Source organism: Phyllostomus hastatus, unplaced genomic scaffold, assembly GCF_019186645.2.
Source record: "Phyllostomus hastatus isolate PE091 unplaced genomic scaffold, TTU_PhHast_1.1 phas_scaffold_114, whole genome shotgun sequence".
NCBI lineage: Eukaryota > Metazoa > Chordata > Mammalia > Chiroptera > Phyllostomidae > Phyllostomus > Phyllostomus hastatus.
The window spans coordinates 13,968,157-14,040,024 of record NW_025334006.1 but is presented as its reverse complement, the minus strand read 5'-3'; the positions used below and the strand labels follow the sequence as shown (position 1 = coordinate 14,040,024).

The following is a 71,868-nucleotide window of genomic DNA, read 5'->3' as shown; positions in this document are numbered from 1 at the left end:
ACAACAGAAGCCCTGCAGAGTTCCAGCAGGCACCAGTGCTGCACAGAGCACAACACTGAGGACCAGCCCAGTCAAACTCAACTATACCAGGATGATATCTCCAAAGAATCAAACTAAAACTCCCTGAAGGGCTGGTCACTTGCATGGAGAGGAAGATTATTTGGATTGTGGAAAAGAAGACATTCTCGAGTGTCAGTTACAAATGCATCTGAAACTCCTCAGCCCAGAACACAATGGCAGACACGTCTGACCAAGTTCAAAAACTGGTCCCTCAGAAAGAAAGAGAGGGAAGTAAGATCATATAAAAGGAAAAGACCTTAAGTAGAAAAGCCACAGAATTGCCGCTCCATGCCTCTCGTGTTTCAGAAGCCAACTCACTGAAGGCTAATCAGAAAGACATCTGCCTAAGGGCAAAGCAAGAACATAGAGCAGAGCGGGCAGCTTGGTCAGAGGAGACCGAAGGTGTGGGAAATAGTAGAAGGCCTGGTCACTGCAGAGGGAAGGCATGGGAGGTGAGCAGAAGGACTGGTTGGAGGAGATGGAAGGTGTTGGAGGCCAGCAGAAAGCCTGGTTGGAGGAGACAAAAAGTGTGAGTCAAGCAGGAGGCTTGGTCAGAAGACACAGAAAGTGTGGGAGGGGAGCAGAAGGCCTGGTGAAGGCAAAGAAAAAGAGTGGGAGAAAACTGAAAGGCTAGGTCATGGCAGAATTAGTGAGAGCCTAGCTGAAGGCCAGGTTGGAGGAGGTCTATAGTGTGGCAGTCGAATAGGAGGTTCATTAGACTGAGATGGAAGGTGTGGGAGGCAAGCAGAAGTACCAGTAGGAGGAGATGGAAATTGTCTCAGGCCGGCTGAAGGCCTGGTTAGAAGAAATAGAAAGTGTGGCAATAAAGCAGGAGGCTCAGTCAGAAGATACAGAAGGTGTGGATGAGGGCAGAAGACTATGTCAGAGGAAAAGAATGCTGTCAGATGCAAGCAGGAGGCCAGATCACAGGATAAGGAAGGTGATGGAGTCCAGGAGACAACCTGGTTGGAAGAGACAGAAACTGTGGGAGTCAAGTAAGAGTCTCATTAGGAGGAGACAGAGTGTATCAGAGGTGAGAAGAAGAACAGTTTGGAGCAGGCAGAAGGTGTGGGAGGTGAACAGAAGACCACATCTCAGCAGATGGAAGGTGGGGGAGGTGAGCAGAAGACCAGTTAGGTGCAGAAAGAAATTGTGGGAGGAGAACAAAAGACAAGATCAAAGCAGATGGAAAGTGTCAGAGGCCAGCAGAGGAACTGGATGGCAGAAAAGGAAGGTGTCAGAGCCCAGCCAAAGACCAGGTCAGGGCACAGTGAAGAAATGGGAGACCAGCAGAAGCCCTAGTAATATGGAAGGTACTGGAGGCCAGCAGAAGGCCTTGTTGGAGAAGAAGGAAAGTGTCTGAGTAAAAGATGAGCTCAATGAGAGTATACAGATAGTTTGGGAGGCAAGCAAAAAACCAGGTCAGAGGGCACAGAAGGTGTTGGAGGCCAGCATTTGGCCTGGTTGAAAGAGACAGAAAGTGTGGGAGTCAATCAGACATCTTGGTGAGAGAACACAGCAGCTTTGGGAGGGGAACAAAGGTTTAGCTGGGGCAGACAAAAAGTGTGGGATGGAAGCAGAGGGTTCTGTTGCAGAGATGTGGTATGAAATGTGAACACAAGGCCTAGTCAAAGGGCAGGAAGGGTGTTAGAGTCATGCAAGAGGCAAGATCAGCAGATACAGAAGGTGTTAGAAGTCAGCCAACTGCCCAGTAGGGGGAGACACAGTATGGGAATCCTGCAGGAGGTTCCTTAAGCCAAGACAGAAAGTGAAGGGCCCAAGCAGAAGACCAGGTCAGAACAGACTGAAGGTGTGGGGGGTGAGCAGAAAGAGTGGTGGAGATGTGGGACAAGAACGGAGCTAGGGCGGGGCAAGGGAAGATGTGTGAGTGGAGCAGAAGGCCTGGTCTGCAAAGATGGAAAAAGTGAGAGGCTATCAGAAGGCCTGGTGGGGCAGAGGGAAGGTGTGGGAAGGAAGAAGAAGGATGATTGGAACTGGTGGGAGGAGTCTGAGACAAGCAGAAGGCTTAGCAGTGGCAGAGAGAAGGTGATGGACAGAAGCAGAATGCTGAGTTGCACAGGGAAGGTGTAGGAGGCAAGCAGAGGACTGGTCAGAAGACAGGAAAGTTGTTAAAGGAAGAAGAAGTACAGATAAGAGAATAATGAAGGTGTTGTAATTCATTGGACCACCAACAGGGAGAGATGGAAAGGGACAAGCAGTAAGTCATTAAGAGGAGAAAGAACTTGTCTAAGCTGAGAAGAACAGGTCAGAACATATGGAAGGTGAGGGAGCAGAGCAAAGAGCAACTTGGGCCACACAGAAGGTATGAGAGGAGAACAGATGAGAAGGAAATAGCACAGGGGAGGTGGAGGAGGCAGCAGAAGGCCTGGACTAGACAAAAAGTAGAGTTATTGAGTGGAGATCACACAAGAGACAATGTCAAAGGACATGAAAGGTGAGGGAGGACAGAAGATGGCATGGTGGTAAAAAAAAAGCTATAAGAGCCCAGCTAAAGGTACACACTGAGCAGAAGTAAGAAGAAGGAAACCAGAAGAACTCCCAGTGAAAGGGCATAGGAGGTGTGAAAAACTGCAAGTACAATGAATGAACAGAAATAATCCATGGGAGTCAAACAGGAGTCAGGTGGTTGGTAATGAGTAGGCTCGAGTGGAGCAGAACGCCTGTGAAGGCAGAGAGAATGTGCGTAGGTGAGCAGAAAGCCTGCTGCAAGGAGAAAGGGAAGTTTGGGAGGCCATCAGTGGGCCTGGATGGACGAGACAGAAAGTGTTGGAGTCCAGGCGGGGGCCCCCTGTGCGGAGACAGAACGTGTGAGAGCTGAGCAGAAGACCCGGTGGAAGCAGACGGGAGGAGTGTGAGGTGAGCAGAAGGACGGGTCTGGTCAGAGAGAAGTTGCGAGAGAGCACCAGGAGGCCCAGTGAATGCCGAGAGAAAGTGTGGGAGATGAGCAGAGGACCAGCTCTTCTGCTCGCATCCAGCACCTTGCCTCCACCAGGACTGGCCTTCTGATAGCCTCCCACTCCTTCCATCTCCCCCCAACAGGCCTTGTGCTCAGCTCACACACCTGTCCTTTATCCCCACCAGGACCGCGGCTCCCCTCCCACACCTCCACCCGTGTCTCTGTACCCATCCCGCACCTGCAGTCTGCTCTGCCGTGGTCATCTGCTTGGCTCCCTCGGGTCCTCTGTCTGCGCCTAAGAAGCCTCCTGCAGAAAGTGACATGGTACACTTTCTGTCTCCTCCAACGGGACGCTCGGCTGGCCTCCAACACCTTCCCTCTCCTGCCCTCTTGACTCCTGCTTGGCTCTGATAACTTCACTGTCCTCTGAACAGGCCTTCTTCTGGCCTGCCACACCTTCTCTCTGTCGTCGCCAGGCCATTTGATCACCTCCCAAACCTTCTGTGTCATCTGCTCAGACAACTCATTCACTGCCAGACTTTCCGCCTCCTCCAAACGGGCCAAATGTTGGCCAGGGACACATTCTCCATCCTCTGACCTGATCCTTTGAGCATCGCCCATCCCTTGAACCTGCTGCAACAGGGTCCCCTGCTGGTCTGCCACAGGTTCCTTCGGCCCTGACTGGGCCTCCTGCTGTCCTCCCACTCCTTCCCTGGGTCAGGAGGCGGACTTCTGCTCCAGGCCCACACCTTCACTCTCACTGGATCAGTCCTTCTGCACGACTCCCAGTCCTTCCCTCTGTTCCGACTGGGTCTTCTGCTGTGCTCCCAACACCTTCTTTCTCTGCCTTGGGAGCCTCCTGCTTGACTCCCAAACTTTCCGTCTCATACCACCAGGCCTATTGCTGGCCTCCAACATCTCCTATCTGCCGTCACGGGGCGCCCTGCTCCACTCTGACCCCCTTCCATGTGCTGACACTGAGCCCCTCATGGAGCCCCACACTTTCCTTCTCGTCTAACCAGGCTGGCATCTGGCAGCAGGCCACTGACACCTCCCAATCCCTTCGAGAAGAACTTCTGCTGGGCTCCCACTTCTTCCCTCTGCCCTCAGAAGGCCTTCGACTGGGCCTTGTCGCCGGTTCTTTTCCCATTCAGGCCATCTGGTGACCTACGACAGCTTTCACATCCTCTGACATTGTCTTTTGCGAGACTCCCACCCTTTCGACCCGCTTGGACCTGGTCTTCTTTGGCGTCCCACGTCTTCCGTCTGCCCCAACCGGGGGGTGTTCCTCTTCCCTCCCACACCACGCCTCATCTCTTCCAGGACCAGGTCTTCTGCTAGCTTCTCACCCCTTCCATCTCATGGACCTGGCGTTCTGTTCTCCTCCCACACCTTATGTCTGCTCCAAACTGGTCTTCTGCTCGCCTCCCACACATTCCATTTGCTGAGACCACCATTTGTGTTCAGCTCCCTGACCTTCCCTCCGCTCCAAACGGGCCTTTGGCTCTTCTCCCTCACCTTCCAACTGCTCCAACCTGGTCTTCTCATCGCCGACTTGTTCTGTCTTCTCCTACCGGCCTGGTGCTGGACTCTTCCCACCTCCTGCAGCTGGGCAGTCCCAGAGGCTCCGAATCCCTCCATATCGCCTGATCTGGCCTCTGGCTTGTCTCCGGCACTTTTCCTGTCCTCTCACCGCACCCCCTGCTTGCCTCATACACCATCCTTCCGCAGGCCAGATTTCTGCTTGTGCCTATCGCCTGCCTTCTCCATGGCTGGGCCTTCTGCTCTCCTCCCCCTCCTTCCATTTTCCCATGCCAGAACCTTGCTGCCCTGCTGCACCTTCTCTAGTCTTTCTGCTCATCTCCCAAAGCTTCGGTCTTCTCTGACCAGGTCTTCTGCTTCACTCATTCATGTTCTGTCTCCCCCTGACAAGCCTTCTGCAAGATTCCAACACTTCTTTTCTCCTCCACCCCAGCCGTCTGCTAGCCGGCAATACCTTCCTTTCACCCTGGTCTTTCCTCTGTCTTGTCACTGAGTGACATCCAGCCCTCTGACCTTGCGGCTGCTCAGCTCCCACACCATGCTTGTGCAATGGAACTTTCTGCTTCTATGTTACACTTTCTGCCTTCCCCAGCCAGGTCTTTTGCTCGCCTCCCAAAACCTCTGTGCCCTCTTACTGGGAGGCCTCACTGACTCCCACACTTCTGACCTCGTGCAACCAGGCAAAAATGCTGGCCTCCACACCTTCTGGGACCCCGGACCCAGTCCTTTTCAAGCATCCCACACCTTCCCTCTGCAACAACCTCACCCTCTCCGGGTCCCCCACACCTTCGGTCTGCACTGACAGGGTCTCCCGCTGGCCTCCCACACCTTCCCGCTGCCAACATCTGGCCTTCTGCTCGCCTCCCGCCCCACACCTCCTCCCTGTCTGCTCCAGACTTCCTGCTAGCCTTCGGCCAGGGGGAAGGCATTGGAGGAGAGGAGAAAGCCGGTTGCGGGCAAAAGGAAGGTGTGGCAGGAGAGCAGAAGACCATATCACAGCAGAGGGAAGGAGTGGGAGCTGAGCAGAAGGCCAGATATTGGCAGAAGGAAGGTGTGGGAGGGCGGCTGCTGGCCCACATGGGCGGTCAGACGGTGTGGGAGACGAGCAGAGGATCAGGTGGCAGCAGATGGACGGTGTGTGACACGCGCAGGGTCCAGGTGGGAGGATACAGAAGTTGTGGGAGGACAGCATTTGGTGTGGTGGGTGCAGACAGAAGGTGTGGGAGTCCAAGAGGAGGCCCAGCCAGAGGAGACAGAAGGATGGGCAGGCCAGCAGGAGGCCTGGCTGGGACAGACAGAAGGTGTGGGAAGCAAGCTGAAGGTTCTGTTGCAGAGGCATGGTGAGGGAGGTGAGCAGAAGGCCGGATGCGAGGGCTGGGTGGGTGTCGGAGCCAAGCTGGAGGCAAAATCGGTGGATACGGAAGCCCTTGCAAGCCAGCCAACGGGTAGCATAGAGGATAATAAAAATGTGGGAGACCTGCAGGAGGCCCCTTTGGTGGAGACAGAAGGAGAAGCCGCCAGGCAGAAGACCAGGTCAGAAGGAGGAGGAGATGTTGGAGGTGAGCAGAAATACTGGTGGAGGTGTGGGAGTTGAGCAGAAGGCCAGGCAGGAGGGCTAGAAGCCAGGAGGGGGTGGGGGGGAAGAGGTAGTGGAGCCAAGGAGGATGCAAGACCAGGGGATCCGGAAGGTGTGGCAGGCCAGGCGACTGACCGGTTGGAGGAGACAAAAAGTGTGGGAGTCCTGCAGGAGGCTCATCTGGTGGAGACAGAATGCGTCGGGGCTGAGAAGAAGACCAGGTCGGGGGAGATGGACGTTGCAGGAGCAGCGCAGAAGAGCAGTTTGGAGCAGACAGAAGGCGTGGGAGAACGGAAGACCAAGTCAAATGAATGGAAGTTGTGGGAGACTAGCGGAAGACCTGGTCTGGGCAGAGAGAAGGTGCGGTGTGCGAGGAGAGGAGAAGACCCAGTTGGGGCAGTCTGAAGCTGCGGGGGCGGGGGTGCGGGTGTGGGGGGTGGTCAGAACAAGACCATGTCGCAGCAGATGGAATGTGTGGGGGCCACGCAGAAGACAATGTCAGAGGATATGCAAGGCGTCGGAGGACAGCCCATGGCCTGCGTGGTGAAAAAGGAAGGTGTCAGAGCCCGGAAAAGGCCCCGTTCAGGATAGAGGGCAGAAGTGGGAACCCAAAAGACGTCCAGGTCAAAGGGCACGGAAGGGGTGGAAACCCAGCAGCCGGCCTGCTTAGAGGAGAAGGAAAGTGTGGGAGTCAAGCAGGAGGCAGGTGGTTGGTAATGAGTAGGCTCGAGTGGAGCAGAACGCCTGTGAAGGCAGAGGGAATGTGCGGTAGGTGAGCAGAAAGCCTACTGCAAGGAGAAAGGGAAGTTTGGGAGGCCATCAGTGGGCCTGGTTGGACGAGACAGATAGTGTGGGAGTCGAGCCGGGGGCCCCCTGTGCGGGGACAGAACGTGTGAGAGCTGAGCAGAAGACCCGGTGGAAGCAGACGGGAGGAGTGTGAGGTGAGCAGAAGGACGGGTCTGGTCAGAGAGAAGTTGCGGGAGGACAGCAGGAGGCCCAGTGAAGGCCGAGAGAAAGTGTGGCAGATGAGCAGAGGACCAGCTCTTCTGCTCGCCTCCCGCACCTTGCCTCCACCAGGACCGGCCTTCTGAGAGCCTCCCACTCCTTCCATCTCCCCCCAACAGGCCTTGTGCTCAGCTCACACACCTGTCCTTTGTCCCCACCAGGCCCGCGGCTCCCCTCCCACACCTCCACCCGTGTCTCTGTTCCCCTCCCGCACCTGCAGTCTGCTCTGCCGTGGTCTTCTGCTTGGCTCCCTCGGGTCCTCTGTCTGCGCCTAAGGAGCCTCCTGCAGAAAGTGACATGGCACACTTTCTGTCTCCTCCAACGGGACGCTCGGCTGGCCTCCAACACCTTCCCTCTCCTGTCGTCTTGACTCCTGCTTGGCTCTGATACCTTCACCGTCCTCTGATCAGGCCTTCTTCTGGCCTCCGACAGCTTCTCTCTGCTGCCGCCAGGCCTTTTGCTCGCCTCCCAAACCTTCTGTGTCCTCTGCGCAGGACACCTCATTCACTCCCAGACTTTCTGCCTCCTCCAAACGGGCCACATGTTGGCCAGGGTCACATTCTCCAGCCTCTGACCTGGTCCTTTGAGCATCCCCCATGCCTTCCACCTGCTGCCGTCGGGTCCCCTGCTGGTCTGCCACAGGTTCCTTCGGCCCTGACTGGGCCTCCTGCTGTCCTCCCACTCCTTCCCTGGGTCAGGAGGCGGACTTCTGCTCCAGGCCCACACCTTCACTCTCACTGGATCAGTCCTTCTGCACGACTCCCAGTCCTTCCCTCTGTTCCGACTGGGTCTTCTGCTGTGCTCCAACACCTTCTTTCTCTGCCTTGGGAGCCTCCTGCTTGACTCCCAAACTTTCCGTCTCATACCACCAGGCCTATTGCTGGCCTCCAACATCTCCTATCTGCCGTCACGGGGCGCCCTGCTCCACTCTGACCCCTTCCATGTGCTGACACTGAGCCCCTCATGGAGCCCCACACTTTCCTTCTCGTCTAACCAGGCTGGCATCTGGCAGCAGGCCACTGACACCTCCCAATCCCTTCGAGAAGAACTTCTGCTGGGCTCCCACTTCTTCCCTCTGCCCTCAGAAGGCCTTCGACTGGGCCTTGTCGCCGGTTCTTTTCCCATTCAGGCCATCGGGTGACCTACGACAGCTTCCACATCCTCTGACATTGTCTTTTGTGCGACTCCCACCCTTTCGACCTGCTTGGGCCTGGTCTTCTTTGGCGTCCCACATCTTCCATCTGCCCTAGCCGGGGGGTGTTCCTCTTCCCTCCCACACCACGCCTCGTCTCTTCCCGGACCAGGTCTTCTGCTAGCTTCTCACCCCTTCCATCTCATGGACCTGGCATTCTGTTCTCCTCCCACACCTTATGTCTGCTCCAAACTGGTCTTCTGCTAGCCTCCCACACATTCCTTTTCCTGAGACCACCATTTGTGTTCAGCTCCCTGACCTTCCCTCCGCTCCTAACGGGCCTTTGGCTCTTCTTCCTCACCTTCCATCTGCTCCAACCTGGTCTTCTCATCGCCGACTTTTCATGCCTTCTCCTACCCGGCCTGGTGCTGGACTCTTCCCACCTCCTGCAGCTGGGCAGTCCCAGAGGCTCCGAATCCCTCCATATCGCCTGATCTGGCCTCTGGCTTGTCTCCGGCACTTTTCCTGTCCTCTCACCGCACCCCCTGCTTGCCTCATACACCATCCTTCCGCAGGCCAGATTTCTGCTTGTGCCTATCGCCTGCCTTCTCCATGGCTGGGCCTTCTGCTCTCCTCCCCCTCCTTCCATTTTCCCATGCCAGAACCTTGCTGCCCTGCTGCACCTTCTCTAGTCTTTCTGCTCATCTCCCAAAGCTTCGGTCTTCTCTGACCAGGTCTTCTGCTTCACTCATTCATGTTCTGTCTCCCCCTGACAAGCCTTCTGCAAGATTCCAACACTTCTTTTCTCCTCCACCCCAGCCGTCTGCTAGCCGGCAATACCTTCCTTTCACCCTGGTCTTTCCTCTGTCTTGTCACTGAGTGACATCCAGCCCTCTGACCTTGCGGCTGCTCAGCTCCCACACCATGCTTGTGCAATGGAACTTTCTGCTTCTATGTTACACTTTCTGCCTTCCCCAGCCAGGTCTTTTGCTCGCCTCCCAAAACCTCTGTGCCCTCTTACTGGGAGGCCTCACTGACTCCCACACTTCTTACCTCGTGCAACCAGGCAAAAATGCTGGCCTCCACACCTTCTGGGACCCCGGACCCAGTCCTTTTCAAGCATCCCCCACCTTCCCTCTGCAACAACCTCACCCTCTCCGGGTCCCCCACACCTTCGTTGTGCACTGACAGGGCCTCCCGCTGGCCTCCCACACCTTCCCGCTGCCAACATCTGGCCTTGTGCTCCCCTCCCGCCCCACACCTCCTCCTTGTCTGCACCAGACTTCCTGCTAGTCCCCAGCAAGATGGACGGCATTGGAGGAGTAGACAAAGCTGGTTACGGACAAAAGGTTAGTGTGGCAGGACAGCAGAAGACCATATCACTGCAGAGAGAAGGAGTGGGATCTGAGCAGAAGGCCTGATATTGGCAGAGGGAAGATGTGGGAGCGCGGCTGCTGGCCCACATCTGCGGTCAGATGGTGTGGGATATGAGCATACGGTCAGGTTGTAGCAGATGGACGGTGAGTGACAATTGCAGAGATCAGGTCAGAGGATACAGAAGTTGTCGGAGGACAGCCTCCCACTCCTTCCATCTACCCCCAACAGGCCTTGTACTCAGCTCACACACCTGCCCTTTTTCCCCACCAGGCCATCTGCTCCCCTCCCACACCTTGACCCATCTCTCTGTTCACCTGCTGCACCTCCAGTCTTCTCTGACGTGGTCTTCTGCTTTGGTCCCTCGGGTTCTGTGTTGGCTCCTAAGGAGCCTCCTTGAGAAAGTGACATCCGACACTTTCTGTCTCCTCCAATGGAATACTCAGCAAGCCTCCAACCCCTTCCTTCTCCTCTCATCTTGACTCCTTCTTGGCTCTTATACCTGCACTGTCCTTTGAAGAGGCCTTCTTCTGGCCTCCGTCATCTTCTCTCTGCCCAAGTGAGGCCTTTTGCTCGCCTCCCAAACCTTCTGTGTCCTGTGAGCAGTATAGTTCATTTCCTCCTAGGCAGTGTAACTCCTACAAACTGGCCAAATATTGGGGATGGGGTCATTCTGTATCTTTTGACCCTTTCACAATACTGAAATTTTTGTTGTAAATCAAAACACTTGTCGACCTGAGATGGTAGTTGTGGGTTTTGTATGGTCAAAGGATGCTGTTTTGATGATCTGAATTGCTTTTCTCGGCCGAATCAAGATTTGAAGATCAGCAGAATTCTTCGTCGTATGGATAGAACCTTTTAAGGGGTCTTTAAAACCTTATTTCCGAAAATTTGACGAATGGTATATTAGCGGAAAGACTAATGGTGCCAGATGAAAAATGTGAGAGAGAACCAAATGGCTATGTTGCAGAACGATTGTTTCGCAATGTGTTGACGATCTGGTTGTAGGATAGGAGAGGTTGTGGCACCAAGGAGGAGGCCTGGTCAGATTATGCAGAAGTTTATGGAATCCCTGGAACTTCCTAGTAGGAGGACTTGGAACAAATCAAGCAGTGGACTCATTTTGAAAAGACAGAACATGGTTAGGGAATATGGTGGGTGTTGGAACTGGGTAGAAGACCTGTTTGTAGGATACAGAAAGTGTAGGAGAACAGTAGACCATGTCATAGCAGATGGAAGGTGAAGGATGCTCATAGTAGGTTTGTTCAGGGCAGAGAGGTGTGGTGTGGGAGAGGAGCAGAAGACCAGGTTGAGGTAGATGCAAGGTGTGCTAGATCTGAAGAAGATCAGGTTGAAGCAGATGGGACATGTGGTCGACACCAAAATGAAAGTCGGAGCATACATAAATTTTGGAGGCCAGAGGACGGCCTGTTTTGACAAGAAGGAAAGTTTGGGTGTCAAGCTGGAGTCTTGGTCAGAGTATGCAGAATATGTTGAGTGGATCTCAATGCTCAGTCATGGCAGAGGAAGGTGAGGTCAGCAATCAGAAGACATGGTAGGAGGGTATGGAAGGTCTCAGAAGCTGGCAGTTGACCTGGTTGGAGGAGTAGGAAAATATTGTAGTGAAACAGAAGGCACGGTTGCAGCAGACTAAAGCTGTTGGAGGTGAGCAGAAAGTCCTGTTGGAGGACAGCAATGGTGTCCAAGCTGAGCAAGAGGCCAGATCAGAGGATACAGAATGTGTTGGAATCCAGCAGACAGCCTCATTTGAGGAGATGCAAAGTGTTGGAGTCCAGCACGAGGTTCGGTCAGCAGAAACGAAATGTGTCAAAGCTGAACAGAAGAGCAGGTCATAGCTGACTGAAGGTGTGGTTGGTGAGCAGAAGGCTCCATCTGGAGATGGAGTCAATGTAGGAGCCAAGCAGAAAGCCAGGTCAGAGGATATTCAAGGTGTTGGAGTTCAGCAGAGGGTCTGGTTGTAGGAGATGGAAAGTATGGGAGTCAAGCCGGAGTCTGTTGGAGTAGACAGGTGTGGGAGCCAAACAGAAGCTGTGGTTGGAGCAGAGAGAAGGGGTGGGAGGAGAGCAGAAAGCCCAGTTGGAGGAGACAGGAGGTGTGGGTGTGGAGCAGAAGACCGGGTTGCAGCAGGTGGAAGGTGTTGTAGCCAACCAGATGGCCAGTTTGAAGGAGATGGAAGGTGCCGGAGCAGATCATCCGTCTGATAATCAACAATTATGAAATCTATGCTGTCTATTAGATAAAGTACCATTCTGCAAGATGAAAAAGGGACTTAATTTTTTCAAATTTGTAAACATGGGAAAAACAAGAAGTCCATTTTATTTCATAGCAGGGACAATTTGGTGTATTATACAGACATATTATACAAATAGTATAAAATCTTTTTTCATTCACTAAAAAATACAGAAAAAAGAAATGCAGAAGCCTTCCTTACCTCCCTTTCTCCCTTTCTCCCTCCCTCCCTCCTTTCCTTCCTTCCTTCCTTCCTTCCTTCCTTCCTCCTTCCTTCCATCTTCCCTTCCCTTCCCTTCCCTTCCCTTCCCTTCCCTTCCCTTCCCTTCCCTTCCCTTCCCTTCCCTTCCCTTCCCTTCCCTTCCCTTCCCTTCCCTTCCCTTGAGAAGGAAAGGCAGGGAGAAAGAGAGTGAGAGAAACATCATGAGAAGGAAATATCGATGGGTTTCTTCCTGTGCTCACCCTGACTAGGGACTGAACCCACAACCCAGATGTGTGCTGAGCTGGAATGGAGTTGGAGACCTTTCAATTTGTGAGGTCATGCCAAACGTACTGAGCCACACTGGTTAAGACCAGCAGACTTTCACTCCAGCTTCGTTTGCCAGTGTGTTTTTAATGTTGCTTGAATTCTTCCTTATAAGATCCTTCCTCGGGGAATCTATTTAAAGTGGTACTTTATATTGAGAAAGGTAAAAAAAAGAGAAAGCAAGTACTCTCCAATGTCTGCTTTTACTGAATTTTGTACCAATAGCTTTGAGTGTCTTGCAAGTGTGGGACACTGAACAGTGGAGAGAAATACAGGACCCCTGCCTTCTTGAACCTTACACTTTAGCAGAGAAGAACAAAGACAAAACCATCAACATCAGCTATTCCACTGTGAGGAGTGCTGTGAAGGAAACAAGGAAGGGTCCAGGTAGAAATTTGGGGTAGGGAAGTGGGGAGCAGCCTTAGCTATGGAATACTGTGTCAGAAAAGGAAGATATACTCACACTTGGTCCTAAAGGGTGTGAAGGATTCACCTAGGAAAGCAGGGTGGGTGGATGTATGCAAAATACCAGAGACAAGCATGTTGTCATGTCTGAGAAGCTTGAAAAGTAAAAAGAGCCACCTGATGAGAAGATAATGAACAAGAGGGGGATGGAGAAAGTGAACTGAGATTGAGGGGAAAGCTGGTGTCAGGCGATGCAAGGCCTGCTAAGCTGACATAAAGATGCTGAATTTTATTCTAGACACAATGGAAGAAGGGTTTAAGGAAGGGCGTGATAAGCCATATTACTGTAAAAACAGCAATGATATTAAATATTTATATAGCACATGTTATGTGCCAGATTCTTTTTAAAGGACTCAATATTGATGAATACTTCCAATAACACTATGAAATGGAAATAAGTTAAGGTACACAGAGAGATTACACAATTTGTCCAAAGTTGTGAAGCTTGTAAGTGGCAGAACTAGGATTTTAACCTGAGCAGTCATATGCCAGAGAAGTAACAACCTACATTTATCTAGCTAGCATCTATCAACCTGTCTTTTGAAAGCTGTGCATAAGTAACTTAAGCAATGCTTATATCCATGAGGATAGACATTGTTTTTGGAGGGGTGGGGCTTTAGTTTTGAGAGAAGAAGAATCAGAAGGGGTGAGCCCCGGCTGACCCCACCAGGGTGGGCTGAGTAGATAGCCAAATCTAGCAAGAAACTGGCAATCGGTCAACTCTTAATAGCAGGAAACTACAGATGGAGAAGTGGCAGGGAACTAAGAGAAGGAGTGTCCTAAGACAAAGTGAGGTCTCAGTTCTGCCCCTCTGTGTCGAGAGGGGAGTGCAATGACAGAGAGGTCTGTGCTGGATCACCTCATGGGGACTGTTCAGGACCCTGGAAAGAGAGGTTTGCATGAACCAGTGTAAAAGTGGCTGACAGGTGGGATGAGGAGTGGATGACAGAGGAAGTCGAGGTTGACTGTGGAGACAGCTCTTTAGAATATTGTGGTGACAAAGGGAGAGAAATAGCTGCAGGGAAGTCCGGTGTCAGGGAGAGTACACTCACACACATGTGCGGTTAGAGCAATAGAGCGTGTGTCTGTGCTGATGAGAGAAGAGTGAGACTTCGGGATCCACATGTCAACCTCCTGGAGGAGACAAAGCAGGCCAGGATTTAGGGAAGACGTGGGAAGTCCAAGTTCAGCCCATGATAAACTAGGGATGTCCCATCCTTAGCATGTATAAGGGAAGGCTGTGTGCCGGGGTAGCAGAGAACTTTGGCCAGTGTGTTCTTGCTCTGCATTCTGCAAAAGGACAAATACTAAGAAAATCGAGTACTGTTTAGAATGGCCACTGGCTCTACTAATGCTTTACTTAAGTTATTCTTGGTCTCAAAACAAAACAAAGCCCTGAATCAGTATTTTAAAGTTTTAATTAACAGTTGATGGAATGGAGAGTCAGAGAAATTAAATGATTTTCTCCAAATATCAGATTCAGTCAGTGCCAGAGCTGAAATCAGAGGAAGGTCACCCTGACTCAAAATCTGCTTTTAGAGATAAAATTTTACTTAGTCCTTGACTAATAAGTAGGTGGCAATGTTGAGAGAGCTAAACTGGCCTTTCCACCTGTCTGCTGGCAGGACTCAGTACAGAACTTGTCTCTCGACACCCAGTCGAGTATTTTTTCTGTTGTACCTGAGTCTTCATTGGTTTAGAGGAAGGAGGCATTTCAAAGCAAAACATATGACATTGATTATAAATTTGTCCACTGAAAATTCAGTGGTATTTTGGTGGAGATTGCAACAATCAAAATAATAAAATCAGATATAATTGTTTTTCCAGACAAAAAGTAAGTCAGAGGACCCTACATAACTAGTGCAGATTTTCCTAGTGAGAACTGTGTATATACAACTAGCTTTTTAAACAGAATTTTTGGAGTGCCTGGTTAACTTTAATCAGGATGCTAAGGTGATCGGGCACAGCCTGATCATGTAAGGAAAACGCAATGAAAGAGTGTTCTGCTTTAAAAAAACCCACATATATACTACAGAAGTAATTTAAAGGAAGTCTAACAGTTCTTTAACAAATCTGATTTAAAATAGTAGTCGTGATTTTTTAAAGGTTATATATGTGTTTTATAGAATTTCTTTCCTATATAACAAAAAGAATTCTGTTTAAAATATTTCTAATTAAAAGATTTTCAGATTTCCAAGCTTTTAATGTAAAATGCCAAAGAAACTTTAATTTCCATAATGTAAGGAGACTATATATTTTAAAGATTTTATTTATTTATTTTTAGTGAGGGAAGGGAGGGAGATAGAGAGAGAGAGGGAAACATTAATGTGCAGGTGCTGGGCGTCATGGCCTGCAACCCAGGCATGTACCCTGACTGGGAATCAAACCTGCGATGCTTTGGTTCACAGCCCGAGTTCAGTCCACTGAGCTATGCCAGTCAGGGCTTAAGAGACTATATGTTTTTCATTTAATCATATTATTCACTTTATAGTTTCAGTCTAGCATCCTGAACACTTCTGGCTTGTTTTAATTTTTTTGACTCCCTTTTATGAACCATGTAATGTGTACATCTTTCACACCAGCCAGTGTGTGTTGTGGCAGCCTGTTCAACATGGACATCAGACAGCTTAACACAGGTGCAACCTAACAGCATCCCAACTCATATCCCACAGACTGAATTTCTCCACCAGGATCCTCTGAGGTCCGGCAAGGTCACATATCTGTCCCTCCAAATGGTGGCCACTGTGTGAACACGACTTGGATTGATTTCCCCTTTTCCCTTTTATCCCCTCATTCTTCACACATGCTTCCCAGGATGGCATGTCCAAATACACTGAGTGCATAGCCCAGGCTAAGACCCTGACAATAATTAAATTTCTATCTGCCAAAGCATAAAGGGAAGGCACATAGGTCCTTAATTTTCCCATCCAAGTGCCAAAATGGATCTCTCTTTATTGAAACTCAGAGACACACACACATTTTTATTTCAGTGTTTTTCAACTACTTGTCTAAGTTTGTGTTTTTATAAAATAAATGTTTTAGGTTGCTTAATATCTTGGAATTTGCTTCATTCTGCAAAAAATGGAGAAAATTATGAACCAATGAATGATTGGTTAATGATAGGAATGTAATGTGAGTCATCGGCGTTTTGTTGTTTAAATAAATCCCATGATTGTCTCCAGTTTCTGAGCCAATCCCTTTTTGATGCTTGACATTAGATGAGAAGAAATGTCTACTAATTTAATATAAAGCCAACATTAAATCAAGTGGGTTGCTCTCATCAGAAGCAGAAATGAGAGAAAGCTTGCAAAACAATTGTTTGAAGTTGGGTTAAGAATAAACATAAACCTGGGAATGAATTAGTCAATGTCCTATACTACGGGGTAAATATGTACCTCTGCCACTTCCTGTATGGCACACCCAGTAGGGCAATTCTTGATTATACCAAATGAAAGAATTCTTCGGACCTACATCATCACTGTACCAGTATATGACAGTATCTGTAATAATGGAAATGTGCTTATTTTGGCTTCAGTTTTCTTCTCACTATGAAACTGACTGAATTTGACGCGCAGGATGGATGGATGAATGAAAGGATAAATGAATGGATGGATGGAGCTAAAGATACATAATTGTAGATAAGATATGGATTACCATAAGTAGATATCTGCATACTGGTGGCCATTTACATGTATAAAAGTGCACCGTGCATATTCTGCTAGATCTAATCATTATCTCATATTTCTGTGGCATAGTAAGAATTCAGACCTGAGAATTTTTTCTTAAAATGATTTTTATCCATGATATCAATGTATAGTTTTTTAAATGTCAGAATAATGAATGTATTTAGATTTTTCATCTGATAACACATAGGACTAATATATGTCTGATATTACTTTTTTCTGATACTGGTAAGTTATTAAAAACCTGAAAAACATATGATGTCTTGCAGGTCAGATCTGATTTTGGAGAATGATAGGAAACCCCAGTGCATTTTTAGACAGATGTGGACATCCTGATGGGTCAAATCATGAAATTAAACCTGACATGAGGCTTCTCAATTGTATCTTTCCTTGAAAGACTATAGCTAATTTCAAAGATATGAACTATATACAAGTAGCTGCTCTGAAAACTCTCAAACTATGGCATTGGATGAGATGCAGTATTTTGAGACCCAGAATAGTCCCATTTCCAGCGTTTTTAAAGACAGTGCATGATTTCTTCCTTTAGTCAAGGAAATCAGTTAATGATGACTACTAATGATGTTTGCTCACATTGTACAAGTTCTTCAAATGAGTTATTCAGTCTTCATGAAAATGTCATGGAATAATTGTTATTATTAAAACTATTTTAGGTTCAGTGACTTACTCACTTAATTTGTAAGTGGCAGAACCAATGTAATTCAGCATTTCACTGTATGCCTGTAAGATTCAGAAAACAAACATCTTTGTATATTTATATATAAAATTCTTTAATGTAAGGATTTAGAAAGCTTACATGACACTGACAATAGCCAAAGCAATGTGTTATATGAGAGAGAAATGGAAAAGAAGGTTTCAGTCTTAAGAAGCTTACAATCTAGTAGTGAGGACAAAGCAAGGATACACATGTTCACTATGGAACTCTTACTATATGTATGTTTTAAAAGTTACACAATGCTTCCAGACAGTGGATTTTATTTTCCTCTGTCAGATGTTTGTATCCATGAGAAATCTACATCCTCAGCCCATTCTGTACATAGCTTGATTGCCTTCTTAGCCCTCTAATAAATTTATCAAAACTTAAAACTAAAACATACATTTGATTATATCTTCCTTCTTAGTTCTAATAAAAGTTAATATATAATACATACAAATGTATTTTCACAGCCTTGTTTTTTCAAGTATAATGTAAACACTGGTTTGGAACAGGCCTTGGAAGAAAGCAGGGTAAGGACCCACTGGCCAATGCGCTCTGCTACAACTTCTGCCCACCATCTTTTCTGTCATAGGATGAGGAAGAAAATTCCATCTTCCCATGTTTCCTCTGAATTCTCTCTAGTTTTGTGTTGTCAGGCATGAGTCTACCTATTAGACACCAGTTCTCTTCTCAGACGCCAGCGGCTCCCTTTTTCCTCATCAGCAATCAGGTATGCTGCATATGTTTGTACATGTGTGTGTCAGGGATGGGGGTAGGTGGGTATGTGTATTACCATTTGACCCCACATCCTTTCCCCACCATAGCTCTCTTTGCATCCAAAATCTCAGTCAAGTAAAAAAATGGATTCCTAGAAAGCATAAGACAATTAATCATATTTAGAGTTGGGACAGCAGAAAAAGAATACACCTAGGAGATGAAGATATATGTATATATTTAAATATATATACATATATTTTAGTATACTATTATGTTATATTATTATTTTAAGTACACTTATGTATATTTAGTATACATATGTATATGCATATATATTCATCAGGGTCAACAAACTATATATAAGGAAAAGAGCCCAGATTTGACATCAGAAGTCTAGTAGTTAGACCTGGCTTGGCTGTTTACTTGTGTCTATGATATTGACCAAATCACACAGTCCGTTTCTTCTTCCATAATAGCTTACCTTGCTACTCAGAGTTGTTGCTTCAGTCAAAAGTAAGATGTCAATTTATACTAGAGAGCTTTACAAACTGCACACACCTTACATGATACAAATGTAGGATGGCATTTTCATTGCCTTGTATCTACGTCCTAGTGGCTCCTTAGTTTTCACAAACAAATCATTCTCCTATCCCCAGTCTTGCTGATTTGTGCAGCTCTGCCTTTACCTGGAACATACAATCGCTATATTCCAAGTAAGTGGTGGGGACTATAATACTGAATTTACTGCTGCTCAGTTCTTCAGTGGAGAAAAATAATACCCATGGACATGTTTTCTAAATTGTATTCCCAGATTAAGCCCTATAGTCAGAAAACCTGAAATCCACCATAGTATGCCTCTATAAAATATATTTTTCAATGTTGTGAGATAAACTTTGGAATAATATTATATAGGAGAGCTTTCTGTGAATTGTGTCACAGAACTAAGTATCTAGTGAAGTGTATTATGCTTCGTCTATTCCTGCTGAAAGGTCTCTGGAGCACAAGTGGTTGTGTTTGTTTTAAAAATTGATTTTTCTTCCTGATCATATCATCATCATTTTCTACAAATGGTCATGTACTCACCATGACATTAAAAGCTCATTTGTGTCACAACGCTTGCAAAAGTACGAACTTTGTAGAATAACTTTTCAGACATTTTCTGAATCAGACTCACTATTGACTATCATGCTTTTCCACTCTTCACTTTTCTTTCAAATCATTTTTCTTTACCAGCATTATCTTAAGTGTGTGTGTGTGTGGATTTCAAAAAATAACATGTACACTTAGTGTAACATCAGACAACTAGAGGAGGAATATAAGGAAGTGTCTTTTCCAGCTCTGAATCCTAAACCCAAATCCTCTTTCCCACAAGCAATCACATAGGGATCTAATTGTAAAATAACTCTTTTTGATGGGATATTACCGATATTTTGCACAACAATTAGTGGCAATAAGTAAAACACTTATCCTTGCAAGCATATCTTTGGGTACGTTCTAACATTAAAGGTCAATGGTATGAGTATTATTTTCATAGGTAGAGGCTCTAGAACAACTTTTAATATAGTAGGAATTCATGATTTCACCCAAAATATGTTAGTAGTTCTTATTTTTATATATTATTACCAAATGGAACTTTTTAATTTTTACCCATATGAATGCTTAAAGACTGTAATTTATATTTTAAATTATTTTTTTTCATATGTGTGTAATGGAGCATAACGCATAGGTGTAAAAGGCACTTCAGTCTCTTCAACTGCAGTCCCCTGTTGACTCATTTTCTTCATTGACTTCTGGTTATTTTTGTGTTTTACCAATTTTGAAGTCCTTTGTTAAGAAAATACAATTTTTGTAATGTATCTCATTTATCATCAGTTGCTGTTTATCTTGGAATTTGTTTAACATGTTTTGACATGCACAAATTGCTGATATTTATTCTTTTTATCAGTATTGTCTTTTGTAGCCTCTGGATTTGGGGTGACGTGTAGCAAATCTTTTGTTAAATGAAGACTTTTGTGTATTTTATTTATTGTCATGACTAAATCTTTGCTAAATCTAGTTTTAGTATTATGGAGTAAGAAGTGATATAGAGATCTTACTTTGCTTTTATTTTGTTTTGTTGTAGTTTGTCCAGATGTTATCCAGTTATAATAGGACCACTTATTGAAAAACACGTTTTTTCTTAATGATTTTACTTTCATTAGTATTATTCATTATGGAAGTATTTGTGAATGGCACTGTATTTGGGACTTTATACTTTGTATCATGTCTTTGTCTATTTGGACTCCAGCACCAAACTGAATTAATCTAACATTGAAATATACTTAAATGTAATATTTCATAGATCTAGTCACCACTGTTTAATGTTGTCATGAGCGTATTTTCCCAATATATTCTTTTCTATAGTGAATCAGGCACCTGCTTGGTTAGCTGCTTGCTGGGCAGTCCGGCACCAAGAAATAGATGAGTCACACAAGGTAACTATGCTATTCATTCAGGTTTTATTGAATGCAGGTTCCCTCAAAGTAGAACATCAACATACATTAATATCCTAGTCATATTCTAAAAACCTAAGAGAAATATCACACACAGACACACACACAACAAGCAGTGGAGAATAATGAACCTGAGTCCCAGAGTCTCAGTCTGCAGGTATGGGAGAGAGCACAACAGGCAGGAGACTTGTCAGAGACTTGCAAGGAGGGATCTGTGGAGCCAGGTGGGCAGCAGGGGAGGCAAAGTCTTCAGTCAGCAGGGCAGAGCCTCTGTCAGCTGATGCCAAAGGAAACAGCATGGCATGGAGCAGCATCTTTTTATGTGGAGCTCAGCTGTCCCAGTGATGGTCTGGAGCCTGCCTCAGTTACACCTTGAAAGTGGCATGCTCGACCCTTCTGGGTCTCTTGATAATTGTCTTGGCACTTTGATGGCAAGTGGGGATTTCCCCGGGAGCCTGTCTCTGCGTGGTCCCGCTTTGCAGATATGGCTGTTCAGATCACACCTGCAGATATCTTAAGTGTGTCTTCTTGCCAGATGTGTCTAGTCTGACTTAGGTAGTTTCCTTCCTGAACCAAAGTGTCATGGCTGACTGGAAGCCATGTTGGTTGACATGAGTGACTCCATTTTGTTTTACATACTTTGTCCTGTCGTGACTGGACCAATGCCACTTTACTGGTCCAGCCCTCCACAACATCAAAAACAAATTTAGTGAGATCCATATTCTCTACTAATCCAGAGAAGAGTTCCATAGTCCAACTCTTCGCTTTGACTTTCAAATCTGAAAATATCTCTGCCAAATAAAGGGTTCCATGTTACTTTAGGATAAAACGCAAAACTCTTGACATGAAATAAAAGGCACTTCAGTACCAGAGCCATGTTAACTCCTCTAAGCTTTATGTCTACCACTTCTCTCCCTGACACAATGTAAGCTACAGCCATTCTGACTGACTTTCAAATTTCTCTATTTTCTTTCCAGTCTTAAACTCTTACAGTGCCTGTCTCAATTGACAGCAACACCCTTCCCCTGCCTCCTTGGCTGTGAATTCCTTCTCTTCCTTCAGGCTCTAGCTGGGTAAATTTGGCTTTCAGTGGAGGAGATTATAATGCTATCATAAAATCAAGTCTGCATCTGGCAGCAGTGAAAGAGCCTAAGACTTTAATTAATTCATTCATATTTATTGACCACCCACTCCTCATGTGTAAAAATGCCACAGGGAACATAAATATGACCAAGCACAGACCTGTTTGTGGAAAAAGATGTGGAATATTCACACTGAAGAGTAATGCAGAATGTCATATGGGAAATCCAAGTGCTATGGACATTGAAGAGGTAGGATGACCACTTTTTGTTGAATTTGGAAAACCAACTTATTCTGATGTTATTCTAAAAGTTTAGAAACTCCATTTGTTCAATGGTACCACTCAGTCTTCTCTTGGGTGATTAACCAAGGATCAAATTTGTAGGTCTTAGGCCCCCCAAATCCAGTTCAAGTATAGCTGCTTGCTTGCTCCAGTGGTTTTCTGTGGCTTTAAAAATGTTGGATGAAATACTACCATTTGCAGCAACATGGATAGATCATGAGAGGAATGTGCTAAGTGAAGTAGACAGAAGAAGTCAAGACCCTTATGATTTCCCTCTTATGTGGGATATAAATCTAAAAGCAAAAAATGAACAAACAAGACAATCAAACAAAAACTCAGGGACAGAGCAGATTGGGCGTTTCCAGAGAGAAAGGAAGTTAGGGGGAGATAGGGTAAAGGGGGTCAAATATATGGTGACTGAAGGGAAATTGACTTTGAGTGTCGAACACACATGCAATATTCAGACAATAGATTGCAGAATTGTACACTGGAAACCTATACAATGTTATGAAACAGTGTCACTCCACTACAGTTAATAAGATTAAAAGTTTGAAAACCACATGTGTTTTCAACTGGCATAGTACTATATTATGACATTAACATGCATTCTTAACCTATTTTCACTTTCAAGAAAACTGGTGGATAACTCATGTACCCTCTCAGTTTGTAACTGTACTTATTCCCCAAGTGAATGAAGAAAATAGTGACTTTTCAGGCCATGGCCATGTGTGATTGAGGCAACTCAGGACATTATACAATGGTTTTATTCTTTTTTCTTTGCTTTTCATAGAATTTCACACAGAAAAGTACTTATTGGAAATTGTCATACAGCACCATAACTGTGGAATGTCTCAATGCCCTATGTTAATTGCAAACATGTCACTGTGGTACAGCAGGGATCCTGTCATATGTAGCAGACGAAAAAGACACTAAGTTTAAAAACTACAAATTCCCAAAATACCTGTGGAAGATAAATGACATCTTAGCAATAGGACGTTTTTCTTTTCACTTGAATATGTGTGATAGTACAAACTTAAGCTATTTTTCTTTTCTGTCTTAATTCTGCTTTGTTTTGAAATAACTAAGCAGTCTACAGCCATACCACCCTGAATGCCCCTGATCTAGTCTGAAATAAACTAAGCATACTTCTCTAGCATTCCTGTTCACTGTATGAGGGGAATTAAGTCTTCCAGGGTTCTAGGGTACCAATTCATGCCCGTGGGGAGTTAAACCACCTCTGGCACCCCACTGCTCTGCAAGACTGATTTCTACAAAGAGTTCAGTTGCTCTTGATAGACAGTAGATGACTCCAGTGGTTCTCTACAGGATGAGATCCACATTTCAAATGGGACATTCTTTGGATTATATCTGATAGGCAGGTTTAAAGCTTTTCCAATGTTTAATGCAATCACCACGATTAGACTGACAGAAGCTTCTGATGCCTATAGTGAATTCTTGAAAAACCCATAAGTAAATATTGGGACATGGGATAGAATATTTGGAATATTTAAAATACTGGCTTATGGCTGAGTGCTGCCCACTTGCATTATCAAGCACTGGTGGCCAGATCGCAGTCCTCTGCTTCACACAGCGCTGCTGCAGTGGCTCAGGGATGCGCATCCAGCATTTGCTGGGTCTGGGAATAAGGAAAGAGCAATGTTGGAGTCCTCCCCACATGCACAGGATCCAGAGATGGTGTTCAAAAACTCTTACACTCTCACTGCTGATGAGCCGGCCATGGGAGATGAAAGGCTGGGACATGGCTAACTTCTAGGACCCGCCGCAGCTGAGAGATGCTGAGCACCTGCCCCCGAAGGTTATGTTTGCAAGAGAGAGGCCCCGCAGCAAGAAGGTAAGGACGCCAGCTGCCCCACGAGGCCATCAAACGAACCGCTCACCCCCCACCTCGCACGTGGACCAGTGACACCGTCGCCATGGTGATTTAATGACAGACCCTCAGTACTAATTCTAGAACTTCCCTCCCTAACCGCCCTCAGGACCAGACCCTGAACCGCCTCTCCTGGATCACCCCAGCACCTTTGCCTTCTCCCAGATCTCCCCGCGACTCTCCGTGCACTCTTCGTTCGAGTTTGAGCATTTGAGCATCACCACTCTCTGAGTGGACCCAGCAGCAGCCTCGTCCTCCTCTCTATCCACCTCGAGGTAGGCAGGCAGCCCCGCCTCCCCCGGCTGGGGGGCGGGGCCCCTCCAGGTGCCTGACCGGGGTCTCCCCCAAGGTCCCCAGGCATCAGCTTCCAGGTCATCAGGGCTGGTGGTGTCCAGCAGGGCTCCCAGCAACCTGACCTGAAGAAAATGGAAGCACTAGCAGGAGGCAGGGGGCGTGCTCCATCTCTTGCCCCGGGGAAAGCCCACTCAACAGGGCCTGGTACCCACGAAAAGCCTTCCGCTATCCCGCACACACGTGCATTTCTATCCACACTCATGTCCCCCAGCAGGACTCTGCTCCTTGAGGGCCGGGTAGAGCTCCAGAGAGGCCTGCAGAGACGGGGGCGATACCTTTTCCTGTTCGAGGATCTGCTTGTGGTGGCCAAAACCACATATATCAACAGGTGGAAGGTGAAAAGTAAAACAAAATTGAGTGACATGTGGATAGCAAGCTGCTGTGTGAAGGAAGTGGGAGGAGGCAACACCGATGCCTCCCGATCATTTGTTCTGGGCTGGCCCACAGTCAACTTTGTGGCCACTGTCAGTTCCCCAGAACAGAAGGACAAATGGCTCTTTCTCCTTCAGAGGTACATCAGTCTAGAGAAAGAGAAGGACCATCCGAAGACCATTCCCCTCAAAATTTTCACCAAAGACATTGGGAATGGTGCCTATTACAAAACCATCAGAATAAGGAATTCAGATACAGCAAGTGACATTATCAACATGTCACTACCAATGCTAAGGATAACTGGCTCTGAGAGAGATTACCAGTTATGGATCAATTCTGGCAAGGAAAAGGCATCATGTCCACTTATTGGGCATGAATGTCCTTATGCAATTAAAATGAGCCATCTTCGAGACACTGCACTCCCGATGCAAGGTTCGGAGGACACCACCAGCCCTCTCAACCTCCAAGAGCTCTGCCTCATGGAACAGCTGCCCCGGGAGATGCGGTGCCAGTTCACCCTGAAGCCCAGATGCCTGGCTGTGCCCCAGCAGCTAAGGGACTCAGGTCAGAAGACCTTTCAAAGGAGAAGGTCTATCACCAAGTGGCTTTTTGGGCGGAGCTCTAGCACTCACCTGGATAGGTTGCCCATGTCACCAACCTCTCCTTTGCCAGGGCAGCTCTTTGGAGTGTCTCTGCCAAATCTCTGCAGGCAGGACAATCTGCCCAAACCTGTCTGGGATATGCTTTTTTGTGTTCATGAGAAAGGACCCCTCACCAAAGGAATATTTAGGCAGTCAGCCAGCATGAAATCTTGCAGAGAGCTGAAAGAAAAACTAGATTCTGGAGTCGAAGTCCACCTAGACCATGAGTCTATTTTTGTCATAGCATCTGTTTTTAAAGATTTCCTAAAACATATTCCTGGAAGTGTTTTGTCATCAGATCTCTTTGATCACTGGGTCTCTATCATGGATCGAGAAAATGATGAACAGAAAATAAATGAAATTCAAAGACTGTTAGACCAGCTTCCGAGAGCCAATATTGCTCTCTTACGGTACCTTTTTGGAGTATTACACAACATCGAACAACACTCCTCATTCAATCAGATGAATGCATTTAATTTAGCAGTGTGTATTGCTCCAAGCATGCTTTGGCCTCCAACTTCCTTCAGCCTAGAGCTAGAAAATGAATTTATAAAAAAGAATAATCTGCTTATTCAGTTTATGATTGCAAATTGCTGTAGGATATTTGGAGAGGAAATCACTTCCCTCTTTGGAGAATCTTCAGTGAGGCATGATACTACAGAGAGAGCCTTCGACACCCCTGGCGCAGAGAAGACTGCCATTCCCGACAGCGGGGAGAGTGTGCTGAGTGAGCATCATGATGCTTCATGCAGTGACCTAGTAGAGAACCTTGGTGAGGGGGGCAGAAGCACGAGCTGTGACTTAACCATTCATGACAATCACCTTGACCAACCGGAGGTGGAAGATCTTTTAAGCCTGAGTGATATTGTCTTGGACTTTTCTGAAGAAGATGACATTCAAAAGCAATGTCTCCTTGAATCCACACTGGTGGCCATTTCTGTGGTATCTTGCAGCCACATGCCCCCACATGATTCCCCCAAGAATCAGCCCCTTGATGCTGACACATCTGGACAATCTCTACCACAAACAACAGAGACCCTGCAGAGTTCCAGCAGGCACCAGTGCTGCACAGAGCACAACACTGAGGACCAGCCCAGTCAAACTCAGCTATCCCAGGATGATATCTCCAAAGAACCAAACTAAAACTCCCTGAAGGGCTGGTCACTTGCATGGAGAGGAAGATTATCTGGATTGTGGAAAAGAAGACATTCTCGAATGTCAGTTACATATGCATCTGAAACTCCTCAGCACAGAACACAATGGCAGACACGTCTGACCAAGTTCAAAAACTGGTGCCTCAGAAAGAAAGAGAGGGAAATAAGATCATATAAAAGGAAAAGACCTTTAGTAGAAAAGCCACGGATTTTCCTTTCCATGCTTCTGGTGTTCCAGATCCAACTCACTGAAGGCTAATCAGAAAGACATCTGCCTAAGAGTAAAGCAAGAACAGAGCAGAGCGGGCAGCCTGGTCAGAGGAGACCGAAGGTGTGGGAAATAGTAGAAGGCCTGGTCACTGCAGAGGGAAGGCATGGGAGGTGAGCAGAAGGGCTGGTTGGAGGAGATGGAAGGTGTTGGAGGCCATCAGAAAGCCTATCTGGAGGAGAGAAAAAGTGTGAGAGTCAAGCAGGAGGCTTGTTTGGAGGACACAGAGGGTGTGGGAGGGGAGCAAATGGCCTGGTGAAGGCAAATGAAAGGAGTGGAGAAAAATAGAAGGCCAGGTCATGGCAGAAAGAATGAGTGAGCACCTAGCAGAAGGCCAGGTTTGAGGAAGGAGACAGTGTGGAAGTCAAGCAGGAGGCTCATTAGGCTGAGACAAAGGGAGTAAGAGTGAAGCATAAGACAAGTTCAGAGCAAACAGATGGTGTTGGAGGCAGGCCGAAGGACTGGTTGGAGGAGATGGAAGGTGTTGGAGGCCAGCAAAAGTCCTGTTTGGAAGAGACAGAAAGTGTGGGAGTAAAGCAGGAGGCTTGGTCAAAAGATACAGAAGGTGTGGGATGCGAGCAGAAGACCCTGTTGGAGGACAGCAATGGTGCCAGAGCCAAGCAGGAGGCCAGATCACAGGATTTGGAAGGTGATGGAGTCCAGTAGACAGCCTTTTGAAACCAGACAGAAACTGTGTGAGTCAAGCAGGAGCCTCTTATTAAGAGGTGACAGAGTGTGTCTGAGCTCGGGAGAATAGTTTGAAGCAGAAAGAAGGTGTGGGAGATGAACAAAAGACCATATCACAGCAGATGAAAGGTGTGGGAGGCGAGCAGAAGACCAGTTTGGAGCAGACAGAAGGTAAGGGAGATGAACAGACCAGATCATAGCAGATGGAAGGTGTCAAAAGACAGAAGAGGGACTGGATGGAGGAAAAGGAAGGTGCCAGAGCCCAGTCAAAGACCAAGTGAGAGCAGAAGGAAGAAATGGGAGACCAGAGAAGCCGTGGTAATATGGAAGGTGTCAGAGGCCAGCAGCAGGCCTTGCTGCAGAAGGAAAGTGTGGGACTAAAGCAAGAGCTTGGTCAGAGTATAAAGAGAGATGGGGAGGCAAGCAAAAGACCAGGTCAGAGAATATAGAAGGTGCTGGACGCCAGCATTTGGCCTGGTTGGAAGAGAGAGAGTGTAGGAATCCATCAGACATCCTCATCAGGGAACACAGCATCATTGGGAGGAGATCAAAGACTTACTGAGGCAGACAGAAATGCAAGCAGAAAGATCCATTGAAGAGGCATGGTGTGAGGCGTGGGGCAGAAGGCCCAGGGAGAGGACAGGAAGGGTATTGGAGGCAGCTGGAGGCAAGATCAGTGGACACAGAAGCTGTTGCAGGCCAGCTAAAGCCTGGTTGGAGGAGACAAAAAGTGTGGGAGTCTGTTAGGAGGCTCCTTCAGAAGTAAACAGAATGCATTAGAGTTGAGAAGAAGACCAGGACTGAGTAGATCGAAGTTGTGGGAGCAGAGCAGAAAACCAGTTTGCAGCAGAAAGAAGGTGTGGGAGAACGGAAGACCAAGTCATAAGAGATGGAAAATGTGGGAGGCTTGCAGAAGACCTGATCCGGACACAGAGAAGGTGTGGTGTGGGAGGGGAAGAGAACACCTGGTTGGGGCAGAAGGAAGTTGTGGGAGGTGAGAAAAAGACCATAACACAGGAGATGGAATGTGTGGAAGCCACGCAAAAGACAATCTCAGAGGATATGGAAGGTGTCGGAGGACAGCACTTGGCCTGGATGGTGTAAAAGGAAGGTGTCAGAGACCAGCCAAAATCCCATTGAAGATAGAGGGAAGAAATGGGGACCCCAAAGAAGTCCTGGTCAAAGGGTATGGAAGGTGGGGAAAAACAGCAGCCAGCATGCTTGGAGAAGAAGGAAAGTGTGGGAGTAAAGCAGGAACAAGGTGGTTGGTAATGAGTAGGTTCTAGTGGAGCAGAACACCTGTGAAGGAAGATGGAATGTGCGGTAAGTGAGCAGAAAGCTTGCTGCCTGGAGAAAGGGAGGTCTGGGAGGCCATCAGTTGTCCTGGTTGGACGAGACAGAAAGTGTGGGAGTCGAGACGGAGGCCTCCTGTGAGGAGACAGAAGGTGTGGGAGCTGAGCAGAAGACCCAGTGGAAGCAGACGGGAGGAGTGTGAGGTGAGCAGAATGACTGGTCAGATCAGAAAGAAGGTGTGGGAGGACAGCAGGAGGCCCAGTCAAGGCAGAGAGAAAGGGTGGGAGATGAGCAGAGGACCAGCTCTTCTGCTCGCCTCCCGCACCTTGCCTCCACCAGGACTGGCCTTCTGATAGCCTCCCACTCCTTCCATCTCCCCGCAACGGGCCTTCTGCTCAGCTCACACACCTGTCCTTTGTCCCCACCAGGCCCCCTGCTCCCCTCTCACACCTCGACCTGTCTTTCTGTTTACCTCCCGCACCTGCAGTCTGCTCTGACATGGGCTCCCTCAGGTTCCCTCTCTCTGCCTAAGAGCCTCCTGCAGGACTCGCACACTTTCTGTCTCCTCCAACGGGACACTCGGCTGGCCTCCAACACCTTCCCTCTCCTCTCATCTTGACTCCTGCTTGGCTCTGATTCCTTCACTGTCCTCTGAACAGGCCTTCTTCTGGCCTCCGACAGCTTCTCTCTGTCTGCCGCCAGGCCTTTTGCTCGCCTCCCAAACCTTCTGTGTCCTCTGTGCAGGACACCTCATTCACTCCCAGACTTTCTGTCTCCACCAAACGGGCCACATGTTGGCCAGGGACACATTCTCGATCCTCTAACCTGGTCCTTTGCGCATCCCCCATCCCTTCCACCTGCTGCAACCGGATCCCCTGCTGGTCTGCCACACGTTCCTTCTACCCTGACTGGGCCTCCTGCTGTCCTCCCACACCTTCCCTCAGTCAGGAGGTGGACTTCTGCTCCAGGCCCGCACCTTCACTCTCACTGGATTAGTCCTTCTGCACACCTCCCAGTCGTTCCCTCTGTTCCGACTGGGTCTTCTGCTGTGCTCCAACACCTTCTTTCTCACTTTGAGAGCCTCCTGCTTGACTCCCAAACTTTCCATCTCATACTACCAGGCCCCTTCCTGACCTCCAACTCCTCCTATCTGCCATCACAGGGCATCCTGCTCCACTCTGACACCTTCCATGTCCTCCCACCAAGCTCCTCATGGACCCCCACACTTTCCTTCTCTTCTACCCAGGCCGGCAGCTGGCCTCTGACACCTCCGATTCCCTTTGAGCAGAACTTTTAGGCTCCCACTTCTTCCCTTTTCCCTGACAAGGCCTTCGGCTGGTATTTGTCACCGATTCTCTTCCCATTCAGGCCATCTGGTGATCTACGACAGCTTTCATATCCTCTGACATTGTCTTTTGCGCAACTCCCACCCTTTCGACCTGCTTGGACCTGGTCTTCTTTGGAGTCCCACATCTTCCGTCTGCCCCAACTGGGTGTTCCTCTGCCCTCCCACACCATGCCTCATCTCTTCCAGGACCAGGTCTTCCACTAGCCTCCGACACCTTCCATCTCATGTGACCTGGTCTTCTCTTCTTTCACACCTTGAGTCTGCTCCAAACTGGTCTTCTCTTGGCCTCCCACACATTCCATTTCCTGAGACCACCATTTTTGTTCAGCTTCTTGACCTTCGGTCTGCTCCAAACTGATCTTTGGCTCTTCTCCCTCACCTTCCATCTGCTCCAACCTGGTCTTCTCATCGCCGACTTGTTCTGTCTTCCCCTAACCTGGCCTCGTGCTTCATTCTTTGCACCTCCTGCAACTGGGCAATCCCAGGGACTCTCAAACCTTCCATATCATCTTATCTGGCCTCTTGCCTGTCACCATCACTTTTCCTGTCCTCTGACCACAACCTCTGCTTGCCTAGTACATCATCCCTCTGCAGCCCAGATTTCTGCCTGTGCCTATCACCTTTAGTCTCCATGGCTGGGCCTTTTGCTCTTCTCCCAATCCTTTCATTTTCCCGTCCAAGAACCCTGCTGCCCTGCTGCAACTTCTCTAGTCTTTCTGCTCATTTCCCATAGCTTCGGTCTTCTCTGACCAGGTCTTCTGTTTTGCTCATTCACCTTCGGTGGCCCCCTGACAAGCCTCCTGCAAGATTCCAACACTTATCCTCTCCTCCACCCCAGCCGTCCGCTGGCTGGCAATACCTTAGGTACACCCAGGTCTTTCCCCTGTCTTGTCTCCGACTGACTTCCAGCCCTCTGACCATGCCTCCTGCTCAGCTCCCACACCATGCTTGTGCAATGGAACTTTCTGCTTGTGTGTTAGACCTTCTGCCTTCCAAAGCCAGGCCTTCTGCTCACCTCCCAAAACTTCTGTGTCCTCTACTGGGAGTCCTCACTGACTCCCACACTTTCTACCTCCTGCAACCAGGTCAAATGCTGGCCTCCACACCTTCTGTGTCCTCTGTCCCAGTGTTTTCCACACATCCCACACCTTCCCTGTGCTACAACCTTGGCCTGTTGTGGTCCCCCACACCTTCAGTCTACACTGACAGGGCCTCCTGCTAGCCTCCCACACCTTCCCGCTGCCTACTTCTGGCCTGCTCACCTCCCACACCACACCTCCTCTCTGTCTGCACCAGACTTCCTGTTAGCCTTCAGTAAGAGGGAAGGCATTGGAGGAGAGGAGAAAGCCTATTGCGGGCAAAAGGAAGGTGTGTCAGGAGAGCAGAAGACCATATCACAGCAGAGGGAAGGAGTGGGAGCTGAGCAGAAGGCCAGATATTGGCAGAAGGAAGATGTGGGAGGGCGGCTGCTGGCCCACATGGGCAGTCAGACAGTGTGGGAGATGAGCAGAGGATCAGGTGGCAGCAGATGGATGGTGTGTGACACGCGCAGGATCCAGGTGGGAGGATACAGAAGTTGTGGGAGGACAGCATTTGGTGTGGTGGGTGCAGACAGAAGGTGTGGGAGTCCAAGAGGCATCCCAGCCAGAGGAGACAGAAGGATGGGCAGGCCAGCAGGAGGCCTGGCTGGGACAGACAGAAGGTGTTGTAAACAAGCTGAAGGTTCTGTTGCAGAGGCATGGTGAGGGAGGTGAGCAGAAGGCCCTATCCGAGGGCTGGGTGAGTGTCGGAGCCAAGCTGGAGGCAAGATCAGTGCATACGGAAGCCCTTGCAAGCCAGCCAATGGGTAGGAGAGAGGATAATAAAAAAGTGGGAGCCCTGCAGGAGGCCCCTTTGGTGGAGACAGAAGGAGAAGCCACCAGGCAGAAGACCAGGTCAGAAGGAGGAGGAGATGTGGGAGGTGAGCAGAAATACTGGTGGAGGTGTGGAAGTTGAGCAGAAGGCCAGGCAGGAGGGCTAGGAGCCGGGGGGGAGGAGGTAGTGGAGCCAAGGGGGATGCAAGATCATGGGATCCGGAAGGTGTGGCAGGCCAGGCGACTGACCGGTTGGAGGAGACAAAAAGTGTGGGAGTCCTGCAGGAGGCTCATCTGGTGGAGACAAAATTCATTGGAGCCAAAAAGAACCAGGTTGGAGGAGATGGATATTCTGGGAGCAGAGCAGAAGAGAAGTTTGGAGCAGACAGAAGGTGTGGGAGAATGGAAGACCAAGTCAAATGAGATGGAAGTTGTGGTAGGCTAGTGGATGACCTGGTCTGGGCAGAGAGAAGGTGCAGTGTAGGAGGAGAGGAGAAGACCCAGTTGGGGCAGACTGAAGGTGGGGGGTGGGGGGCAGAACAAGACCATGTCACAACAGATGGAATGTGTGGGATCCTTGCAAAAGACAATGTCAGAGGATATGCAAGGCATCAGAGGACAGCACATGGCCTGCATGGTGAAAAAGGAAGGTGTCAGAGCCTGAAAAAGGCCCCATTCAGGATAGAGGGCAGAAGTGGGAACCCAAAAGAAGTCCGGGTCAAAGGGTATGGAAGGTGTGGAAACCCAGCAGCCGGTCTGCTTGGAGGAGAAGGAAAATGTGGGAGTCAAGCAGGAAGCAGGTGGTTGGTAATGAGTAGGCTCGAGTGGAGCAGAACACCTGTGAAAGCAGATGGAATGTGCGGTAGGTGAGCAGAAAGCCTGCTGCCTGGAGAAAGGGAGGTCTGGGAGGCCAGCAGTTGTTCTGGTTGGACGAGACAGAAAGTGTGGGAGTCAAGCTGGAGGCCCCCTTTTGTGGAGACAGAAGGTGTGAGAGCTGAGCAGAAGATCCAGTAGAAGCAGAGGGGAGGAGTGTGAGGTGAGCAGAATAACAGGTCTGGTCAGAGAGAAGTTGTGGGAGGACAGCAGGAGGTTCGGTCAAGGCAGAGAGAAATTATGGGAGATGCGCAGAGGACCAGCTCTTCTGCTCACCTCTCACACCTTCCGTCCACCAGGATCGGCCTTCTGATAGCCTCCCACTCCTTCCATCTCCCCACAACAGGCCTGCTCAGCTCACACACCTGTCCTTTGTCCCCACCAGGCCCCCTGCTCCCCTCTCACACCTCGACCTGTCTTTCTGTTCACCTCCCGCCCCTGCAGTCTGCTCTGACATGGGCTCCCTCAGGTTCTCTCTCTCTGCCTAAGAGCCTCCTGCAGGATTCGCACACTTTCTGTCTCCTCCAACGGGACACTCGGCTGGCCTCCAACACCTTCCCTCTCCTCTCATCTTGACTCCTGCTTGGCTCTGATTCCTTCACTGTCCTCTGAATAGGCCTTCTTCTGGCCTCTGATACCTTCTCTCTGCCTTGCCAGGCCTTTTGCTCACCTCCCAAACCTTCTGTGTCCTCTGAGCAGGACACCTCGTTCATTCTCAGACTTTCTGTCTCCTCTAAACGGGTCACATGTTGGCCAGGGACACATTCTCGATCCTCTGACCTGGTCCTTTTGGCATGCCACATCTCTTCCACCTGCTGCAACCTGGTCCCCTGCTCATCTCCCACACACTCCTTCTACCCTGACAGGACCTCCTGCTTTCCTCGCACACCTTCTCTCTGCCGAGTCCTGGCCTTCTGCCCCCTACCTGCCCCTTCACTCTGACTGGATTATTCCTTCTGCTCACCTCATTCCTTCTGCTCACCTCACACTCCTTCCCTCTATTTTGACTGGGTCTTCTGTTGGTCTGTAACACATTGTTTGTTAGCTTAGCTAGCCTCCTGCTTGACTCCCAAACTTTGTGTTTCATACAGCCAGGCCCACTGCTGGCCTCTGACACCTTTCATCTGCCCTCACCAGGCATTCTGCTGCACTTGAACACCTTCCACATCCTCTGACCGAGCTACTGATTGACTCCCACACTTTCTCTTCTAAGCAGGCCGGCAGCTGGCCTCTGACACCTCCCATTCCCTTTGAGCAAACCTTCTGCTGGGCTCCCACTTCACTCTGCCTTTAGCGCGCCTTTGGCTGTGCCTTGTCAGCTATTCTTTTCACCATCTAGGCTATCTGGTGGCCCAGGACACCTTCCATGTCCTCTGAGATTGTCTTTCCTGGGTCCTCCACACCTTCTACCTACTGTAACCTGGTCTTCTTCTGGCCTTTCACACCTTCTGTTTCTCCCAGCTGGGTCTTCTGCTCTCCTCCCATACCACACCTTCTCTCTGCCCCAACCAGGTCTTCAGTTAGCCTCCAACACCTTCCATATCATGTGACATGGTCTTCTGTTCGCTTCCCACACCTTCAGTCTGCTCTGACCTCATCTTCTACTCGGCTTCTTCTCATTCTGTCTCCCTCTAATGAACCTCCTGCAAGATTATCACACTTTTTTTCTCCTCTGCTGTGGTAGTCTGCTGTCCTGCAACACCTTCTGTATCTGCTGATCTTTCCTCTGGCTTGACTCTGACACACTTCAAGCCCTCTGACCAGGCCTTCTATTCAGCTGCCACTCCATGCTTCTACAATGGAACCCTCCGCTTTTGTCTCATACCTTCTGCCTTCCTCTGCCAGGCCTTCTGCTCATGTCCCAAACTTTTTGTGTACTGTCACTAGGAGACCTCATTGACTCCCAGACTTCCTGCTTCCTGCAGTGAGGCCAAATGCCAGCCTCCAACACCTTCAGTATCCTCTGACCTAGTCTTTTGCAGGTTTCCCACAACTTCCATCTGCTGCAACCTAGTCCTCCCCTTGGCTCCCACACCTTCCCTCTGCTGAGAGTAGGACTTATGCCCCCCTCCCACACCCCACTTTCTTTCTGCCTGCACCATGCCTTCTGCTAGCCTATGGTCAAGGGAAGCTGTGGGAGGAAAGGAGAAGGCTTTGTGGGGGCAAAAGGAAGGTGGAACAGGAGAGCAGAAGGCCAAGTCAGAGCAGAGTGAAGGAGTCGGAGGTGAGCAGAGGCCAGATATTGGTAGAAGGAAGATGTGGGAGGGTGGCAGCAGGTGCAGTCAGGTGGTCGGAAGGTGTGGGAGATGAGCTGAGGACCAGGTTGCAGCAGATGAAAGGTGTGGAACACAGTGGAGAGAAGGTCAGAGGATACAGAAAGTGTGGGAGGACAGCATTTGGCCTGGTTGGTGGAGAGAGAAAGTGTGGGAGTCCAAGAGCCATCCCAGTCAGATGAGAGAGAAGTTTTGGTAGGCCAACAGAAGGCCTGGCTGGGGCAGACAGAAGGTGTGGGATACAAGCTGAAGGTTCTGTTGCAGAGGCATGGTGAGGGAGGTGAGCAGAAGGCCCGATGAGAGGGCTGGATGGGTGTTGGAGCCAAGCTGGAGGCAAGATCAGTGGATACAGAAGGTGTTTCAGGACAGTGGGCTGCTGGGATAGAGGAAACAAAAAGTGTGAGAGTCCTGCAGGAGGCTCCTTTGGTTGTAACAGAACGTGATGCAGTCAAGCAGAAGACCAGGTCAGAGTGAACAGAAGATGTGGGAGGTGAGCAGAAATACTGGATGCGTTGTTGGGGTTGAGCATAAGGCCCAGTAGGAGGGCTGTAAGTGTGTGGGAGCCAAGCAGGAGCCAAGATCAGTGGATACTGAAGGTGGTGCTGGGCAGCTGACTGCCCAGTTGCAATAGTCAAAACATGTGGGAGTTCTGCAGGAGGTCCTTTTGTGGGAGACAGAGGCATCGCAGCTGAGAAGTAGCCCAGGTGGGAGCATATTGAAGGTGTGGGAGCAGAGCAGACCACCTGTTTTTACCAGAAGAAGATATGCAAGGAGAACAGAAGACCAGGTCATAGCACATTGGCGATGTAGGAGGCAGGCAGAAGACCTTGCCTGGGCAGATAATAGGTGTGATGTGGGAGGGGAGAAAAATGTCCATTTGGGCAGAAGGAAGGTGTGGGAGGCCAGAAGAATACCAGGTTGCAGTAGATGGAAGATGTAGGACCCATGCCAAACACAATGTCAGAAGATATGGAAGGTGTGGGAGGTCAGCAGCTGGCCTGCTTGCAGAAGGAAAGTGTGGGAGTCAAGCAGGAGCTGGGTTGGAGAATATTGAAGGGGTTTGAGTGGAGCAGAATGCCATGAGGGAAGATGGAAGGTGTGTGAGGTGAGCAGAAAGCCTGGTTCAAGAAAAAGGAAGGTTTGTGAGGCTAGCAGTCAGCTTGGTTGTATGACAACATAAGGGTGGGAGTCAATGGGGGCTTGTTAGGCAGAGACAGAATGTGTGGGAGATGAGCAGAAGACTCTGTCAGAGCAGAAGGAAGGAGTTTGAAGCAAGCAGAAGGTCTGGTCTGATCAGAGAGAAGGTGTGGGAGGCAAACAAAAGTCAAGTCCTGGAAGACAGAAGGTGTGGGAGGACAGCAGGAGGCTGAGTGAGGGTAGATGGAATCTGTGGAAGGTGAGCAGTAGACCAGGTCTTCTGCTTGACTCCCACACCTTCCCTCTGTCCTGACCAGCCATCTCCCAGCCTCTGACTCCTTCAATCTACCTGGAACACACCTTCTGCACAACTCGCACTTTCCCTTTGTCCTGACCAGGCCCTCTGCTGCTGTCCCACACCATGACTCATCTTTCTGTTCACCTCCCATACTTTGAGTCTGCTCTGACATGATTTTCTTTATGCCTTCACATTCTGTCTCAGTCTAAGGAGGCTCCTGCAGGACTCCCACACTTTCTGTCTCCTCCAACTGGACATTCTGCTGACCTCCAACATCTCTCTCCTCTGAATTGGACTCCTTTTTGTCTCTGATACCTTTACTGCCCTCCTAACAGGCCTTTTGCTCACCATCCACACCTCACCGTCCCAGCCAGGCCTGCTGCTTGCCTCCCAAACCTGCTGTGTCCTCTGAGCAGGACACCTCATTAACTCTCACACATTATGTCTCCTACAAACAGGCCAAATATTGGCCAGGGACACATTCTCTATCCTCTCACCAGGTCTTTTGCTGTCTCCCACAACTTGTCTCTGCTGCAACCTGGTCCTATGTTCTTTCCTCACACGTTCTGTGTACTCTGGGCAACCTGCTGTCCACCCAAACCTTCCCTCTGGTTGGACCCAGCCTTCTGCCCACATCCCATACCTTGTCTCACCAGACTAGTCCTTCTGCTTGCCTCCCAGTCCTTCCCTCTGCTTTGAACAGGTCTTCTGCTTGGTTCCTTCTCTGTCTAGTGAACCTTCTGCTCGACGCCCAGACCTTCGGTCTCGTACAACCAGGCCAACTGCTGGCCACCGACACCTCCATGGGCCTTCATTGGGTAATCTGCTCCACTTCAACACCTTTAGTATCCTTTGCTGAACTCCTGATTGACTCCCACACTTTCCTTCTTGTCTAATTTGGCCTGATGCTGGCCTTCCACAACTTCCATGCTCTTCAAACAGAACTGCTAGGTTCCCACTTCTTTCCTCTGCCTTGACAGGGCCTTTGGATGGGCTCTGTCACCTATTTTTGTCACCATCCAGGTCGTGTGCTGGCCTCCGATGCTTTCCACATCCTCTGACATTGTCTTTTGGGGTCCACCACACTTTCCCCCTGATGAAATCTGGTCCTTTGCTGGCCTCCCACACCTTCTGTCTGCCCCAACTGGGCCTTCTGCTCCACTTCCACACCACACTTCTCTGCCCCACCAGGTTGTCCACTAGCCTCCCACACCTTCCACGGGCTATGATCTGGTCTTCTGTTCACCTCCCACACTTTCCATCTGCTGGGGCTGGTCTTCTGTTCTCCTTCCACACCTTCTGTATGCTCTAAACTGGTCTCCTCAAATCCCACAACATCCATCTTCTCCGACCTGTTTTTTTTCTCAGCTCCAACACTTTCTGTCTCCTCCTAATGAGCCTCCTGCTTGACTCTTTTTGTCTCCTGCAAATGGGTGTTCCCAGGGACTCCAAAACTTCTGTATCTTCTGATATGACCTCCTGCTTGGCTTTGACACATTTCTTGTCGTCCAGGCCTTCTGCTTGTCTCCTATACCGTCCCTCTGCAGCCCAACCTTTTGCTTGTGTCCATTACTGTCTGTCTGAACAGCTAGGCCTTCTGCTCAACTCCCAATCCTCCCATCTTCCCAGTCCAGGCCTTCTGCTCCACTCACACAAGTTGATCAGTCTTTCTGCTCACCTCCAAAACCTTCAGTCTACTCTGACCTGGTCTTCTGCTTAGCTCCTTCACATTCTGTCTTCCCCTAATGAGCCTCCTTCAGGATTCCCACACTTTTTGTCTCCTCTACCTGGGCAGTCAGCTGGCCTGAAACACCTTCTGTATCTTCTGATCTGGCCTCCTGCTTGGCTCCCACACCCTTCTAGTCCTCTGACTGGGCCCTCTGCTCACCTCCCACACCATACTTCTGCAATGGAACCTTCTGCTTGTATCTCACACCTTCTGTTTATCCCAGTGAGGACTTCTGCTTGCCTCCCAAATTTTCTGTTTCTTCTTACTAAGAGGGCCTCATTAACTCCCACAATTTCTGCCTCCTCAAACCAGGCCAAATGTTGGACTCCACACCTTCTGTGTCCTCTGATCTAGTGTTTTGCATGTCTCCCACACCTTCCGTCTCCTGCAACCTCATCCTCTGCTCATCTCCCATAACTTCCCTCTACCCTGACAGGGCCTCCTGCTGGACTCCCACACCTTCTCTCTGCTAAGACCAGGCCTTCTGCTCCCCTCCCACACCACACCTTCTCTCTGTCCAGAGCAGGTTTTCTGCTAGCTTCTGGTCAGAGAGAAGGTGTAGGAGGTGAGGAAAAGGCCTGCTGGGGGCAAAAGGAAAGTGTGGCAGGAGAGCAGAAGGCCATGTCAGAGCAGAGGGAAGGAGTGGGAGGTGAGCAGAAGACCTGGCCTTGGCAGAGGGATGATGTGGCGGAGCAGCAGCAGGCCCAGTCAGGGTGGTCAGAAGGTGTGGAAGATGAGGAGAGTACCAGGATGTAGCAGATAAAAGGTGTGGCACACCAGCAGAGAGAAGGTCAGAGGATACAGAAGGTGTGGGAGGACAGCATTTGGCCTGGTTGGTGGAGATAGAAAGTGTGGGAGTCAAAGAGGCATCCCAGTCACAAGAGAGAGAAAGTTTGGTAGGCCAGTAGAAGGCCTGACTGTGGCAGACAGAAGGTGTCAAATGCAAACAGAAGGTTGTGCTCCAGAGGCATGGTGTAGGAGGTGAGTAGAAGGTGTGGTAGGAGGGCTGGAAGGGTGTCAGAGCCAAGCTGAAGGAAAGATCAGTGGATACAGAAGCTCTTGCATGCCAGCTGACTGCCAGGATAGAGGACCAAAAAGTGTGGGAGTTTTGCAGGAGGCTCATTCAGCAGAGAAAGAAGGTGAAGTCGCCAAGCAGGAGACCAGGTCAGAGAAGACTGATTATATGGGAGGTGAGAAAATAGACTGGTCGTAGTGTGGGTGTTGACCAAAAGGTTCGGTAGGAAGGCTGTAAGCCTGTGGGAGTCAAGCAGAAGGCCATATCAGTGGATACAGAGGTGTTGCAGCCCAGTCGACTGCTGGGTCAGAGGAAATGAAAAGTGTAGGAGTCCTGCAGGAGGCCCATTTGGTGGAGGCAGAAAGCATCAGAGTTGAAAAGGCCAGGTCTGAGCAGATGGTGTTGTGGGAGTGGGGCAGAGGACAAAATTGGAGGAGACAGAAGGTGTGGAAAGAAAATAGAAGACCACGTCATAGAAGATGGAAGGTATGAGAGGCCACCTGAAAACCAGTTTGGAGGAGACAAAAGGTGTGGTAGGAGAAGAGAGAACTTGGTAATAGCAGACGGAAGGTATAGGAGGCTCACAGAAGTCCAGGTCTGGGCAGTGAGAAGGTGTGGTGTAGGAGGGAGGCAGAAGGTCCAGTGAGAGGATGGGAAAGAAGTCATAGCCATACAGGAGACCAGATCAGAGAATATGGATAATGTTGGAGTCCTACAGACTGCTCAGTTGGAAGGGACAAAAAGACCCAATCAGGGGGCTCCCTTAAGATGAAATGGAACATTTCAGAGCTGAGAAACATAGGCCAGAGCAGATGGAAGGTGTCAGAGGCTATCAAAAGACTTGGAGCACAGAGGTTTAGGGTATGATGGCAGCACAAGGCTCAGTTGGGGAAGATGAAAGCTGTGGGCGGTCAGAAGAAGAACAGGGTGCAACAGGGGGAACATGTGAGATATGAAAAAGAAAATGTCAGAGGATATGCAAGGTGTCGTAGGTCACCAGATGGCTTCAAAGGTGAAAATAACAGGTTATGAAGCCCAGCTGAAGGTCTGGTCAGGGCACGGAAAAGAAGTGGGAGCCAAGCAGAAGTTCTTCTCGAAGGGAATGGGAGGTGTCACAGGCCAGCTGCCGGCCTGGTTAGATGAGAAGGAAAGTGTGGGGGTCCATGAGGAGCTTGGTGGGAGGACATGGAAGGAGTCAGAATGGAGAAGGACGCCCTGTGTCGGCAAATAGAAGGCACTGGAGGCCAGCAATGGGCCTGGTAGTATGAGACGGAATGTTTGGGAGTGAAGCAGGAGGCTCCCAAGGCAGAGAAAGAAGCTGTTGGAGCACAGCAGAAGACCCAGTCGGAACAGAGGGAAGAACTGGGAGTCATGCAGAAGGGCTGATCCAGTGAGAGTGAAGGTGCAGCCCTGGAGCAGAAGTCCGCCTCCTGACCCAGGGAAGGAGTGGGAGGACAGCAGGAGGCCCAGTCAGGGCCGAAGGATCCTGTGGCAGACCAGCAGGGGACCCGATGGCAGCAGGTGGAAGGGATGGGGATGCGCAAAGGACCAGGTCAGAGGATGGAGAATGTGACCCTGGCCAACATTTGGCCCGTTTGGAGGAGACAGAAAGTCTGGGAGTGAATGAGGTGTCCTGCACAGAGGACACAGAAGGTTTGGGAGGTGAGTAAAAGGCCTGGCGGCAGCAGAGAGAAGGTGTCAGAGGCCAGAAGAAGGCCTGTTCAGAGGACAGTGAAGGAATCAGAGCCAAGCAGGAGTCAAGACGACAGGAGAGGGAAGGTGTTGGAGGACAGCCGAGTGTCGTGTTGGAGGAGATAGAAAGTGTGTGAGTCCTGCAGGAGGCTCCTTAGGCAGAGAGAGAGAACCTGAGGGAGCCGAGCAGAATACCACGTCAGAGCAGATTGAAGGTGCGGGAGGTGAACAGAAAGATGGATCAAGGTGCGGGAGGGGAGCCGAGGGCCTGGTGGGGACAAAGGACAGGTGTGTGAGCTGAGCAGAAGGCCTGTTGGGGGGGAGACGGAAGGAATGGGAGGCTATCAGAAGGCCAGTCCTGGTGGAGGCAAGGTGCGGGAGGTGAGCAGAAGAGCTGGTCCTCTGCTCATCTCCCACACTTTCTCTCTACCTTGACTGGATCTCCTGTTGTCTTCCCACAACTTCTCTCTGATCAGATCAGTCCTTCTGCTCACCTTACTCTTCTCCCCTCTGCTTCCACTGGGTCTTCTGCTCAGCTCCAACATGTTCTGTCTCCACAAAGGGGGCCTCCACCTTGACTCCCACACTTTCTGTCTCGTACAACCAGGACAACTGCTGGCCTCCCAAACCTCCCTTTCTCCTCACAGCAGGCTTTCTGCTCACCTACCGCACATTCCATCTGCCTTCTCAAGTGTTCTGCTCCACTCGAGCTTACTCATTACCAACCACCTGCCTCCCCTTTGACTCCCAAACTTTCCTTCTCCTCTAACCAGGCCAGATGCTGGTTTTTCACACCTTCCATGCCCATTGACCAGGACTTGCTTTGGTTTCCCATTTCTTCTCTCTATCCTGAACGGGGCCTTTCTGGGCTCCGACACCTTCCTTTTTCACCATGCAGGCCATGTGCTGTCCTCCGCAGCCTTGCATATCCTCTGACATTGTCTTTTGCAAGGATCCCACACATTCCATCTGCTGCGACATGGTCTTGTTCTGCCCCCCAACCCCACCTTCAGTCTGCCCCAACTGGGTCTTCTCCTCTCCTCCTACACTGCACCTTCTCTCTGCCCAGACCAGGTCATCCACTAGCCTACCACAACTTCCATCTCATTTGACTTGGTCTTCCATTCTTCCAAACCTTCTGTCTGCTCCAAACTTCTCTTCTGCTCTGCTCCCAGAATATCCATCTCCTCCTACCTGGTTCTTCTCAGCTCCGATGAATTCTGTCTCCACCAGATGAGCCTCCTGCAGGACTCCCACACTTTTTGTCTCCTCCAACCGGTCAGTTGCCTGGCCTGCCACACCTTCCGGATCCCATGATCTTGCATCCTCCTTGGCTCCACTACCTCTTCCCCCCCACCCCCTCCTGGCTTCTAGCCCTCCTGCCTGGCCTTCTGCTCAACTCCCACACCTCCACCAGTATTTCTGCTCACCTCCCACATCTCCTACTCCTTCTGACCTGGTCTTCTGCCTGGTGGCTTCTCCTTCTGTCTCCACCAAAGAGGCCTCCTGCAGGTTTCCCACTTTTTTATTATCCTCTATGCTACCCGTTGGCTGGGTTGCAATGTCTTCTGTATCCACTGATCTTGCCTCCAGCTTGGCTCCGACACCCACCCAGCCCTCGGATAGGGCCTTCTGCTCATCTCCCTCACCATGCCTCTGCAACAGAACCTTCAGCTTGCTTCCCACACCTTCTGTCTGCCCCAGCCAGGCCTCCTGCTGGCTTGCCCATCCTTCTGTCTCCTCTGGCTGAGACGCCTCTTGGACTCCCAAACCTTCTGTCACCACCCACCAGACCAAATGCTGTCCTCCCACAACTTCTGTATCCTCCGACCTGGTCACTACTTGTGTCACACACAGTCCATCTGCTGCAACCTGATCCTCTGCTCGTTTCACATACCGTCTGACTGCTCATGTGAGCCAGCATCCGCCCTCCCACTTCTTCCCTCTGCTGTGATATGGTCTTCTGCTATCCTGCCACCCCTTCCTTTTGCCTGCAACAGTCTTTCTCCTCTCCTCCAATGCATTCCCTCTTGCTGGAGGCTAGTAGGAAGTCTGGTGCAGACAGGGAGGAGGTGTGGGGTGGGAGGTGAGCAGAAGGCCAGATGTTGACAGGGGGAAGGTGTGAGAGGCCAGCAGGAGTCCCTGTCAGTGTAGACCGAAGGTGTGGGGGACCTGGGGATGGTGAGGATGTAGCAGAGGGAACATGTGGGACACGCAGAAAAGACCATGTCTGGGGATACAGAAGTGTGAAGGCCAGCATTTGGCCTGGTTGCAGGAGGTAGGAAGTGTGGGAGTCAGTGAGGCCTCCCAGTAAGAGGACACAGAAGTTTTGGGAGGCAAGCAGAAGGCCTTGCTGGGGAAGGCAGAAGGTCTAACACACAGCAGAAAGTTCCATAGCGAAAGCATGGTGTGGGAGCTGAGCAGGATGCACGGTCAGAGGGCTGGAACTCAGTCAGAGACAAGACAGAGGAAAGACCTGGGTGTAGCTAGGGTATTGCCAGCCAGCAGACGACTGGGGTGGAAGAGAGGATAAGTGTTGCAATCTTGCAAGAGGCTTGTCAGGGGGAGACAGAAGGTGAATGAGCGAAGCAGAAGACCTGGTTGGAGAAGACCGAAGGTGTGGGAGATGAGCAGAAAGACTAGAGAAGGTGCAGCAGGGCAGCAAGTTTCTTGGACGGGAAAATGGAGGGTGGGGGAGGAGAGCAGAAGGCCCAGCCATGGAGAAGGCAGGTATTAGGCACAAGCAGAAATCTGGCCTGCAGAGGGATGATGTACGAGGCAAGCAGAGGGTGCAGTCAGAGGACAGGAAAAGTGACCGTGACGAGCAAGTGGCCAGATCAGACGATAAGGAGGGTTTGGGAGCCTCTGGGACTGCCCAGCTGCAGGAGGTGCGAAGAGTCAAGCACCAGGCCAGGTAGGAGACGACAGACCAAGTCGGCAATGAGAAGACCAGGTTGGAGCAGATGAAAGGTGAGGGAGAAGAGCCAAAGACCAGTTTGGAGCAGACAGAAGGTCAGGGAGCTGAACAGAAATGGTGGTCTCAGGAAATGGAATGTGTGGGAGGCCAGCAGAAGACTAGTTTGGAGCAGACACAAGGTGTGGGAGGAGAACAGAATGCCAGGTCACATGAGATGGAAGGGATGAGAGGCTAGCAGAAGACCTGGTCCTGGAAGAGACGAGGTGTGGTGTGGGAGGGAAGAGGAACACCCCCCGGTTGGGGCAGACGGAAGATGTGGGACGCCAAAGAAGACCAGGTCCAAGCAGGTCGAAAGGGTGGGAGTCGCACAAAAGACAATGTCAGAGGATGTGGAAGCTGTCGTAGGTCACCCGATGGCCTGAATGGGAAAAGAACCGGGAACAAGGCCCAGTTGAAGGCCTGGTGAGGGCAGAGGGAAGAAGTGGGAGCCCAGCAGAAGTTCTGCTCGAAGGGAATGGGAGGTGTCACAGGCCAGCTGCCAGCCTGGTTAGACGAGAAGGAAAGTGTGGGGGTCCGTAAGGAGCTTGGTTGGAGGACATGGAAGGTGTCGTAGTGGAGCTGGATGCCCTGTGTCAGCAGTTAGAAGGTGTTGGAAGCCAGCAATGGGTCTGGTAGTATGAGACGGAAAGTTTGGGAGTCAAGCAGGAGACTCTCAAGGCAGAGAAAGAAGGTGTTGGAGCACAGCAGAAGACCCAGTTGGAACAGAGGGAAGGACTGGGAGGCGTGCAGAAGGCCTGGCTGTGGCAGAGAGAGGTGTCGGAGACCAGAAGAAGGTGTGTTCAGAGGACAGTGAAGGTATCAGAGCCAAGCAGCAGTCAATATGAGAGGAGAGGGAAGGTGTTGGAGGCCAGCTGAGTGTCCCGTGGGATGTCACTTTCTGCAGGAGGCCCCTTAGGTGCAGACAGAGGACCCGAGGGAGCCAAGCAGAAGACCACGTCAGAGCAGACTCGAGGTGGGGGAAGTGAATAGAGAGATGGGTCGAGGTGTGGGAGGGGAGCCGAGGGCCTGGTGGGGACAAAGGACAGGTGTGTGAGCTGAGCAGAAGGCCTGTTGGGGGTAGATGGAAGGAGTGGGAGGCTGTCAGACGGCTGGTCCTGGTGGAGGCAAGGTGTGGGAGGCGAGCAGAAGAGCTGGTCCTCTGTTCATCTCCCACACTTTCTCTCAGCCTTGACTGGGCCTCCTGCTGTCCTCCCATAACTTCTCTCTGACCAGACCTTCTGCTCACCTCACACTACTCCCTTCTGCTTCCACTGGGTCTTCTGCTCTGACCTCCGACACGTTCTGTCTCCTCTAGGGTGCCTCCAGCTCGACTGCAACACTTTCTGTCTTGTTCAACCAGGCCCATTGCTGGCCTCCCAAACTTCCCTTACTCCTTGCACTAGGCCTTCTGCACACCTACTGCACATTTCTTCTGCCTTCACAGGCGTTCTGCTCCACTCGAGCCTACTCATTACCAACCACCTGGCTCCTGCTTGACTCACACTTTCCTTCTCCTCTATTCAGGCGGGCTGCTGGATTTCCACACCTTCCATGCCCTTTGACCAGGACTTCTTTTGGGTTCCCACTTCTGCCCTCTATCCTGAACGGGGCCTTTTCCGGGCTCTGACACCTTCCTTTTTCACCACGCAGGCCATGGGCTGTCCTCCAATGCTTTGCATATCCTCTGACATTGTCTTTCGCGTGGCTGCCACACATTCCATCTGCTGCGACATGGTTTTTTTCTGTCCTCCCTCCCTGCTTCAATCTGCCCCAACTGGGTTTTCTCCTCGCCTCCCACACCACACCTTCTCTCTGTCCAGAACAGGTCTTCTGCTAGCCTCCTACAGCTTCCATCTCATTTGACTTGGTCTTCCATTCTCCCACACCTTCTGTCTGCTCCAAACTGCTCTTCTTCTCTGCTCCCACATGTTCATCTCCTCTGACCTGGTCTCCTTCTCAGCTCCAATGCATTCTGTCTTTGCCAAATGACCCCTCTGAAGGATTTGCATATTTTTTTCTCCTCCAACCGGTCAGTCGCCTGGCCTGACACACCTTCCAGATCTCGTGATCTTGCATCCTCCTTGACTCACACGGGCTTCCAGCCATCTTGTCTGTTCTGCTTAACTTCCATCCCTTCACCAGTATTTCTCCTCACCTCCCACATCTCCTATTCGTTCTGACCAGGTCTTCTGCCTGGTTGTTTGTTATTCTGTCATCACCAATGGAGCCTCCTACAGGGCTCCCACGTTTTTTATCTCCTCTATCCTACCAGTTGGATGTCCTGGGAGGGCTTCTCTACCCACTGATCTTTTCTTCTTCTTGTCTCCAATACCCACCCAGCCCTCTAATCGGCCCTTCTGGTTACTCCCTCTCCATCCCTCTGCAACAGCACCTTCAGCTTGCTTACCAAACTTTCTTTTTCTCCAGCCAGACATTCTGCTCACCTTCTAAATATTTTCTCTTCTCTTACTAAGAGGCCTCATTTACTGCCAGAGTTTCTGCCTCCTTCAATGAGGCCAAGTACTTGCTTTGTTTACTTCCACTGTAAGTCTTTCCTTATTTTTCTACTAACTTTTCTGTCTTAGTGGCATTCTTCCTTTTTTATTTCTCTCTCTCTGAAAGCCACTGAGATTATCACAACAAAATCTACAAGGCATGAAGAAGAGGGGAACATCTGAGCAAGCAGTATTAAAACTATGCATTTAGGAGATATGTTTGGTCCTCATTTTCTCTTGCTTTCAATATTTGATAAAGCAAAATATCTTAATGATTTGGCATTCCAAGTATTGAAACATATATTAGGGAATTTCAGAAAGAAATACTGTCGTATAAAATCATTGCTAATCTGGAGAAGGAAGATGGTGGATGGAAAGTTGGAATTGGAGTCTACTTTCTTCTGAGCATGGGTAAAATACCTAGGTGATCTTCTGAGGAACAGAATGAACAGCCAATGTTATCCCAGTGTATGTGTAGAATTGAGATAAAAAATTGTATAGGACATTGAAAATCCAGATGGTGAGACAATAAACCCTGGAGCTTTGAAAAGACCAGAGTTAGACCCAAAGATGGGTCATCCAAATAACTGAAACAGTGAGACAAATTTCACTTTGCTACTCCAGAGAACTTGCGAGGTGGGAGCAGTGAACACCAGTACACTTGCTGGAAGAGGAAACCCACCAACAAAGGAACCACCATAAGATAACAGTGGAAGAAAGTGAAGGATGGAGTGGAAGCCACTCTAACCTTAATCCCAGACTGATCTGGAATTACAACTAAAAGGTGGATAAATTACCCACAATAAACAACTGAACAAGAGGGAGAGAGAAGCCTCAAAACATGGTACACGTAGAAGAATCAGCTTCAACACAACCCATCCATACCTGCACAACAGAATATAAGACATGGTGGATGGAGTGACTCACAGTTAAACAGTTGGAGGGAACAACCCACCAGAGAAACACCCAACAACAATCAAAACCCAAAGACAGAGAGCCAACATAAACAACAGCCCAAGACCAGCAAGCTCAGGAGATTAAGGAGACTGCACCACTGAATCTCACAGATTTTCTACCACAGAAGTTCACAACAGAAACCCAGGGAGTCAGAACAGATCAATTTAAGAAGCAGAGGCTAACAAGAAGAGATTTACAAACAGTGGGAAGACAACAAAACAATCCCCAAATGAAAGGAAAGGAGGAAGCCTCAGAAAGAATGCTAAATGAAATAGAAACAAGTCAACTATCAGATATTGAGTTCAAAGTCATGGTTATCAGGAAGCTCAATGAACTCACAGCGAATTACCAAAACTACAAGGACACTACAATGAACTCATTACAAACTACATCAACATGAAAAAAGACATAGAAAGTATCAACAAGGGCCAAGAAGAAAAGAATAATATAATTTCTGAACTGAAGAACACAGTAGAAAAAATTAAAAGCTGGCTTGATGAAGCAGATATTCGGATTAGCAAGCTGGAGGGCAAGGTAGAAAAAAAACACTCAAAAAGAGCAAGAAGAGGAAAAGAGGCTCAGAAAGAATGAAGAAGGGTTAAGGGAAATCCAGCACAACATGGAACATAATAATATTTGTATAATAGGGATACCAGAAGGAGAAGAACAACAAGGGATAGGAAACCTGTTTGAAAAATTAGTGATGGAAAACTTCCCTAATTTGATGAGAGAAAAAGTCACATGAATCCAGGAAACAAAAGAGAGTCCCAATGAAGAGGAACCCAAAGAAGCCCACTTCAAGACACATCAAAATTAAAATGGCAAAATTCCAAGACAAAGAGAATCTTAAAGGCAGCAAGGGAAACATAGGAAGCAACATACAAGAAAGCCCCAATAAGGTTAGCAGCTGAGTTCTCAATGGAAATGCTCCAAGCCAGAAAGGAATGGCAAGAAATATTTCAAGTAATGAGAACCAGAGGCCAGCAAGCAAGGCTACTTTACCTAGCAAGGTTCTCAATAAAGATAGAAGGCCAAATAAGAAGCTTCCCAGACAAAAGAAGTCTAAAAGAATACACCTTCACCAAACCAGCACTTGCAAGAGATGCTAAAGGGACAGCTTTAAGAAAAAGAAGGAAAAGAAAGAGAAAGAGGAACATAGGTACAAAAAATGGCAATGAATAAGTACTTATCAATAATAACCTTAAACATAAATGGATTAAATGCTCCAATCAAAAGACATAGAATAGCTAAATGGATAAGAAAGCATGACCTACACATATGTTGCCTAGAAGAGACCCACCTCAGGACAAAAGACCTACACAGACTGAAAGTAAAGGGCTGGAAACAAATTTTCCAAGCAAACGGAAAGGGGAAAAAAGCCGGGGTAGCAATACTCATATCAGACAAAATAGACTTCAAAAAAGGGCCATAAGGAGAGACCCAGAAGATCACTTCATAATACTCAAGGGAAGAACCCACCAAGAAGACATAAACAATGTAAATATATACACACCCAACATAGGAGCACCCAAATACATAAAGAAAATCTTGGAGGACTTCAAGAAAGATATTGTCAGCAACACAATTATAGTAGGGGATTTTAGTATCCACTATCAAAAATGGACAGATCTTCCAAACAAAATATCAACAAAGATATTGTGGCATTCCCAGATGAAATGGACCTAACTGATGTACATAGAGCCTTTCACCCCAAAGAATCAAAATACACATTCTTTTCAAATGCACATGGAGCATTTTCAAAGATAGACCACATGATAGGACTCAAAATAAGCCTCAAAAAATTCAAGAAAGTTGAAATCATATCAAGCATTTTCTCTGACCACAAGGGACTGAAACTAGAAACCAACCTCCAGGAAAAAAACCCGAAACACTCAAAATCATAGAGATAAAATGGCATGCTATTAAACAATGAATGGGTCAAGAATGAGATTAGGGAAGAAATCAAAAAGTTTCAGAAAACAAATGAAAATGAACTCACAACAAACCAAAACTTATGGGACACAGCTAAGACAGTCCTGAGAAGGAAGTTCATAGCGACACAGGTACACCTAAAAAAGGTAGAAATATTTCAAACAACCTAACCCTTCGCCTACAAGAACTCGAGGAACAACAACAAAGACAGCCTAGAGCAAGCAGAAGGAAGGAGATAACCAAGATCAGAGCAGAATTAAATGACATAGAGACTAAAAGCACAATTCTAAGGATCAGTGAATCCAGCAGCTTGTTCTTTGAAAAGATAAACAAAATCAACAAGCCTTTAAGCAGGCTAATCAAGAAAAAAAGAGAGAGGACCCAAATAAATACAATCAGAAATGAAAGAGGAGAGATTATAACGGATACCACAGAAATACAAAGGATTGTAAGAAATTACTACAAAGAACTGTATTCCAAGGAATTTGAAAACGTAGGTGAAATGGACAAATTTCTAGAAAAATATAATCTTCCAAAACTCAGTGAAGAAGCAGCAGAAAGCCTGAACAAACCAATAACAGCAGATGAAATTGAAGCAGTAATAAAAAAAAAAACCTATACACAAAAGCCCTTGGCCAGGTGGTTTCACAGGAGAATTCTACAAAGCATTTAAAGAAGAGCTAACCCCTATCCTTCACAGACTATTCCAAAAAATCCAAAAAGATGGAAGACTCCCAAACTCTTTTTATACATCCAGCATCATCCTAATCCTAGATAAAACCAGATAAAGACATAACAAAGAAAGAAAACTTCAGGCCAATATTGCTGATGAACATAGACCCTAAAATCCTCAACAAAATACTGGCAAACTGCATCGAGCAATACATTAAAAACACCATACACCATGACCAAGTGGGATTTATCCCAGGGATTCAAGGATGGCTCAATATTCACAAATCAGTAAAAGTAATATATCACATACACAAAAGCAAAGACAAAAATCACATGATCATATCAATAGATGTGGGAAAGTGTTTGATAAGGTACAACACCCATTTGTGATAAAAACACTCAGCAAAGTGGGATAGAGGGAGCATTCCTCAACATAATAAAGGCCATATATGAGACACCTACAGCCAACATCATACTCAATGGGCAAAAACTAAAATCTTTTCCACTAAGGTCTGGAACAAGACAAGGTTGTCCACTTTCACTACTTCTATTCAACACAGTATCGGACAGAAGTTTTAGCCACAGCAATCAGAGAAGAAAAGGAAATAAAAGGCATCCAAATTGGAAAGAAGGAAATGAAACTGTCATTGTTCAAAGATGGCACAGTAGTGTACATAGAAAATCCTATAGATTCCACCAAAAAATGACTCAACTTAATAAATGAATTTGGCAAAACAACAGGATACAAAGTCAATATCCAGAAATCAAAGGCATTTTTGTATACCAATAATGAAACATCAGAAGCAGAAATCAGGGGGGAGGGGGAATCCCATTTGATATAGCAACAAGAAAAATAAAATACCTAGGAATAAACCTAACCAAGGAGGTAAAATACCTGTACTTAGAAAACTATACAACACTGAAGAAAGAAATCAAGGAAGACACAAACAAATAGAAACATATACCATGTTCATGGATCAGAAGAATTAACATCATCAAAATGTCCATACTACCCAAAGAAATTTGTAGATTCAATGCAATACCTATTAAAGTACCAATGGCATATTTCACAGTTATAGAACAAACATTTCATAAATTTATATGGAACCATAAGTGACCCCAAATAGCTACTGCAATTTTGAGAAAGAAGATCAAAGTAGGAGAAATTACAATACTTGATACCAAACTGTATTACAAGACTCCTGTAATCAAAACAGCCTGGTACTAGCATAAAAACAGACAGATAGACCAATGGAACAGAATAGAGAGTCCAGAAATAAACCCAAGTCTCTGTGGTCAATTAATATTTGACAAAGGGGGCAGCAACATAAAATGGAGTAAAAATAGCCTCTTCAACAAATGGTGTTGGGAGAACTGAACAGCTACATGCAAAAAAATGAAACTTGAGTGCCAACATCCACCATATACAAAAATAAATTCAAGGTGGATAAAAGATTTATATATAAGTCATGACACCATGAAAGTTCTAGAGGAGAACATAGGCAGGAAAATCTCAGGTATTTCACACAGAAGTATTTTCACTGATATGTCCCCTAGAGCAAGGGACATAAAGGAAAAAATAAACAAATGGAATCTCATCAAAATAAAAAGCTTCTGCATGGCTAAAGAACACAGTATTAAAATAAAAAGAGAATCAACCATGTGGGAAAATATATTTGCCAATGATACCTCAGACAAGGATTTAATCTTCAAAATATATAAAGAACTCACATGACTCCACACTAAGAAGACAAGCAACCCAATTAAAAAATGGGCAAAGCATTTGAACAGACACTTCTCCAAGGTGGACATACAGAGGATCCAGAGACACATGAAAAAATGCTCAGTATCGCTAGCTATCAGAGAGATGCAAATTAAAACCACGATGAGATACCACCTCACACCAGTCAGAATGGCCATCATAAATAAAGCAACAAACAAGTATTGGAGAGGTTGTGGAGCAAAGGGGACCATAGTGCACTGTTGGTGGGATTGCAGACGGGTACAACCACTACAGAAAACACTACGGAATTTCTTCAGAAAACTAAAAATTAAACTGCCTTTTGACTCATCAATTCCACTACTAGGATTATATCCTAAGAACACTGAAACACCAATCCAAAATTACCTATGCACTCCAATGTTCATAATAGCACACTTTACAATCATCAAGTGCTGGAAGCAACCTAGGTGCCCATCAGTAAATGAATGGATCAAAAAAACTGTGGTACATTTACACAATGGAATTCTATGCAGTAGAAAGAAAGAAGGAGCTCCTACCCTTTGCAACAGTATGGATGGAACTGGAAAGCATTATGCTAAGTGAAATAAGCCAGGCGATGAAAGACCAATACCATATCATCTCACCTTTAACTGGAACCTAATCAACAAAACAAAGAAATAAGCAAAATATAACCAAAGACACTGAAATTGAGAACAGGCTGACAGTGATTAGAAGGGAGAGGAGGGAATTTCAGGGGAAAAGGGTGAAGGGTTTACAGGAACAAGTATAAAGGAACCATGTACAAAAACTAGGGGTGGGGTGGTAGAAATGGGAGGGAGGTGAGAAGGGCTGGGGTGTTGTGCTGGGGTGGGGGAAAAAGCAGAAAACTGTAGTTGAACAACGGTAAAAAATGTAAAAAACAATTATTGCTAATTTTAGCAAGAGCAATGTCTGAATAGTATTAGTGCAGAGTGTTGAGCAAGAAAGTGCAGAAGAGTAGGTGAAGGTAGAGAGCATTTTTGAAAAGTTTCATGAGCAGTGGAGAAGAATACATAAAAGTATAAATGAATAAATTAAGGTATTGTGTTGCACCTTATTATAGAATGTTTTACTTCTGAAGGCAGTGGCTTTACCTGTTACACTGAACTTATTAAATTGTTATTGAGAATGTACAGGCCAACTGTGTAGACTTCAGGGGCAATATCTTCAGTCCAGGTCAAGAACTTGCTTCTTAAGTTTCCAGTTTGATATCACAGCTTTTTAGGAAGAGATAAGTAACTTGATAATGAGCTCTTTGGGAAGTTAAGGCATCAGGTGTGTATTTTAAGTTATGATAACTTTTATGACCTGTTTCAACTCTGAGATTCTATTATTTTATGGCTTAATTGGGTAATTCAGGCATAGGATCAATTTTGTTCCCTAAATTAATTATGTTAATTGTATTTTGAAGATGTAAAGTAGTAACACTATTGCTTCATTTAAAGACTTCTGTTTTTATTTTACTTGATTGAATTATATTTTATAAAGTGTAATTAGAAGTTCTAGGTTGGAACCTTTAGATTTGGATACCTCAAGGAAATTTTCTGACTGTTTAAAAATACCTACTAGTTCCTGGTCTTTAAGAAGGTTACATTGTATTAAGTTTAGTGGTGGACAAGGCTTAATAAATAAAACACTTAAGTTGATAATTTTAACACTTTTTTAAAAAATGCCTTCCTTCCCCAATTAAACATTTATCATAGCCAAATGCTTTTAGAAGTTAAAAGAGGAAAATGACTCGGGTTCCAGCCCACTTAACTTCATTTAAACTTCCCCCTAAGCACACAATCACTTTATACATACAGAACATGGACACATTCATGCACACACACCCCTCATGGCTGTGCAGAACCCCACTGAAAAATGACCAATTAACATTAATTAAATAATGTGAGATAATTTGTGATTGACTTTCAAAGCGAATGGTGCCATTCAAGGATAGAAGAGATTCATATCCACTAAGAACATTTATTGGAGTGTGTAAAAGTCATCTATTGCTAAATAACAAATTACCCTGAAGCTTAGAGGCTTAAAACAACATTTATTATCTTCCAGTTTCTCTGGGTCAGGAATCTGAGCAAAATTTAATTGGATCCTCTGGCTCAAGGTCATGGTCTCTGACAAGACTTCAAGCTATAGCTTAGGCTCACAGTCCTGGTGCAGGATCTGCTTATAAGTTCTCTCAGTGATTTTTGGTAGAATTCAGCTCATTGCTGACTCTTGGACTTAGGACTTTAATTCTTCGGGCAACCCTCAGGTATTCAAATGGGTCCGTAAAGGAGCTTGACACAGCAGTTGACTTCAGCAGAACAACAATATGGCAAACCATTATAAACAAGATGGAAGTCACAGTCTCAAAGAATATAAAAAGATCTATACATTTATAATCAATATTATTTAGCTTACACCTGGGAAATGTTTTGCTAGTTATACTGAATCAGGTGTTTTACATTTTTAAAAGCTTTTTAGAATGTTTCTTAATCTTTTTCTCCAGAAACTTCATGAGCATTAACATTCATTTTTTAAATGCTGCATTGTACATATCTAAGTTTTATGGAATATTTCATAACCTCAAGTGTGTGTTTTGGGAAAGAGAAACAGGAAGTTAATTGGAAACGTGATTCCTCCAGACAAATCATAGCATCTTCATGTGGTTAAGATTAATCACATTTCTGTGTGAGGTATAGTCCATGCTGCCGCTCCTGCCACAATACAGAGCCCCATCATCACAATGTGACCAAGAGTCAGAACCATTGTTAGAGGTACTTGTCACTTCAGAACAAATCATTCTGAAAACAGCAAATGCAGAAAGCATGAACTGCATGTTGATGTGGTGTTTACGTAATGTGGAATGAGCAGCTGTTGGTAATAGGGTAACTGATACATAACTTACAATGTCTACATGGACAACATACAAACAGGGAAACAAGGCACATTTTGAAAAGTGAGCTTTCTCCTGCATATTTTACTGAATTCCACCCAAAGGAATCTAAATGCAAGACATGGGAATTCTTTCAGAAGTACTTCAATAATCATGACTTTTTCTCAAGGAGAGGTAGACAGCAGCAAACAAAGGAAGCTGTCTTTTCCTAAAATAAAGCCTTGGGTAATTGATGTTTTGCTACGCCCATAGAAACATCTGGAATCACAGAGCTGAAAGGTAGTGCTAGGCTTTGAAAGATTTTTTGCCTCTCAGAGAAGGAGTGTTTTTAAAAACAGAAGAGATTAGGGGTGGAGAAAACCCATACATAGCACAAGACTCTTTGGGCTGCTTCGCCTCCCCAAGAGCTCTTTGCATGTTGCATGGGGCCATCCTATAAATTTCACACACTCCTCCACTCCCACTTTTGTCTGAGTTTATATATTTTCTCCAATTTGGTTCTTACAGCCCATATCTTATACTATAATTGTTTAAATTTTCTAGGAGAAGAGTCCAGATTTCAGTTTCTATAACCATGGTTCTTACTTTCCACTGCATCCTGCTATGACACCACTTGTATGATTAAGTTCTGGAGGATTAAGTCACTCATGGATTTTCTCTCAGCCTGAATGGCTCTCTTTTATCTTAAAGAATAAACCTATAAGGTTAATCACCATATGGGGTGATTTGGAGAGTTAAAAAACAGAGATAAAGTGCTCAAGTGAAAAAGGAGTTTAAGAAGGGAGAGTTTAACATGAGCTGTAGCCAACAGGAAAATGTCATGGGCAAGGTGAGGTTTGAGATATGCTTTAAAGGAAGAGAAGTTGAATGAGAATAGCATAGGGGTAGGCAGAGGTGATGAATAATTACATATATCTATATAATGTAGGTACCTGATTATGGGCTAAAAGCACTGATTTCCCTCCTTGCAACAAAAAGATCATTTTTGTTGTTCTTAGAAAATGAATGGCTTTATGATTATGCAGCTTGATCAGCTGTTTAGTCAAATACTTTAGAGTAAGAGAAGATAAACAAATTATTTCATGACTCAAGATACTATTTTAAAAGAAAATTCCATTTTTTTATAATGCTTATCATAGTGATTTTTCAAAGTTCCTTCCAAAAAAGTTAAGAAGAAAACATTTAGAAAAGACAACTGGTTTTACCCATTTTTTAATTAATTGTACATAATGTAATTTATGACACTCTGTTGGTCAGGGTTTTCCAGAGAATCAGAACCAGGAGGACACACACACACACACACACACACACACACACACACACACACAAAGAGAGGTTTATTTTAAGGAATTGGGTCATGTGGTTATGGAGGCCAGCAAGTTGAAAATCTGCAGGGTGAGCTGGAAAGCTGTAGAGCCAAAGTTCAACCAATGTTGTAGTTCAAATCCAAAGGCCATCTCATGCAGAATTCACTCGTCCTTGGAGGAAGTCAGTCTTTTTGTTCTATTCAAGCCTTCAATTGTTTAAATGAGACCTGCCGATATTAAGGCGGGCAATTGTTTTACTCAAAATCTGATTTAAATATTAATCTCATCTAAAAACACCTTTATACAGGAGTTTAGTTCTCTTTCTCATTTTGCAAGATAGTGGGTGAAAAAACTGAGAAGCTGGATAATAATGAGAAGAAAGCTGAAGCCAAGAAGGCTGATTCTGGTGGCAAGGTTAAGAAGGGAAACCTCAAGACCAAGACACTTAAGATTAGGAAGCTCCACTGAAGCCGAAACCCTGTCCTATTCAGAGGAACTGTCAGGTATTCCTGGTCAGCTATGTATTCCCAACAGGCCATGTACAAGAGGAAGTATTCCACAGTTAAATCCAGGATTGAAAAGGAAAAGAGGAGAAAGTTCTTGCTACTCTCAAAAAACCAGTTGGTGGCAACAAGATTGGTGGTAGCTGAGTGGTTAAACTTTGCAAAATGTGTAGATGTTATCCTACTGAAGGAGTGCCTCAAAAGCTGTTGAGCCATGGCAAGAAACTCTTCACTCAGCATGTGAGAAACCTGTGGATTAGGTCACTCCAGGGCATACCTTTTTTTTTTAAGATTTTATTTATTTATTTTGAGAGAGAGGAGAAGGGAGGGAGAAAGAGAGGAAGAGAAACATTGATGTGAGAGAAACATTGATTGGTTGCCTCTTGTGTGTGCATCCCAACTGGGGATTGAACCTGCAACCTAGGCACATGCCCTGACTGGGGATAGAACTCCCAACTTTTTTGTGTGTGGGATGACACTCTAACAAAGTGAGCGGCACAGCCAGGGCACTTCTTCTGCATGGTTTTACTTAAGCTGAGCTACACCGGTCAGGGCACTCCAGGGCCAATCTGATCATCCTCACTGAGCATCACAGAGGTAAGAGGGTTGTTTTCCTGAAGCAGCTGAGCCATGGCCTGCAATTTGTAACTGGGCCTCTGTCCCTCAATTGAGTTCCTCTGTGTAGAACACATTAGAAATTTGTCATCACCACCTTCACCCAAATTGATATCAGTGGTGTGAGCCATCCCCAAATATCTCATGGATAATTCCTTCAATAAGAAGAAGCTGTGCAAGCCCAGACACCAGGAGAGCGAGATATTTAAAAAAGAAATACGAGATTACAAAGCAGCACAAGGTTGATCAGAAAGCCATGGACCCACAAATTCTGCCAAAAATTCAAAGCTGTCCCTTAGCTCCTGGGCTATCTGTGCTCTGCGTTTGCTCTCACAATGGGCTTTATCCTCAAAAACTGATGTTCTAAATTTTTTATGAAGAACCTTATTAAAATATCTGATCTGCATAAAATAAAATAAAATTAAATAAATTAAATTAAAAAGTCAAAATAAATCAAATCAAATCAGAACAAAACATCTTCACAGAACATCCAGAAGAAAGTTGGACTACATATCTGAGTATGGTGGCTCAGCCAAGTTGTCAAGGAAATTACCCATCGCAGGCACTCGGTGTTTTTCCCTATAATCCTAATGACAGTGGATAAGTCACCTACTATTTCCAGCCCTCAATCCTCTCTTTTGTAAAATGAAGAGGGATGATTTTTAAGTTCCCATCTATTTCAACCTGACAATAAACTTTTCTCTAATATTCTTATTTTTCTATCCTTCTTCCCCATAAATATACTTTCATAGATATATAACAAAACAGGCAGAAGCAATTTAATGATTAACTGGTCTAATTATAAGAGGCTGTGACACCAATAATTGACTCTTCTTTTTTAAGTGAAGATAGTATTCCTATGTATTGTTATAAGACCATTTTAACTGACTAGCCTTTTGAGTAGCCTTTTTACTAGTGCTGAGAGGTTTGAGCTCTGTCATTATCATTTTCTTATCCAATTTACCTTCAGGCTAAAGGTACACATGATAAGAAAACCTGATAGTATTTTAATGTAAACTGTGCCCTTCAACAAAGGTAATTGGCTTCCAGGGCACTAATGACCTTATTCACATTAGAAATGTGCTCTCAAATCAACTGCTAAGTAGGCTAATGATCTAAAGGTTTTGGTCCACATAGCTAGCACACTAGGGTTCATGAGGAAATATCTTGCTAGTTAAAATACCAAACTCAAATGGCAGAACAATGTTAAAGAGACCCTATGAAGATTTCTAATTTAAGGCATGATCACTACAGGCAAAGTTGTTGGAAGTGCTTGGCTTTCCTGAATTAAGGATTAAATATTAGGGTGTTAAGAAGTATAGGATTATTGATCTGGCTGGCATAGCTCAGTGGATTGAGCGTGGGCTGCACACCAAAGTGTCGGGGTACATGCCTGGGTTGCAAGCCATGACCCCCAGCAACCACACATTGATGTTTCTCTCTCTCTCTCTTTCTCCCTCTCTTCCCTCTCTAAAAATAAATAAATAAAATCTTTAAAAATATATAAAAAGTATAGGATTATTAAAAGTTCACCATTATTGATACATGTTCTATCTTTCCAGTGTATGCAAATAAGTCTCTACTGTCATTAAACAGAAATCGTCATAATCAGAATTTTAAAAAATAAAGTGAAACTTTCTGTCTGGAGTGTGGTGGCACTCCAGAAGACTTAGCCAGTGGGGCACAAGTACTTGGCTCTGGAGATTTCCATCAGACTCAGCCCTGTGTGAACATCCTTGGATTCACTGTCTTCAACAACAGCTTAATTGCCTTGGGGCTGCATGTAAGGTACAACTGGAATGAGACCATTGCTGAAGATAAGTTATCAATTGTGGCAGATCAATTAGATAATATAAAGAAAAATCATGGCCACATCAATGTTTCCTTAAGAAAATTATTATGACACAGAGGGTGTCTAGCAGAAAATAATTTAAAAATAAATTCACTTTAATTTTACAAGTAAGGAAATCCAGGCTTCGGTTGTTATTGAATTAACTTAGATAACTTTACCCAGATGGTCTATATAATATTTTTGAAAAGTTTGTGGAAAGAGTCTATCTTACATTGAGGCCATGTATCATAGAGCATCAGAACATTCCAAAAGGTCACCTAAAATTATCAAAACTTGGGAGGCTTACTAAAATTGATTCAAAGAATAAATAGATGTGTTAAGAACATCATATATTTTTTATGCTCTTAGGGACTCAATCTTAAAAATGCAACTGTGGTCTTTGAAATTTCTGTACCCATTTCTGTCAAAATAAAATAAAAATACATACATATATACATACATACACACATAGTGTGTTACATAGACTTCCTTTAATAAGAGCATCAAATAAATTCAAAGCAAGAGTTGTGGCAAAGTTGTAAAAGCCACCCTGCCCTTATTTGGCCTAATATTTTTGTTTTGGAGTCTGAAAATTATCTTCATACATCATGTTGATGATAGGCATTTTACAGTGTATAGACAAAGTGAATATTTTCTTAGCTCATGCATAAAAATGTGTCAGTTATATAACTGATTTGGTTAAATAAATAATATATGTGTATCTAAATTTTGTTTCCCTGGGATGTTATATCTATAAAGCCACCAAAAGTTAACATTCAAACCAATCAAATGAGGATTTTTCAATTTTTTTCTTCACTAATATTTTGCAGATATTTTTGACATTTAATTTTTTATTTTATTAAGAAAAATGGTACAATTTTCTAAAACTGCTTTGTCATCTCTTTACTTACTGATAGAATTCTTAATGGATGACTGGTATCTTCTTATTTGGGGCTTTTCATTCATTGTTGCATCTGTTCACGAATCCAGTAATTATTTACTAATTGCTCTATGCAAAGTACCATGTTTGGTGCTAGAAAGACAGTGGTGATCAAGACAGAAAATTACCCCAAATTACCCATTAAACCTTTAGTTCTAGTACTGACAAATGATAGGAGAAGAGGTACATGCTGTAAGTACATTTACAGAATGTCTGACTTGGTTGGGAACTGGGAGGTCAGGGAAGGTATATTTTGAGCAAGGCTTGGAAAGATGAGAAATAAACTAAACAAACAAGCAAAAACCTGAGATATGCCAAGAATTTACTGTAGGAAAGTATAGGTAAATGTGACTTTTGAATGGGAACAGAGATCAAAGCATCATTAAAAAGTGGAATTCTGGTCATACTCTTGAAATAACTATAGTTGGGGGAGGTGGGGAGAGACAGAGAGAGAAAGCTATTAAAGAAACCAAAGAACACAAAGTTTTTTTCTGGCTCAGATTTTAGAATACCTACAAACTATGAAAGAAAGAGGCTAGAGTGAAAAAAATCTTATTATTCAAGGATCAATTTAAATGTCCCACTCTTTGGGACACCTTCTCTAATTTCCTTAAATAATTCAGTAGGAATATCAAACAGAGCTTGATGTGGTACAGCCGTTTCTTAACTGTGGAAAATAGACTCCCTGTGAACCCCAGAGCATGTACCACAAACTCTTCTCATAGATGTGTCTCTCTGAATTACCTTTTACATGTATGTAGGTATGTGCTATGCTTAATGCAAGTACTTTAAAAAACATTATTTCTAAAACTATACCATTCACTTCTCTGAATTATGTCACTGACCCATAGGCCACCTCTCTCTTGCATAGTTCTAGGTTCATTGGCATGTTTCCAATTTCATCTGTCATAATCTTTAATGAAAGTCAAGTCCTTGTAGATCATCCTTCTAATACTTTGACCTCTTGGTTACTTGCCTCCTTTTCCTCTGTGATCATACCCTTCCTTCTAACACTGTAGTCCACTCATTTTCTTACTAATAACCAAGTCTTAATCATTTCAAACTCTCAGGTCCTTCCATGTTGGGAAGATTTCCACAAACAGACTATTCTCTTTTTAAATATTTTAAGAATGAAGAAATATATATATGTTTAAATTACATAGTGACTTAGGACTTACAAAACATCCTCTCCTGCATTATCTTAGGTCTTTCACTAGACATCTCTCATTCAGTCCTTTCGGCAATCTTGTTACTGGTCAAGTTGAGGTTTTAGTTAATATTGCTCTATTGTAATGGTATTAGATGGCCTATAAGGTCATTAGAACCTTACCTATATATCAAAATTAGAAGGAAATGATTTATGTGTATTTTATATAACCCACAATAACCAACCATGATTTTGCAAGAAAATCATGCAAAAATTAGACTTCTGCCTATTTAAGCACTGAGGTAAACCAAAGTATAAAGAGGAGAGGGTCTCAATAGGTGAGAAGACTGTAATTGTAACAGGTGACACACATATTGCTAGATTTGGGGAAAAATTCATTTTGTGATAAGCAGTATATATTTTGCTACTAAGGCTGTTATACTGTTTTGTAAACCTTAATGCATCACTGAAAAATCTCAGCTTCTGCTCTGCATTCTCACTGGCTTAGAGCCAGAAAATCTTTCATTCACAGAATTAAACATTTAATAGGTTCTCCATGAGTGTTGATTAGTTGGCTAATTTTTTCAGGATTCAATTAAAGATTATTCAATTTTTTCAATTATTTCAGTGCCAGAATAAGACACTACATAAATTTATTCCTGCCTAGGAAGTTTAATTTCTAATGGCAAAATTCCTGAAACTCAAGAAAATATTAAAGTGTGTGTGTATGTGTGTGGGTTTTTTTCCTAAGGCACAGATTGACAATTTTTAATGTCATTCTGCTAGCAATTCACTCACTCATTCATTCATTCAACATATATTTATCAGAACCCTACTTATTGTCAGCACTGGACTAAGTTCTTGGGATATAAAGGTGAAAGACATTCTGGGCTCCCACCTAGGATGGGTGGGAGGCAGACAATCCAAATTGGAATAGCAGCACAAAGCTATTACGGTAATATTGAAACTGTTATGAGAAAAAGCAGGAACAACACGTGGTCTAGTGTAAAGCAGTTCAAGGAAAAGCTTCATGGAAAAAGATGTAACACCTGAGACCTAAAGCGTGAATGAATCCAAGATGAGCCTTAGGAGTGGGGTGAGGAGAGTGAGTAAAGCATGTCTTAGAGTACAGTCAGCCCCTGAGAAGGTGCATTTGCCCAGGAAGCTATTTGATTACAGCACAGTGTTTACAGAATGGCAAGAGGTGAGATAAGAGAGGAAGAAAGATATTCGAGAGTCTTATAAGCCATACTGAGGGCTCATGGGAAGCAATCATGGGGTCGTAAGCAGGTATTTGTCAAGATCATTATTAGATGCATTTAAAAAGTCCTACTGGCTAAATTGTTTCTCTCATATGTTTGTTACTGTATTGATCACCAGCCCCCGTTCAACTCATCTTGCTGACTCCAGACACCTCCCTTCTCACTCAGTGCTCTTATAAAAGATTTTTATCAAAGGTTTTAAAAGTACTTTGTAGATATTTCTTAATGAACTCTCCTAAGAATTTTGTATTTATTATTTAAATATTAATGCTGGAGCAAGACAATAAACTTCAAAGTAAAATGGCTCTAGGGGAGAAGGTCAAGCAATAAAAGTACCAACTAATTTTGCCTAATTATATTGGCCCAAGGAGGCTGATTAGTGGAACATGTGAAACCATGTCAGTAGGAAACTCAATGGCTCTCTGAGGCCTCAGAAATTGCAAATCTGAGCATGTTTTAGAATTCGGATAATACACCTCTGAGTAAAGAGGTCTGTTAACTGATTTTACAATTGAGAGCACACACTCAGGAGTTTTGCTTTGCTGTTCTGCTGAGGAACCTGTTGTTTGTTGCCCCAGGAGACTTGATTTTGCAATTCACCCTGGAGCCTGGCATCCGGACAGTGCAGAACATTTGTGCTGATTCTCACAAGAATCAGCAATCGAGGCAAAATACAACACACATCCAAGTCAACACTAGACCCAGGAGTTCCCTCTTTTCCACTTCAACGATAAATACTTTTCAATAAGCTCAGTCATGGGAAGAATGAATTTCATGTGTTGTCTTTGTCTTCTCCTGAGACAGAGAATTTCCCATAATGCCAACTTGATCCTAACTTTCTATCCCTATTAATGGCAGATTCTTTTTTTTTCCTCACTCAGGATTGAAACTCCTTGTAATTTGGGGTTTTTACCCTCACATCTAAGAAGGGAACAAAGTTCTTCATTCTTCCTGATGGTTCATTTCCATTCTTCCAGGAGTCACTCTAGTTTACAGCCTTGTCAACTCATGACTTACTGCAGTGGCTTCCAGACTGAGGGAAAGAATTGCTACCTTTAAGTACCCCAAGAGCTGTGGTGTAGCAGGTGCAGACTATGTTGATTGCTTCAGGTGGCAATGAGAAGACCGAACACCCAAGCTACTGGGTAGAACACTGAGTTCAACATAAGGCAGCCTCACAAGAAATGATTATCCTCTTTCTTCCTTCCAAGCAGAGTCCAGATTTGTCAGGGGAAAAAAGAAGAGATTTCTGCATTGGAAATATAGTTTGAAGGGATAAAAGAACTACCTATTGCTGCTATTTATAAAATTTCTCAACAGAATGGTAGAAAATTCAGAGTAAAATTAAATATATAACACAAAAATATATAAACATGGTCAGTGACATTTTAAAATAACATTTGGCTCAAAACATCTTATTAGGTACTCTCTTCAGAACAACTATAATTAAGCCCATATTTCATCTAATTGCTCTATAATATTATGGTAATCATACTCAGTATTTATATCAATTTTAATTTAGTTAATCCTTATGTTCCCATTTTACAGATGCAGAAATGTCATATGAATGATGACACTCAGTCTATGATATTTTGCCGAGACTTTTTTATTGAGAACTCATAAAGATCAGAAGCTTTGATTATCGAGATTGCCTAAGAAATATTGCACCATTCTGAATTGATAGATAATTCTAAAAGTTAGGCAAAATGTTATGCCAATGTAATCCAAAAATAGGTTAAGAAAAGGGTTGCAGTCAGTAATTTAATATTCATTTGCGCAGAGGCTGTGCAAAAAGAACAAAAATAAGCAGAAAATAGTTCTGGCTCCTTTATCAAAGAATAAGCCTTATCATCTTTTAGGATTTTAAACTGTTTAACTTGTGTAAATGTAGTGCACAGATATTTGTTGTGGGAGAACTTCATGTCTACTTTACTTATTTGATTAAATGCCTACCACATACAAAGGGTACACAAAGTAGATAGGGAATTTATTGGTTTTTTTAATGTGAATTTTTGCAAAAAACCTTGTAGATGCTTTCCTTGCCTCCAGCAAATGCTCCTTCTCACCTTCACGCTCTGCATCACCACAGTCACTCTTTCAAAACACCAGTCAGACTGCATCACTGTCCTTGGTGAACCTTTTAATGGCTCCCACTGGCAACTGAATGAGACCCGACCAACTTTTCCATCATCTGCTTGCATTTCCAGCCTTCTGTCCTAACATTCCCCTCTGTGTGCTGTCCCAACCATTATAAATTACTTCCTAGAGATTTAGGCACAATTATTTTTCCAGGCTCTCACACACAATATTTCCTTATGTACTTTCTTCCTTTTTCTGCTTGTGTTCTTGGCAGCAGAATATATACTAAATCACTTGGCATTGACCATTTTTATTTCTCTTAAAAATATCTTTCTTAAAGAATAAGTACATTGCTCTGTAGTATCCTGGTTTTGATAACCCAGTTTGTGTTCATCCTACATTTCACTGTTTATGGATCTTCTGGTGAGGGTAGATGGATCAGAAGAGATGATCAATGGGTCTGAGAAGAGAAAAGATGTGGAAGGAAGTCTTTATGAATAAGATTCAATTGATGAAGCTACTAGAGCACCAGGGGAGCCCTAAGATGCTTCCAGCCTTCACTGCCAGCAATGACTGATTCCACCACTCAAGAGGTTAGACAGATCACTGCTCTTTGAGTTGAGACCTTATAATACATATTTCTACCTCTTTTAGGCTTCTTTAGCATCTTTACCATAGGGAGTCAAGATCTAGTATTATAATCAGTGTCTTATATTTCTGTCTTCCTCATTAGCCTGGTTTTCTTGAGGATAAATAGCTCATAGCAGGCTCTTGATGTGCTTTCTTGAATGAACAGAAGATTTTGCTTCCACAGAAACTGATGAAAGAAGATAATGATGACTTCCTCTGAGCCAGGCATTGCAAAAGGCATTAGGTTGTGCAATGTAGGTTGTGAGGGAGAACAAGACAATGAAGATCCCTTCTTTCATGGTGCTTAGAGTCAAGTATGTCTGTTAAGGGTTAAGCAGACAATTCTAAAAATGGAGGGGCACTGGTTAACTTATTACTTGTAATTAGACTATAATATGACTATAATTATGAAGTTATATATAAGTGCTATGCATATAATAAACTTTGCTTATGGAATAAAAAGATAAAAGCAACATAATCTATGGGAAAACATATAAAATATGGAGATGTAAATGTATACATGTCTTCAGATCATGATACAAATTCACTGTGGCTAGAGGAAGATCAGCATGGGAACATGGTATTTAATGATGTTAGTGATCCAGCAACATGGTGTTAGTTATAAATATCCCCACATACAATAAACTTGGAAAACTTAATGAAGTGCTGCAAGACTCTGAGCTCTGTGAGAGCAGGGACTGTGTCATTGACTTGGGTGCCCTGATGTCTGACAGCATGCTTAGGAACCCTGATACTGGACTACATTTCCTATTCTCTCTTACCTGGTCTGTGAGAGCCCTTCTGTAATGAGCAATGACATTCCACTGGTAGTGTTGTATAATTAACCACGTCCTGTGTGTTGGAGGACACCCTCAATTTACAATCTGGGAATTTGGAAAAATGAAGGGAGCTTTGTCTTTTTTTTTTTTTTTACATCTGGCATTGATTGCTCCAGAAATTATGAATGAAATTAGTCATGGATCTGTTATTAAATATCAAAAATCCATATTTTTCAGGAAGTTGGACACTGGCTAGTACCAACAGTTCAAGGCTAGTGAGCTCATCTTTTCTGCAAAATGACAGGCTTTTTTCTTATGGCAGAAAAAAAATGCCTTAAGTAAAGCAACTTGAACTGTTCAAAAAATTTAAAAATTCTTTTTCATTATTTTGATTTAGCAATATCATGCTTGAAAACTACTTCTCAAAATAAATATAAGTAACACTCAAGTCAGCATGAGTACCTACAGGCTCTGGCACAAAAAATTCCCTTTTTTATAAGCTGGTAATCTATATCAAATCTTTTATTACAAAATCATAAGCATGTAATTCTATAACAAAACAATATCACATGCAAGCACATCATGTGACATTTTAGGTGAAATGTGCAAATGTGCAAACTGCTGACACTCACATACCCTACCAACCACATTCAATGACGTTACTTTTGCCGGTCACTGTGTATTCAGTTTTAATACTCATTTAAATAGTAGCAAATGTACCATTTAGAATTCTGGCATTTTTGACAATGGATTTATCATTTTCATATATTCTCATTAGTTAAAAGAAAAATATTTATTTAAAAATGTAATAGAGTATCAATTTTCATTCAAATAAGTTATGGGAAAACCAATGAAAAATTAATATAAAATGTAAGCATTTCAGAAAAACTAGCATAGTGTGGGGAACTGGGTTCTCATTTATCCTGTGCCAGTCCTGTGTACATGTAGGTCCTCAAGACCTAATTGATCTTTGTTTTTCTCATAAAGTATGAGACAAATTATCTATGTTTCAAGATGACATAATTTCCGTATAAAAGTATTTCCCATTTAATCAATAAGTTTGAGTATAGATTGACATACTCACTGTATTTAGAACCAAGATAAATACAGACAATCCCTAGGAATTCTTTACAAAGCCTCTTATATACTAAGGCAAATTGTGCTCCAAAGGCAAAGCTATCCTCCTGAGGTTTAAACAACTTTTCAATATAAATGGGCCTGACTGGGAAAAGTGAACTGTGTGTTGTTAACATTAAAAGGACATGGCGTGCACTGCCCTTCTGGAAAGAGAAACATTAAAGTCATTACTTTAAAGCAAGACCCACCTATAGTGAAATTAACAGAAGTTAGCGAGATGTTATGTGATTTTGCTGCACAGATTTGGGCCTAATCAGAAATTCTAATCATACGAGTCTGGAAGAGCATTATAATTGCAGAAGAGGGAGGGCCAAGTGTCAAACTCACAAGAGGGAAATGGAGATTTATCACCTCAGTGGTGAGGCAGCTATAAGATTGATGGGGTGGCTGGTTAAGCATCACTTCAGTGAATTTAGTGATGAAGGGACAGACAGACTTAGGGAGAGGGTATATTGAGAAAGAGCTGGGATTTAGAAACTGAAATATGTGTTGTGAGAGAATGGATTTTAGGAACCTTACTTCAGGCACAGCCACAACTTACTGTTACTTCAGGCACAGCCACAACATTACTGGTGAGCTCCAGAGAGTATTTAAATGAAAGCTTTGAGACCAATAGAAGGCACATTATCATTGTGAACTTCCACATGGAATGTATCTGTGGTCTTCCCACTGGCAGGTTTAGGCCTCTGGGTTCTCTGAGGTGAAGATCTAATTACACATTAAGCTTGTCTTTCTGCCAATAGAAATATTTACTAAATAACAAGTTAATAAAATGAGATTCGTTGTCTTTTTCTCCCTGAGTCCATATACCTCTATCTCTATTTATTTATGTGCTATGAATGTTAGGAGTCAGTCATGATAAAGAGACAAAGCCCCAAGGGGAAGACTAAGATAAGGAGACCCCTGGTTTTGCTGCCTCCTTTCATTGTCTTGCGTATCTAAAAACCACAGGTTTGTAAGGTGAGCAAGTTGAATTAGCAACAGATGAACATCAGGATCCTTCTTGTTCTAATATTTCATGAAATAAGAAAGGGGCTATGACTATAATGTAAGCCAAGACAACAGGCTGATTGCAGACTCATCTGTGAAAAATAAAACCAAATAAAGGGATTTAGGGAAAAAACTCAGAGACACAGACAATAGTATGGTAATTACTAAAGGGAAAGGGGGTATGAGGAAGTAGAAGAGGATATGGGGGGTTTAAATAGTGGTAGAAAGGGACTTGACTCGGGGTGGTGAGCACTCAATACAACATATAAATGATGTGTTATTATACCCCTGAAACCTGTATAATTTTATTAACTAATGTCATCTTAATAAATTCAATAAAAAAGAAAAATATGTAAAATAACAACAGCAACTTAGTACCAAATCACACTATCAAAATATTAGCATGCAGTATATACAAAATAACAAGTAGATTTACTGACTTTTGTTATATTTGTTTAGGTGTCATTATGGGAATATATTCTATATCTACATGTCTGAGATAAAAGTTACAGCCTCTGTCTATATTTAAAATGTTTAATTAGCCACCCAGTAGGATTCTTAGTAAAAAAGGAAATAACAAATGTTGCTGAGGATGTGGAGAAATTGGAAGCCTTGTGCATTATTGGTGAGAATGTAAATTGGTAAAGCTACTGTGTAAAATGGTATTCCTAAAAAACCAACAACAACTTAGAATTACCATATGCTCTAGCAATTCCAATTCTGCGTACACGAAAGGAAGGAAGGAAGAAAGGAAGGGAGGGAGGAAGGAAGGAAGGAAGGAAGGAAAGAAGGAAGGAAGGAAGGAAGAAGAGAGAGAGAGAAAGAGAGAAAGAAAGAAAGGAGGGAGGGAAGGGAGGAAGGAGGGAAGGAAGGAAGGAAGGAAGGAAGGAAGGAAGGAAGGAAGGAAGGAAGGAAGGAAGGAAGAAGGAAAGGAAGGAAGGAAGAAGGAAGGAAGGAAGGAAGGAAAAGGAAGGAAGGAGGAAGGAAGGAAGGAAGGAAGGAAGAGGAAGGAAGGAAAAGGAAGGAAGGAACAGGAAGGAAGGAAGGAAAAGGAAGGAAAAGGAAGGAAGGCGGGAAGGAAAAGGAAGGAAGGAGGAAGGAAGGAGGAAAGAAGAAGGAAGGAAGAAGGAAGGAAGGAAGGAAGGAAGAAGGAAGGAAGGGAAAGGAAGGAAGGAAGGAAGGAAGGAAGGAAGGAAGGAAGGAAGGAAAAGGAAGGAAGGAAACGGAAGGAAGGAAGGAAACGGAAGGAAGGAAGGAAGGAAAAGGAAGGAAAAGGAAGGAAGGAAACGGAAGGAAAAGGAAGGAAGGAAATGGAAGGAAGGAAGGAAGGAAGGAAGGAAACAGAAGGCAGGAACCGGAAAGAAGGAAAAGGAAGGAAGGAAGAAGGAAGGGAGGAAGGAAAAGGAAGGAAGAAAATGGAGGGAAGGAAAAGGAAGGAAGGAAGGAAAGGAGGAAGAAAGGAGGAAGGAAGGAAGATGGAAGGAAGGAAGGAAAAGGAAGGAAAAGGAAGGAAGGAAGGAAGGAAGGAAGGAAAAGGAAGGAAGGAAGGAAGAAGGAAGGAAGAAGGAAGGAAGGAACAGGAAGAAAGGAACAGGAAGGAAGGAAGGAAGGAAAAGGAAGGAAGGAGGAAGGAAGGAAAAGGAAGGAAACGGAAGGAAGGAAGGAAAAGGAAGGAAGAAGGAAGTGAGGAAGGAAGGAAGGAAGGAAAAGGAAGAGAGGAAGGGGAAGAAAGAAAAGAAAAGAAAAGAAAAGAAAAGAAAAGAAAAGAAAAGAAAAGAAAAGAAAAGAAAAGAAAAGAGAAAAAAAAAGAAGAAAAGAAATAAAAAGAACAATCAAAGTCAGGACTTTAACTGATATTTGTGCACCCATATTCACAACTGCATTGTTCCCAATAACCTAAGGGGAAGAAAATCCAAGTGTCTATTGACAAGTGAATGGATAAACAAAATCTGGTACACATGTACAATGAAATATTATTCAACCTCAAAAAGGAAGGAAATTGAACCCATGATACAACATGGATGAACTTTAAAGACATTCTATTAAGTAAAAAGTCAATAATAAAAGAATGATATTGTGTGATTCCACTTTTATGAGATGCCTAGAGTAATCAAATTTATAGAAACAGAAAACAGAATGGTGGTTGCTGGGGAGGAGGAGGACATGGGGAGTTGGCATTTAATGAGTACAGAAATTCAGGTGGGAAAGATGAAAATTCTGGAGATAGATGGTGATGGTTGCAATATGAATATACTAAGTGCCAATGAACTATACACTTAAAGATGGCTTAAATGGCACTTTTATGTTACACATATTTCTCCATAATAAAATATTCTATTAACATAAAAATAACTAATATAGAAGCTACTATTTTTCTTTGGAAACTGAGACATAATTGGCTTCCTGTTCTGACCAGAGTTTGAGGCAATTTTGTTTCAGTTTTTTCACTATAAGGAAATTATTACCAGAAAATGGGGGAATAGGTGCTGGGTAAGCAAATGTAGCAAATCCTGTCTATAACAGAACTCCAAAGCAGGATGCAGAATGGCAGTAGTTGGAAAAGCTAAAAAGACACATCAGGCTGTTATAGTTCCATCAATCACAGGCAGAAGGGGCATGGAATGCAGAGGAATATCAAGACTTTGGTAAAACATGGGTTTTAGTTTGGGAACCTCTTTCTCCATCCATAAAGTGCCTGACTAAATCAGAGATTATTGTTTCGAATCAACTTCTATCATCACATATGTTTTTTTCACTTCTGTTAATTAGTTTCATACAATTTTTCTTCTCTCACTGGAGCCTTTAAAATTCAATTAATGCATGAATTGGGGACTTCCGGCCAAGATGGAGGTGTAGGTAGACACACTGTGCCTCCTCACACAACCAAAATAAGGACAATTTAGAAACAAAAAACAACCAGAACTGACAGTAAATTGAACTGTATGGAAGTCTGACAACCAAAGAGTTAAAGTAGACACATTCATCCAGTCCAGTAGGAGGGGCGGAATCGGGGAGCTGGGATGGAGAGGGCTCACAGCAGAGCAGCTGGCAGACCCCAGGCGTGCAAAGTTGCAGCAGGCGAACCCAGAGAGGTGGTGGATTGTGGAGGGCAAGACAGCTGGGTGGTCCCACATTCGCATGCAGATAAACCAGGTGAAACCGAGGAGCAAGACAGACCGTCCAACCTGGGGTCACCCTGGGGGGAAATAAAGCTTCAAAACACCAATTGAAAACACCTGTGGAAGTTGAGGTTCTGGGATAAACCCCCAGCCTCACAGGAGAGTTCACTGGAGAGACCCACAGGGTCCCAGGATGTACACAAATCCACCCACACAGGAATCAGCACCAGAAGGATCCAGTTTGCTTGGGGGAAGCAGCAGAAAGGACTGAAATCTGGTAGAGAGTGGAGCAAGCACCATTGTTCCCTCTTGGACCCCGGTCCCACATACAGCATCACAACCCAGAGACTGGGATGCCCCGGCCTGGTGAACACCTAAGGCTCCACCCCTCACTATGTAACAGATTTGACAAGACAAAAATATGTCCCAAACAAAAGAGCAGATCAAACCTCCAAAAGAAATACAACTAAGTGATGAAGAGATAGCCAACCCATCAGATGCATAGTTCAAAACACTGGTAATCAGGATGCTCACAGAATTGGGTGAATTTGGCTGCAAATTAGATGAAAAAGTGAAGGCTATGCTAAGTGAAATGAAGGAAAATGTATGGGGAACCTATAGTGATGGGAAGGAAAATGGAACTCAAATCAATGGAGTGGACCAGAAGGAAGAAAGAAACATCCAATCAGAAAAGAATGAAGAAATAAGAATTCAAAAAAATGAGGAGAGGCTTAGGAACCTCCAGGACATCTTTAAATGTTCTAACATCTGAATTATAGGGGTACCAGAAGGAAAAGAGAAAGAGCAACAAGTGGAAAAGTTATTTGAGTAAATAATAAAGGAGAACTTCCCAGTCTGGCTAAGGAAATAGACTCCCAGGAAGTCCAGGAAGCTCAGAGAGTCCCAAAGAAGTTGGACCCAAGGAGGAACACACCAAGGCACATCATAATTACATTACCCAAGATTAAAGATAAGGAGAGAACCTTAAAAGCAGCAAGAGGAGAGGAGACAGTTACCTAAAAAGGAGTTCCTATCAGACTGTCAGCTGATTTCTCAAAAGAGACCTTGTAGGCAAGGAGAGGCTGTAAAGAAGTATTCCAAGTCATGAAAGGCAAGGACCTACATCCAAGATTACTCTATCCAGCAAAGCTTTCATTTAGAATGGAAGGGCAGATAAAGTGC

General features: G+C 45.3%; 2 protein-coding genes and 1 pseudogene across 2 annotated transcripts in view; all 3 read left to right on the top strand.

Annotated features, from left to right (window-relative positions):
* The window catches only part of LOC123829727 (rho GTPase-activating protein 20-like), a 2,606-nt gene extending 2,489 nt beyond the window's left edge, over positions 1-117 (top strand). Inside the window, exon 2 of the mRNA XM_045855589.1 lies at positions 1-117. This exon is cut by the window's left edge and continues 1,901 nt beyond it. Within this exon, the coding sequence (XP_045711545.1) occupies positions 1-117 (117 nt within the window).
* Positions 118-24,130: 24,013 nt separating this feature from the next.
* On the top strand, positions 24,131-26,215 carry LOC123829726 (rho GTPase-activating protein 20-like). Its single transcript, XM_045855588.1, has one exon. It carries the CDS (start codon positions 24,131-24,133, stop codon positions 26,213-26,215), a length of 2,085 nt encoding a protein of 694 aa, XP_045711544.1.
* A 28,925-nt stretch (positions 26,216-55,140) lies between these two features.
* LOC123829725 lies at positions 55,141-57,139 on the top strand (annotated as a pseudogene).
* Positions 57,140-71,868: the final 14,729 nt, after the last annotated feature.

What these genes read in the sequence shown, in the direction of transcription:
- LOC123829726 (XM_045855588.1), top strand. Translation starts at nt 24,131, where the DNA reads ATGGAAGCACTAGCAGGAGGCAGGGGGCGTGCTCCATCTCTTGCCCCG.